General features: G+C 63.5%; 4 protein-coding genes across 8 annotated transcripts in view; 1 reads left to right on the top strand and 3 right to left on the bottom strand.

The window, feature by feature from the left end:
• Positions 1–20,059, bottom strand: part of GIPC1 (GIPC PDZ domain containing family member 1) — a 34,978-nt gene extending 14,919 nt beyond the window's left edge. The window contains 7 exon segments of the mRNA XM_065048303.1: positions 2,336–2,360; positions 2,362–2,425; positions 2,428–2,445; positions 6,809–6,989; positions 13,022–13,207; positions 17,699–18,014; positions 19,901–20,059. Of these exon segments, the coding sequence (XP_064904375.1) occupies positions 2,336–2,360; positions 2,362–2,425; positions 2,428–2,445; positions 6,809–6,989; positions 13,022–13,207; positions 17,699–18,004 (780 nt within the window). The 5' untranslated portion in view covers positions 18,005–18,014; positions 19,901–20,059.
• A 1,671-nt stretch (positions 20,060–21,730) lies between these two features.
• On the bottom strand, positions 21,731–24,928 carry LOC135578097 (formin-2-like). 5 transcript variants are annotated; one of them, XM_065048299.1, is made up of 6 exons: positions 24,279–24,928; positions 23,986–24,157; positions 23,575–23,759; positions 23,173–23,230; positions 23,070–23,108; positions 21,740–22,663 (listed from the first exon to the last, which is right to left on the bottom strand). In XM_065048299.1, the coding sequence occupies exons 1-6, from the start codon at positions 24,314–24,316 to the stop codon at positions 21,959–21,961; spliced, it is 1,197 nt and encodes a 398-aa protein (XP_064904371.1). In that variant the 5' UTR covers positions 24,317–24,928; the 3' UTR covers positions 21,740–21,958. The 5 variants fall into 5 exon arrangements, with proteins under 5 accessions (XP_064904374.1, XP_064904373.1, XP_064904371.1 ...); XM_065048302.1 differs by lacking the exons at positions 23,070–23,108; positions 23,173–23,230; positions 23,986–24,157 and adding exons at positions 23,760–23,800; positions 24,206–24,241 and having other exon boundaries at positions 21,731–22,649; positions 23,452–23,604; positions 24,730–24,928; XM_065048300.1 differs by lacking the exons at positions 23,070–23,108; positions 23,173–23,230 and having other exon boundaries at positions 21,742–22,649; positions 23,452–23,759; positions 24,049–24,157.
• A 149-nt stretch (positions 24,929–25,077) lies between these two features.
• On the bottom strand, positions 25,078–35,814 carry DNAJB1 (DnaJ heat shock protein family (Hsp40) member B1). The gene is made up of 3 exons (XM_065048297.1): positions 35,499–35,814; positions 32,038–32,606; positions 25,078–25,440 (listed from the first exon to the last, which is right to left on the bottom strand). The coding sequence occupies exons 1-3, from the start codon at positions 35,707–35,709 to the stop codon at positions 25,210–25,212; spliced, it is 1,011 nt and encodes a 336-aa protein (XP_064904369.1). The 5' UTR covers positions 35,710–35,814; the 3' UTR covers positions 25,078–25,209.
• Positions 35,815–41,724: 5,910 nt separating this feature from the next.
• Positions 41,725–69,247, top strand: LOC135578096 (very-long-chain enoyl-CoA reductase-like). The gene is made up of 8 exons (XM_065048296.1): positions 41,725–41,844; positions 51,687–51,737; positions 51,824–51,875; positions 57,751–57,795; positions 60,623–60,726; positions 63,355–63,470; positions 68,581–68,686; positions 68,779–69,247. The coding sequence occupies exons 1-8, from the start codon at positions 41,830–41,832 to the stop codon at positions 69,085–69,087; spliced, it is 798 nt and encodes a 265-aa protein (XP_064904368.1). The 5' UTR covers positions 41,725–41,829; the 3' UTR covers positions 69,088–69,247.
• Positions 69,248–70,642: the final 1,395 nt, after the last annotated feature.

The following is a 70,642-nucleotide window of genomic DNA, read 5'->3' as shown; positions in this document are numbered from 1 at the left end:
ATGTCCCTGTGTCTCCCCCATCCCCCTGTCCCCATGTCCCCCTATGTCCCCATGTCCCCCCACCCCTCTGTGTCCCCCCATGTTCCCCTATGTCCCTGTGTCCCCCCCATCCCCCTGTGTCCCCTATGTCCCCCCCAACCTGCATGTCCCATGTCCCCCCAATCCTCCTGTGTCCCCCATGTCCCCCCAATGCCCTCATGTCCCCATGTGACCCCATGTCCCCCCATCCCCGTGTCCCCCATGTCCCCCATGTCCCCCCAATCCCCCATGTCCCCATGTCCCCCCAACCCCCCTGTGTCCCCCATGTCCCCATGTCCCCCCATCCCGTGTCCCCCATGTCCCCCCGATCCCCCATGTTCCTCCAATCCCCCATGTCCCCAGTGTCCCCATGTCCCCCCAATCCCCTGTGCCCCCCATGTTCCCCCATGTCCCTGTGTCCCCCCCAATCCCCCCATGTCCCTGTGTCTCCCCCATCCCCCTGTCCCCATGTCCCCCCATGTCCCCATGTCCCCCCACCCCTCTGTGTCCCCCCATGTCCCCCTATGTCCCCATGTCCCCCCACCCCTCTGTGTCCCCCTATGTCCCCATGTCCCCCCCACCCCTCTGTGTCCCCCCATGTTCCCCTATGTCCCTGTGTCCCCCCATCCCCCCTGTGTCCCCTATGTCCCCCCCCAACCTGCATGTCCCATGTCCCCTCAATCCCCTGTGTCCCCCATGTCCCCCATGTCCCCCCAATCCCCTCATGTCCCCATGTGACCCCATGTCCCCCCATCCCCGTGTCCCCCATGTCCCCATGTCCCCCCAAGCCACCCTGTGTCCCCATGTCCCCCCAATCCCCATGTCCCCATGTCCCCCCAACCCGTGTCCCCCATATCCCCCCGATCCCCCATGTTCCCCCCAATCCCCCGTGTCCCCCATGTCCCCCCATGTCCCCCAATCCCCTGTGCCCCCCATGTTCCCCCATGTCCCTGTGTCCCCCCCAATCCCCCCATGTCCCTGTGTCTCCCCCATCCCCCTGTCCCCATGTCCCCCCATGTCCCCATGTCCCCCCACCCCTCTGTGTCCCCCCATGTCCCCCCCATCCCCCATGTTCCCCTATGTCCTTGTGTCCCCCCCACCCCCCTGTGTCCCCTATGTCCCCCCCATCCCCCATGTCCCCCAATCCCCATGTTCCCCATGTCCCCCAATCCCCTGTGTCCCCATGTTCCCCAATCCCCCTGTGTCCCCCATGTCCCCATGTCCCCCATCCTGTGTCCCCCATGTCCCCCCCAAGCCCCCTGTGTCCCATGTCCCCCAACCCCCCCATGTCCCCATGTCCCCCATGTCCCCCCCAATCCCCCGTGTCCCCAGTGTCCCCATGTCCCCCCAAGCCCCCTGTGTCCCCATGTCCCCCCAATCCCCCTGTGTCCCCCATGTCCCCATGTCCCCCCAACCCGTGTCCCCCCATGTCCCCCGATCCCCCATGTTCCCCCAATCCCCCCATGTCCCCCCATGTCCCTGTGTCCCCCCCAATCCCCCCATGTCCCCCCATGTCCCTGTGTCTCCCCCATCCCCCTGTGTCCCCATGTCCCCCCATGTCCCCATGTCCCCCCACCCCTCTGTGTCCCCCCATGTCCCCCCCATCCCCCATGTTGCCCTATGTCCTTGTGTCCCCCCCATCCCCCATGTCCCCCCAATCCCCTCATGTCCCCATGTGACCCCATGTCCCCCCCATCCCCGTTTCCCCTGTGTCCCCCATGTCCCCCAATCCCCCGTGTCCCTCATGTCCCCCCAACCCCCCTGTGTCCCTCATGTCCCCATGTCCCCCCATCCCGTGTCCCCCATGTCCCCCCAATCCCCCATGTCCCCCCAATCCCCCTGTGTCCCCCATGTCCCCCTATGTCCCCCAATCCCCTGTGTCCCCCATGTCCCCCAATCCCCCATGTCCCCATGTCCCCATGTCCCCCCATCCCGTGTCCCCCATGTCCCCCCAACCCCCCTGTGCCCCCATGTCCCCATGTCCCCCTGTGCCCCCCATGTCCCCCCCAATCCCCCTGTGTCCCCATGTCCCCCAATCCCCCTGTGTCCCCCATTTCCCATGTCCCCTCAATCCGCCCATGTCCCCCATGTCCCCCCAATCCCCCTGTGTCCCCATGTCCCCAATCGTCCTGTGTCCCCAATGTCCCCATGTCCCCCCAACCCCCCTGTGTCCCCCATGTCCCCATATCCCCCCATCCCGTGTCCCACATGTCCCCATGTCCCCCATCCCCATGTCCCCCATGTCCCCCAATCCCCCTGTGTTCCCCATGTCCCCCATGTCCCCCCATGTCCCATGTCCCATGTCCCATGTCCCCACCTGCTCCTCCAGGGTGGGGGTCCCCGGAGTGCAGCCGCAGGGTCCCCCGGCCGCTCCCCACCTGGGGGGGGCCCCCCCCGCGCCCCCCCCATCCCGCGGCGCGATCATGTCTGCGGGAACAAAGGGGGGGGGGGATTATTGGGGCGTCCCCCCCCCCAGCACCCAAAACGGGGGAGGGAAGAGGTTCGGGGGGGTCCACATTGGTATTGGGGTCCCCCTGTGTTCCCCCCCCCCCCGCCCAGGTTTTGGGGTCCCCCCAAGCATGAATGGTCCCACTCAGCCCCCACAAAGGGGTTTGGGGTCCCCTCTGCCTCCCCCCGCCCCAGAACTATGGGTCCCCATCACCCCCACTCCCGCCCCGCCCCAGGTTTTGGGGTCCCCGCCCCATTTTGGGGGGTCACAGCAGCACCGGACGCCTGGGTCCTCCCAGCAGCTGGGTCCCAGTGCTCCCAGGGGCCTCCCAGTGGTACCAGTTCCCCCCGTTGGGCTCCCAGTCCCCCCAGTGCTCCCAGTTTCCCCTGTTGGTCTCCCAGTGCTCCCAGTCCCCAGTCCCCCAGTCCCCCCAGTGCTCCCAGTTCCCCCCACTGGTCTCCCAGTCCCCCCAGTCCCCCAGTGCTCCCAGTTGCCCCCGTTGGTCTCCCAGGGCTCCCAGTCCCCAAGTCCCCCCAGTCCCCCCAGTGCTCCCAGTCCCCCCAGTTCCCCCGTTGGTCTCCCAGTGCTCCAGTCCCCCAGTTCCCCCAGTTCTCCCAGTGCTCCAGTCCCCCCAGTGCTCCCAGTTCCCCCTGTTGGTCTCCCAGTGCTCCAGTTCCCCAATGCTCCCAGTTCTCCCAGTCCCCCCCGTCGGTCCCCCAGTGCTCCCAGTCCCCCCAGTGCTCCCAGTCCCCCCAGTTCCCCCCGTTGGTCTCCCAGTGCTCCCAGTCCCAAGTCCCCCCAGTCCCCCCAGTCCCCCCAGTGCTCCAGTTCTCCCAGTCCCCCAGTGCTCCCAGTTCCCCCAATGCTCCCAGTTCTCCCAGTCCCCCCAGTGCTCCCAGTCCCCCCAGTCCCCCAGTCCCCCAGTTCCCCCAGTGCTCCCAGTCCCCCAGTTCCCCCGTTGGTCTCCCAGGGCTCGCAGTCCCCAAGTCCCCCCAGTCCCCCAGTGCTCCCAGTCCCCGTGTTGGTCTCCCAGTCCTCCAGTTCCCCCAATGCTCCCAGTCCCCCAGTTCCCCCCGTTGGTCTCCCAGGGCTCCCAGTCCCCAAGTCCCCCCCAGTCCCCCCAGTGCTCCCAGTTCCCCCCGTTGGTCTCCCAGTGCTCCCAGTTCCCCCAGTGCTCCCAGTCCCCCCAGTGCTCCAGTCCCCCCGTTGGTCTCCAGTCCCCCCAGTGCTCCCAGTCCCCCCAGTTCCCCCTGTTGGTCTCCCAGTGCTCCCAGTCCCCAAGTCCCCCCAGTTCCCCCAGTCCCCCCAGTGCTCCCAGTGCTCCCAGTCCCCCCATTGGTCTCCCAGTGCTCCCAGTTTCCCCAATGGCTCCAGTTCTCCCAGTCCCCCCCGTCGGTCCCCCAGTCCCCAGTCCCCTCATTGCTCCCCGTCCCCCAGTTCCCCCCGTTGGTCTCCCAGTGCTCCCAGTTCCCAGTGCTCCCAGTCCCCCAGTGCTCCAGTCCCCCCAGTTCCCCCAGTGCTCCAGTCCCCCTGTTGGTCTCCCAGTCCCCCAGTGCTCCAGTCCCCCCAGTTCCCCCTGTTGGTCTCCCAGTGCTCCCAGTCCCCAAGTCCCCCCAGTTCCCCAGTCCCCCCAGTGCTCCCAGTGCTCCCAGTCCCCCCATTGGTCTCCCAGTGCTCCCAGTCCCCCCAGTGCTCCAGTCCCCCCAGTCCCCCAGTCCCCTCATTGCTCCCAGTCCCCCCAGTGCTCCCACTGCTCCAGTCCCCCAGTCACCCCAGTCCCTCCAGTCCCCGCATTGGTCTCCCAGTGCTCCCAGTCCCCCCGTGGTCCCAGTCCCATGGTCTCCCGGCAGTCCCCCCAGTGTCCAGTCCCCAGTCCCTCCAGTCCCAGTGCTCCCAGTCCCCCCAGTCCCCTCATTGCTCCCAGTCCCCCCAGTCCCGCCCAGTCCCCTCATTCCAGTCCCCAGTCCCCCCAGTGCCTCCCAGTCCCCCAGTCCCCTCATTGCTCCAGTCCCCCAGTGCTCCCCCAGTCCCCAAGTCCCCAGTCCCCCAGTCCCCGTGCTCCAGTGCTCCCAGTCCCCCCCGTGGTCCCAGTCCCCCCAGTCCCCCATGGTCCCAGTCCCCCGTTGTCCAGTCCCCAGTCCCCCAGTCCCTCATTGCTCCCAGTCCCCCAGTGCTCCCAGTCCCAGTCCCCCAGTCCCCCAGTCCCAGTCCCGAGTCCCCCAGTGGCTCCCAGTCCCCCCCTGTCCCAGTCCCCCCAGTCCCCCCATTGCCCCACCCCAGTCCCCCAGTCCCCAGTCCCCCAGTCCCCCCCGTCCCCCTCAGTCCCCAGTCCCCCCTCATGTCCCCAGTCCCCCAGTCCAGTCCCCCAGTCCCCCCAGTCCCCCAGTCCCCTCATTGCTCCCAGTCCCCCCAGTGCTCCCAGTCCCCCCAGTCCCCCAGTCCCCTCATTGCTCCCAGTCCCCCAGTCCCCCCAGTCCCCAGTCCCCCAGTCCCCTCATTGCTCCCAGTCCCAGCCCCAGTGCTCCCAGTCCCCAAGTCCCCCATTCCCCCAGTCCCCCATGTCCCCAGTCCCCCAGTCCCCAGTCCCCCAGTGCTCCCAGTCCCCCAGTCCCCCCAGTCCCCTCATTGTCTCCCAGTCCCCCATGGTCCCAGCCCCGTCCAGTCCCCCCAGTCCCCCAGTCCCCTCATTGCTCCCAGTCCCCCCAGTGCTCCCTTCCCCAGTCCCCACAGTCCCCTCCCAGTCCCCCCATTGCTCCAGTCTCCCAGTCCCAGTCCCCAGTCCCAGTCCCCCCAGTCCCCCCCAGTCCCCCCCCCCAGTCCCCCCCCCAGTCCCCCATCCCCCAGTGCTCCCAGTCCCCCAGCTCCCAGTCCCCAGTCCCCCAGTCCCCAGTCCCCAGTCCCCCATGGTCTCCCCAGTCCCCCCTGTGGTCCCCAGTCCCCCAGTCACCCCAGTCCCCCCATTGGTCTCCCAGTGCTCCCAGTCCCCCCAGTGCTCCCAGTCCCCCCATTGGTCTCCCAGTGCTCCCAGTCCCCCCAGTCCCCCAGTCCCCTCATTGCTCCCAGTCCCCCCAGTGCTCCCAGTGCTCCCAGTCCCCCAGTCACCCCAGTCCCTCCAGTCCCCCCATTGGTCTCCCAGTGCTCCCAGTCCCCCCCGTGGTCCCAGTCCCCCCAGTCCCCCAGTCCCCTCATTGCTCCCTGTCCCCCCAGTGCTCCCAGTCCCCAAGTCCCCCCAGTCCCCCCCGTGGTCCCAGTCCCCCCAGTCCCCCAGTCCCCTCATTGCTCCCTGTCCCCCCAGTGCTCCCAGTCCCCCCATTGGTCTCCCAGTGCTCCCAGTGCTCCCAGTCCCCCAGTCCCCTCATTGCTCCCAGTCCCCCCAGTGCTCCCAGTGCTCCCAGTCCCCAAGTCCCCCCAGTCCCCCAGTCCCCTCATTGCTCCCAGTCCCCCAGTTCCCCCAGTGCTCCCAGTTCCCCCCGTTGGTCTCCCAGGGCTCCCAGTCCCCAAGACCCCCCAGTCCCCCCAGTGCTCCCAGTCCCCCAGTTGCCCCTGTTGGTCTCCCAGTGCTCCCAGTTCCCCCAGTGCTCCCAGTCCCCCCATTGATCTCCCAGTGCTCCCAGTCCCCCCAGTGCTCCCAGTCCCCCCATTGGTCTCCCAGTGCTCCCAGTCCCCCCAGTCCCCCAGTCCCCTCATTGCTCCCAGTCCCCCCAGTGCTCCCAGTGCTCCCAGTCCCCCAGTCACCCCAGTCCCTCCAGTCCCCGCATTGGTCTCCCAGTGCTCCCAGTCCCCCCCGTGGTCCCAGTCCCCCCAGTCCCCTCATTGCTCCCATTCCCCCCAGTGCTCCCAGTCCCCAAGTCCCCCCAGTCCCCTCATTGCTCCCAGTCCCCCCAGTGCTCCCAGTCCCCAAGTCCCCCCAGTCCCCTCATTGCTCCCAGTCCCCCCAGTGCTCCCAGTCCCCAAGTCCCCCCAGTCCCCCAGTTCCCCCCGTTGGTCTCCCAGTCCCCCCCGTGGTCTCAGTCCCCCCAGTGCTCCCAGTCCCCCCATTGGTCTCCCAGTCCCCCAGTGCTCCCAGTCCCCCCATTGGTCTCCCAGTGCTCCCAGTCCCCCCAGTGCTCCCAGTCCCCCCATTGGTCTCCTAGTGCTCCCAGTCCCCCCCGTGGTCCCAGTCCCCTCAGTCCCCCAGTCCCCTCATTGCTCCCAGTCCCCCCAGTCCCCCCATTGGTCTCCCAGTCCCCCCAGTGCTCCCAGTCCCCAAGTCCCCCCAGTCCCCCCATTGGTCTCCCAGTCCCCCCAGTGCTCCCAGTCCCCCCGCTGGTCTCCGGGCGCCCCATCCGCTGCCCTGCGCACCGAAGGCGCGGCGCGGCTCGGTGAGGCGCAGGGCGAAGCTCCGGCCCCGCGGCAGCTCCTTGAGCATGCGGGCCACCTCGAAGTGGCGCGCGCCCACCAGGCTGCGCCCGTCGATGGCCTCGATCATGTCCCCCACGGCGATGCGCGGGATGCGCGCCACCACGCTGCCCTCGCGGATGCGCTGGGGACAACCACGGGGTCACCACGGGGTCCCCATGACAACCGGGGTGTCCCCTGGTGTCCCCAGGGGACATTCCATGGTGACAGGGGAACCTTCCGAGATGTCCCCCATGTCCCTACACAACAGACCAGGACGTGCCCTGATGTCCCCATGGCCCCCCATGACAACCCAGGGTGGCCCCTGGTGTCCCCATGTCCCCCCAGCACCACTGGGGTGTCCCCTGGTGTCCCCATGTCCATGGTGACAGGGGAACCTTCCGAGATGCCCCCATGTCCCTACACAACAGACCAGGACGTGCCCTGATGTCCCCATGGCCCCCATGACAACCCAGGGTGGCCCCTGGTGTCCCCATGTCCATGGTGACAAGGGAACCTTCCGAGATGCCCCCATGTCCCTACACAACAGACCAGGACGTGCCCTGATGTCCCCATGTCTCCCCATGACAACCGGGGTGTCCCCATGTCCCCCCATGACAAGCAGGGTGGCCCCATGTCCCCATGATAACCGGGGTGTCCCCATGTCCCCCCATGACAACCGGGGTGTCCCCATGTCCCCCCATGACAAGCGGGGTCACCCATCAGCGGGATGCGGCCACCACGCTGCCCTCGCGGATGCGCTGGGGACAACCACGGGGTCACCACGGGGTCCCCATGACAACTGGGGTGTCCCCTGGTGTCCCCAGGGGACATTCCATGGTGACAGGGGAACCTTCCGAGATGCCCCCATGTCCCTACACAACAGACCAGGACGTGCCCTGATGTCCCCATGGCCCCCCATGACAACCCAGGGTGGCCCCTGGTGTCCCCATGGCCCCTCAGCACAACTGGGGTGGCCCCATGTCCCCCCATGACAACCGGGGTGTCCCCTGGTGTCCCCATGTCCATGGTGACAGGGGAACCTTCCGAGATGCCCCCATGTCCCTACACAACAGACCAGGATGTGCCCTGATGTCCCCATGGCCCCCCATGACGATCCAGGGTGGTCCCTGGTGTCCCCATGTCCCCATGACAACCGGGGTGTCCCCATGTCCCCCCATGACAAGCAGGGTGGCCCCATGTCCCCATGATAACCGGGGTGTCTCCATGTCCCCATGACAGCTGGGGTGTCCCCATGTCCCCCCATGATAACCGGGGTGTCCCCATGTCCCCCCATGACAAGCGGGGTCACCCATCAGCGGGATGCGGTCACCACGCTGCCCTCGCGGATGCGCTGGGGACAACCACGGGGTCACCACGGGGTCCCCATGACAACCGGGGTGTCCCCTGGTGTCCCCAGGGGACATTCCATGGTGACAGGGGAACCTTCCAAGATGCCCCCATGTCCCTACACAACAGACCAGGATGTGCCCTGATGTCCCCATGGCCCCCCATGACAACCCAGGGTGGCCCCTGGTGTCCCCATGGCCCCTCAGCACAACCAGGGTGTCCCCATGTCCCCCCATGACAACTGGGGTGTCCCCATGTCCCCCCATGACAAGCAGGGTGTCCCCATGTCCCCCCATGACAACCGGGGTGGCCCCACGTCCCCCCATGATAATCCGGGGTGTCCCCATGTCCTCATGACAACCGGGGTGTCCCCATATCCCCCCATGACAACCAGGGTCTCCCCATGTGTCCCCATGACAACTGGGGTGGCCCCATGTCCCCCCATGACAACCGGGGTGGCCCAACGTCCCCCCATGATAATCCGGGGTGTCCCCATGTCCCCATGACAACCGGGGTGGCCCCATGTCCCCCCATGACAACCAGGGTCTCCCCATGTCCCCCCAGCACCACTGGGGTGTCCCCTGGTGTCCCCATGTCCATGGTGACAAGGGAACCTTCCGAGATGCCCCCATGTCCCTACACAACAGACCAGGACGTGCCCTGATGTCCCCATGGCCCCCATGACAACCCAGGGTGTCCCCTGGTGTCCCCATGTCCATGGTGACAAGGGAACCTTCCGAGATGCCCCCATGTCCCTACACAACAGACCAGGACGTGCCCTGAGGTCCCCATGGCCCCCCATGACAACCGGGGTGTCCCCATGTCCCCATGACAGCTGGGGTGTCCCCATGTCCCCCCCATGACAAGCGGGGTGGCCCAACGTCCCCCCATGATAATCCGGGGTGTCCCCATGTCCCCCCATGACAAGCGGGGTCACCCATCAGCGGGATGCGGCCACCACGCTGCCCTCGCGGATGCGCTGGGGACAACCACGGGGTCACCACGGGGTCCCCATGACAACCGGGGTGTCCCCTGGTGTCCCCAGGGGACATTCCATGGTGACAGGGGAACCTTCCAAGATGCCCCCATGTCCCTACACAACAGACCAGGATGTGCCCTGATGTCCCCATGGCCCCCCATGACAACCCAGGGTGGCCCCTGGTGTCCCCATGTCCCCTCAGCACAACCGGGGTGGCCCCATGTCCCCCCATGACAACCAGGGTCTCCCCATGTCCCCCCAGCACCACTGGGGTGTCCCCTGGTGTCCCCATGTCCATGGTGACAGGGGAACCTTCCGAGATGCCCCCATGTCCCTACACAACAGACCAGGATGTGCCCTGATGTCCCCATGGCCCCCCATGACAACCCAGGGTGGTCCCTGGTGTCCCCATGTCCCCATGACAACCGGGGTGTCCCCATGTCCCCCCATGACAAGCGGGGTCACCCATCAGCAGGATGCGGTCACCACGCTGCCCTCGCGGATGCGCTGGGGACAACAGGGTCACCATGGGAACCCCTGGGGTCCCCATGGCTCCCCAACATCTGCAATGTCCCCATCCCCACATTGACTTCACCATCTACGATGCCCCCACATCCCCCTATTGACCAGTGACACCCCTTGGTCTCCTCCATCCCCATCCCCACATTGACTTGACCAACATCTACAACGTCCCCATGTCCCCCAAGTCACCAGGGACACCCCTTGGTGTCCCCCATCCCCATGTTGACTTGTCCACCATCTACAATGTCCCCATGTCCCCCTGTTGACCAGTGACACCCCTTGGTCTCCTCCATCCCCATCCCCACGTTGACTTGACCAACATCTGCAATGTCCCCATCCCCACATTGACTTCTCCACCATCTACGATGTCCCCATGTCCCCCTATTGACCAGTGACACCCCTTGGTGTCCTCCATCCCCACCCCCACATTGACTTGACCAACATCTGTGATGTCCCCATGTCCCCCTATTGACCAAGGACATCCCTTGGTGTCCTCCATCCCCATCCCCACATTGACTTGACCAACATCTGTGATGTCCCCATGTCCCCCCAACAACCAGTGACATCCCTCAGTGTCCTCCATCCCCACATTGACTTGTCCACCATCTACGATGTCCCCATGTCCCCCTATTGACCAGTGACATGCCTTGGTCTCCTCCATCCCCATCCCCACGTTGACTTGACCAACATCTGCAATGTCCCCATCCCCACAATGACTTATCCACCATCTATGATGTCCCCATGTCCCCCTATTGACCAGTGACACCCCTCGGTGTCCTCCATCCCCATCCCACATTGACTTGACCAACATCAACAACGTCCCCATGTCCCCCTATTGACCAGGGACACCCCTTGGTCTCCTCCATCCCCATGTTGACTTGTCCACCATCTACGATGTCCCCATGTCCCCCTGTTGACCAGTGACACCCCTCCGTCTCCTCCACCCCCATCCCCACATTGACTTGGCCAACATCTGTGATGTCCCCATGTCCCCCTGTTGACCAGTGACACCCCTTGTTGTCCTCCATCCCCATCCCACTTTGACTTCTCCACCATATACAATGTCCCCATGTCCCCGTATTGACCAGGGACACCCCTTGGTCTCCTCCATCCCCACTTTGATTTGGTCAAAGTCTACAATGTCCCCATGTCCCCCTGTTGACCAGTGACACCCCTTGTTGTCCTCCATCCCCATCCCACATTGACTTCTCCACCATCTACGATGTCCCCATGTCCCCCTATTGACCAGTGACACCCCTTGGTGTCCTCCATCCCCATCCCCACATTGACTTGACCAACATCTGCAATGTCCCCATCCCCACATTGACTTCTCCACCATCTCTGATGTCCCCATGTCCCCCTATTGACCAGTGACACCCCTTGGTCTCCTCCATCCCCATCCCACATTGACTTGGCCAACATCTACGATGTCCTCATGTCCCCCTGTTGACCAGTGACACCCCTCGGTCTCCTCCACCCCCATCCCCACATTGACTTGGCCAACATCTGTGATGTCCCCATGTTCCCCAACAACCAGTGACACCCCTTGGTCTCCTCCATCCCCACTTTGATTTGGTCAAAGTCTACGACGTCCCCATGTCCCCCTGTTGACCAGTGACACCCCTTGGTCTCCTCCATCCCCACATTGACTTCTCCACCATCTCTGATGTCCCCATGTCCCCGTATTGACCAGTGACACCCGTTGGTCTCCTCCATCCCCATCCCCACATTGACTTCTCCACCATATACAATGTCCCCATGTCCCCCTGTTGACCAGGGACACCCCTTGTTGTCCTCCATCCCCACATTGACTTGGCCAACATCTGTGATGTCCCCATGTCTCCCTATTGACCAAGGACATCCCTTGGTCTCCTCCATCCCCATCCCACATTGACTTGTCCACCATCTACGATGTCCCCATGTCCCCCTATTGACCAGGGACACCCCTTGGTCTCCTCCATCCCCATCCCCACGTTGACTTGTCCACCATCTACAATGTCCCCATGTCCCCCTATTGACCAGGGACACCCCTTGGTCTCCTCCATCCCCACTTTGATTTGGTCAAAGTCTACGATGTCCCCGTGTCCCCCTATTGACCAGTGACACTCCTCGGTGTCCTCCACCCCCATCCCACATTGACTTCTCCACCATATACAATGTCCCCATGTCCCCCTATTGACCAGTGACACCCCTTGGTCTCCTCCACCCCCATCCCCACATTGACTTGACCAACATCAACAACGTCCCCATGTCCCCCTATTGACCAGTGACACCCCTTGGTCTCCTCCATCCCCACTTTGATTTGGTCAAAGTCTACGATGTCCCCGTGTCCCCCTATTGACCAGTGACACCCCTTGGTCTCCTCCATCCCCACTTTGATTTGGTCAAAGTCTACGATGTCCCCGTGTCCCCCTATTGACCAGTGACACCCCTTGGTCTCCTCCATCCCCACATTGACTTGGCCAACATCTGTGATGTCCCCATGTTCCCCAACAACCAGTGACACCCCTTGGTCTCCTCCATCCCCACTTTGATTTGGTCAAATCTACGACGTCCCCATGTCCCCCCGTTGACCAGTGACATCCCTTGGTCTCCTCCATCCCCATCCCCACATTGACTTCTCCACCATCTACGATGTCCCCATGTCCCCCTATTGACCAGTGACACCCCTTGGTCTCCTCCATCCCCACGTTGACTTCTCCACCATCTCTGATGTCCCCATGTCCCCCTGTTGACCAGTGACACCCCTTGGTGTCCTCCATCCCCATCCCCACATTGACTTGACCAACATCTGCAATGTCCCCATCCCCACATTGACTTCTCCACCATCTCTGATGTCCCCATGTCCCCCTATTGACCAGTGACACCCCTCGGTCTCCTCCACCCCCATCCCCACATTGACTTGGCCAACATCTGTGATGTCCCTATGTCCCCCAAGTCACCAGTGACACCCCTTGGTCTCCTCCATCCCCACTTTGATTTGGTCAAAGTCTACAATGTCCCCATGTCCCCCCGTTGACCAGTGACACTCCTCGGTGTCCTCCATCCCCATCCCCACATTGACTTGACCAACATCAACAACGTCCCCATGTCCCCATATTGACCAGTGACACCCCTTGTTGTCCTCCATCCCCACTTTGATTTGATCAAAGTCTACGACGTCCCCGTGTCCCCCCGTTGACCAGTGACACCCCTTGGTCTCCTCCATCCCCACTTTGATTTGGTCAAATCTACGACGTCCCCGTGTCCCCCCGTTGACCAGTGACACCCGTAGGTGTCCCCCGCCCCCGCCCTACGCTGAGCGGCCGGTGTCCCCGCGGTGTCACCTTGATGAAGGCGTAGCCGGCGCCGTTGTCGGTGATGGTGAGTCCCAGCGCCTCCTCGGACTTGAGCACCTGCACCTCCTTGCGCTGCCCCCTGGTGTGGGCGAAGATGAAGTCCTCCAGCCCGATCTGCCCGCCCAGCAGCTTCTCCATGTCCACCTTGTGCGTGTTCAGCGTGCAGAACATCACCTGCGGACACGGGGACGTCAGCGGGGACATCGGGGACACCGCTGGGGATGTGGGGATATTGGGGACATGGGGACACTGGGATATTGGGGACACCGCTGGGGATGTGGGGATATTGGGGACATGGGGACATTGGGGATATTGGGGACACCGCTGGGGATGTGGGGATATTGGGGACATGGGGACATTGGGGATATTGGGGATATTGGGGACATGGGGACATTGGGGATATTGGGATATTGGGGACATGGGGATATTGGGGACATTGGGGACACCGCTGGGGATGTGGGGATATTGGGGACATGGGGACATTGGGGACATTGGGGATATTGGGGACATTGGGGACATTGGGGACATGAGGATATTGGGGACATGGCGATATTGGGGACATTGGGATATTGGGGACACTGGGGACATGGGGATATTGGGATATTGGGGACATGGGGATATTGGGGACACTGGGGACATGGGGACATTGGGATATTGGGGACATGGGGATATTGGGATATTGGGGACATGGGGACATTCGGGATATGGGGATATTGGGGACACCGCTGGGGATGTGGGGATATTGGGGACATGGGGACATTGGGATATTGGGGACATGGGGACATTGAGGACACCGGTGGGGATGTGGGGATATTGGGGACATGGGGACATCGGGACATTGGGGACATTGGGGACATTGGGATATTGGGGACATAGGGACATCGGGGACACCACTGGGGATGTGGGGATATTGGGGACATGGGGACATCGGGGACATGGGGATATTGGGATATTGGGGACACAGGGACATCGGGACATCAGGGACATTGGGGATATTGGGGACACCGCTGGGGTTGTGGGGATATTGGGGACATGGGGACATGGGGGATATTGGGGACATGGGGACATTGAGGACACCACTGGGGATGTGGGGATATTGGGGACATGGGGACATGGGGACATTGGGGACATGGGGATATTGGGGACATGTGGACATGGGGACATTGGGGACATGAGGATATTGGGGACATGGGGATATTGGGGACATTGGGATATTGGGGACACTGGGGACATGGGGATATTGGGATATTGGGGACATTGGGATATTGGGGACATGGGGATATTGGGGACACTGGGGACATGGGGACATTGGGATATTGGGGACATGGGGATATTGGGATATTGGGGACATGGGGACATGGGGATATGGGGATATTGGGGACACCGCTGGGGATGTGGGGATATTGGGGACATGGGGACATTGGGATATTGGGGACATGGGGACATTGAGGACACCGGTGGGGATGTGGGGATATATTGGACATGGGGACATCGGGACATTGGGGACATTGGGATATTGGGGACATGGGGACATTGAGGACACCGCTGGGGATGTGGGGATATTGGGGACATGGGGACATGGGGGATATTGGGGACATGGGGACATTGAGGACACCGCTGGGGTTGTGGGGATATTGGCGACATGGGGACATGGGGGATATTGGGGACATGGGGACACAGGGACATGGGGACATCGGGGACATTGGGGATATTGGGGACACCGCTGGGGATGTGGGGATATTGGGGACATGGGGACATTGGGGACATAGGGACATCGGGGACACCGCTGGGGATGTGGGGATATTGGGGACATGGGGACATTGGGGACATGGGGATATTGGGGACATGGGGACATTGGGATATTGGGGACATGGGGACATCGGGGACATTGGGATATTGGGGATATTGGGGACATGGGGATATTGGGGACATGGGGATATTGGGGACACTGGGATATTGGGGACATTGGAGACATGGGGATATTGGGGACATGGGGACATCGGGGACATTGGGATATTGGGGACACTGGGACATTGGGGACATTGGGATATTGGGGACATTGGGGACATGAGGATATTGGGGACATGGGGATATTGGGGACATTGGGATATTGGGGACACTGGGGACATGGGGACATTGGGATATTGGGGACATGGGGATATTGGGGACATTGGGGACATGGGGATATTGGGGACATGGGGACATGGGGACATTGGGACATGGGGACATGGGGGCATTGGGATATTGGGGACATTGGGGACATGGGGATATTGGGGACATTGGGCCATGGGGATATTGGGGACATGGGGATATTGGGGACATTGGGGACATGGGGATATTGGGGACACTGGGGACACCGCTGGGGATGTGGGGATATTGGGGACATGGGGACATTGGGATATTGGGGACATGGGGACATTGGGGACATCAGGGATATTGGGGACATTGGGATATTGGGGACATGGGGGACATCAGGGATATTGGGGACATGGGGACATTGGGGACATGGGGATATTGGGGACACTGGGGACACCGCTGGGGTTGTGGGGATATTGGGGACATGGGGACATCGGGGACATGGGGATATTGGGATATTGGGGACACGGGGACATCAGGGACATTGGGGATATTGGGGACATTGGGGATATTGAGGACATGGGGACATCGGGGACACCGCTGGGGATGTGGGGATATTGGGGACATGGGGACATTGGGATATTGGGGACATGGGGACACTGGGGACATTGGGATATTGGGGACATTGGGGATATGGGGATATTGGGGACATGGGGGACATCAGGGATATTGGGGACATGGGGACATTGGGATATTGGGGACATGGGGACATTGGGGACATCAGGGATATTGGGGACATGGGGGACATCAGGGATATTGGGGACACTGGGGACACCGCTGGGGATGTGGGGACATTGGGGACATGAGGATATTGGGAACATGAGGATATTGGGGACATTGGGGACACCGTTGGGGACATGCGGACATTAGGGACACAGGGACACTGCTGGGGACATGAGGACATTGGGGACATGGGGACATTGGGGACACTGGGGACATTGGGGACACTGAGGACACCCTGGTTTCCCAGCACCCATGGGTGCCCTGATGTCCCCCAGGTGCCGATCAGACCCGCAGCCCCCGGGGTACCCCAGACCCTTCTGGGTGCCCCAAACACCCTGTGTTCCCCATCCCCCACCCCCACCCCCCATCCCCAGCACCCATGGGTGCCCCAAAGCCCTCTGTACTCGCCACCTACCCCCATAGCACCCATGGGTGCTATAGGGCCCACCTCTGCCGATCTTGCCGTAGAGCTCGCGCACGTTGCTGAACCCCATCCCCCATCCCCATAGCACCCATGGGTGCCCCAATCCCCTCCATGTCCCCATCCCCATAGCACCCATGGGTGCCCAAATCCCCTCCATGTCCCCATCCCCATAGCACCCATGGGTGCCCCAATCCCCTCCATGTCCCCATCCCCATAGCACCCATGGGTGCCCCAATCCCCTCCGTGTCCCCATCCCCATAGCACCCATGGGTGCCCCAATCCCCTCCGTGTCCCCATCCCCATAGCACCCATGGGTGCCCCAATCCCCTCCATGTCCCCATCCCCATAGCACCCATGGGTGCCCCAATCCCCTCCATGTCCCCATCCCCATAGCACCCATGGGTGCCCCAATCCCCCCCATGTCCCCATCCCCATAGCACCCATGGGTGCCCCAATCCCCTCCGTGTCCCCATCCCCATAGCACCCATGGGTGCCCCAATCCCCTCCATGTCCCCATCCCCATAGCACCCATGGGTGCCCCAGCACCCACCTCAGCGGGGGGGATGCCGAACGCCTCCCCGATCTTGCCGTAGAGCTCCCGCACGTTGCTGAACCCCATCCCCCATCCCCATAGCACCCATGGGTGCCCCAATCCCCTCCGTGTCCCCATCCCCATAGCACCCATGGGTGCCCCAATCCCCTCCGTGTCCCCATCCCCATAGCACCCATGGGTGCCCCAATCCCCTCCGTGTCCCCATCCCCATAGCACCCATGGGTGCCCCAATCCCCTCTGTGTCCCCACCCCCATAGCACCCATGGGTGCCCCAATCCCCTCCATGTCCCCATCCCCATAGCACCCATGGGTGCCCCAGCACCCACCTCAGCGGGGGGGATGCCGAACGCCTCCCCGATCTTGCCGTAGAGCTCCCGCACGTTGCTGAACCCCATCCCCCATCCCCATAGCACCCATGGGTGCCCCAATCCCCTCTGTGTCCCCATCCCCATAGCACCCATGGGTGCCCCAATCCCCTCCGTGTCCCCATCCCCATAGCACCCATGGGTGCCCCAGCACCCACCTCGGCGGGGGGGATGCCGAACGCCTCCCCGATCTTGCCGTAGAGCTCCCGCACGTTGCTGAACCCCATCCCCCATCCCCATAGCACCCATGGGTGCCCCAATCCCCTCCATGTCCCCATCCCCATAGCACCCATGGGTGCCCCAGCACCCACCTCAGCGGGGGGGATGCCGAACGCCTCCCCGATCTTGCCGTAGAGCTCCCGCACGTTGCTGAACCCCATCCCCCATCCCCATAGCACCCATGGGTGCCCCAATCCCCTCCGTGTCCCCATCCCCATAGCACCCATGGGTGCCCCAGCACCCACCTCGGCGGGGGGGATGCCGAACGCCTCCCCGATCTTGCCGTAGAGCTCCCGCACGTTGCTGAACCCCTCCACGCGTCCCGTGGCGCTGCCGTGCGCCAGCTGCGTGTGGAACACCAGGCGGGGGCGCAGCGCGGGGGGGGGCAGCCCGGGGGGGGTGGGGGTGCCCGGGATGGGGGGGGCACCCCCTCCTCTCCCATCCCCCGGCACTGCGGGGGGGTCACCGGGGGTCCCCGTGCGCCCCCCGGTCGATTCTTCGTTGTCCACCAGAGGCGGCGGCTTCTTGCGGCGCCCGAGGCCCAGCGGCATGGGGGCGGGGCTGGGGGGGCAGGGAGAATTGGGGGTGATGGGGGATAATGTGGGGGGTGGGGGATAACGGGGGGATGAGGGATAATGGGGGATGGGGATAATGGGGGGATGGGGGATAATGGGGGGATGGGGGATAATGGGGGTGGGGATAATGGGGGGATGGGGATAATGGGGGGATGGGGGATAATGGGGGGATGGGGATAATGGGGGGATGGGGATAATGGGGGGTGGGGATAATGGGGGGTGGGGATAATGGGGGGATGGGGATAATGGGGGGGTTGGGGATAATGGGGGGTGTGGGGTGCTGGGGAGGGGGGCAGTGAGAATTGGGGGTATGATGGGGGGTGGGGGTGATGGGGGTGGAGGATAATGGGGGATGGGTGATAATGGGGGTGGGGGATAATGGGGGATGGGTGATAATGGGGGTGGGGGATAATGGGGGGGTGGGTGATAATGGGGGGTGGGGATAATGGGGGATGGGGGATGCTGGGTAGGGGGGGCAGTGAGAATTGGGGGGGATGATGGGGGGGTGGGGGATGATGGGGGATGGGGGATAATGGGGGGTGGGGGATAATGGGGGGGTGGGGGATAATGGGGGTGCGGGGGGTAGTGGGTGCTGGGGGAGAGTGAGAATTGGAGGGGGGGATAATGGGGGTGGGGGGTGCTGGGGAAGGGGGGCAGTGAGAATTGGGGGGGATGATGGGGGGGTGGGGGGTGATGGGGGGGTGGGGGATGATGGGGGGGTGGGGGATAATGGGGGTGCGGGGGGCAGTGAGAATTGGGGGGGGGGTGGGTATGATGGGGAAACTGAGGCACGGGGGGGTGGGGGATGATGGGGGATGGGGATAATGGGGGGTGGGGGATAATGGGGAGGGGGGGGCAGTGAGAATTGGGGGGGCTAAGGGGGATAATGGGGGGTGGGGGATAATGGGGGGTGGGGATAATGGGGGGTGGGGATAATGGGGGGGTGGGGGATGCTGGGTAGGGGGGGCAGTGAGAATTGGGGGGGGTGGGGGGTATGATGGGGAAACTGAGGCACAAGGGGACTGGGGGATAATGGGGGACAATGGGGGATAATGGGGGGTGGGGGATAATGGGGGATGAGGGATATTGGGGAGGGGGGGCAGTGAGAATTGGGGGGGATAGGGGGGGATAATGGGGGTGGGGGATTATGGGGGGTGGGGATAATGGGGGGTTTGGGGATAATGGGGAGTGGGGGGTGCTGGGGAGGGGGGGCAGTGAGAATTGGGGGGGGTAGGGGGGGATAATGGGGGTGGGGGATTATGGGGGGTGGGGATAATGGGGGGATGGGGATAATGGGGGGGGTGGGGATAATGGGGGTGGGGGATAACGGGGGTGGGGATAATGGGGGGGTGGGGGATGCTGGGTAGGGGGGGCAGTGAGAATTGGGGGGGGTAGGGGGTATGATGGGGAAACTGAGGCACGGGGGGGATGGGGGATGATGGGGGGGATGGGGGATAATGGGGGATGGGGGATAATGGGGAGGGGGGGCAGTGATAACTGGGGGGGGTGGGGGGGTATGATGGGGAAACTGAGGCACGGGGGGGTGGGGGATAATGGGGGGATGGGGGATAATGGGGGCGACTGAAGGACAATGGGGGATAATGGGGGATGGGGGGCAATGGGGGGTGGGGTACAACGGGGGGGCTGGGGCCCGGCCGCCACCCCGCCGGCCCCACAGGGGGCGCTGCGCCCGGACACCCGCTCCCGCCCCCCAGGAAACACCGACGGGGGGCTCCGGTTCCCCCGCCCCCCCCCCCCCCAAACCGGGACCCCCCGGGACCCCCCGCCCCTTCCCCCCCCCCGCTCCGGGCCCCCCCGGCCCCGCTTCCCCCCCCCGGTTCCCCCTGGATCCCCCCGGTTCCCCCCGCTCACCGGCCGGGCGCTGCTGCCGGAGCGGCACTTCCAGGAAGGCGGGGCCAAACCACGCCCGGACCAATCAGCGCGCCCACCCACGCAACGCCGGCCAATGGGAGACGCGAGCGGGGTGAAGGGCTGAGGGGGGAAGGAAAGGGCTGGGGCGCTCCCACACCCCTGCTCGGGGACATGGGAGCGGCCGGCTGGTCGCAGCCAATCAGGAGCGAGGATTCCGAGTCGCGGCGGCGTGGGGGTGTGGTCAGAAAGGGGGGCGTGGTCATGCAGGGGGCGTGGGCATACAGGGGTTACTGTCAGGCGGGGGGGCGTGGCTAGGGTTGGGCAAGACTAAGTGGAGCGCGGGGGGGTGCGGGCAGTTAATATTCCCCCCCTCCCACCCCGTAGTGTACCAGCCCATCATTTTGGGGGTCACAGCCCCTAACACACCCCCTGGAAGAGGAGGGGTCACCCACCAGCCCATCCCCACGGCGCCAAATGTGGGGGGAGCACCCCACATTTCCCTGTCCCCCCCCCCCCCCCAAAAAGACAATGGGAGCCAGCGGAGGTTTCAGCGCTTTATACAAAGCCGAACGTGCGCTCCTGTTGCAGGAACTGACCCTTTTCCGGGCGGTTTTATCCCAAAGGATAAGAGGGTCCTGCCCCCCCCCCCCCCCGCCCCGAGCCGCCCGCGGCCCCCCCCACCCCCCAACCCCCCCCCCATCCCCCCCCCCCCGAGGGGGGTCCCCCCGGTCTGGGACACCCCAGACCCCCCCAGACCCCGGGGGGGACACCCCAAGATGACGGGGATGGGGGGAGCGGGGGGGGGGGGCAGGATGGGGACACCCCAGGACCCCCAGAACCCGGGGGGGACCCCAAATTGGGGGGGGGGTGGACAGGGGAACCCCCCAAGATGATGGGGATGGGGGGACCCGGGGGGGGGGGGCAGGATGGGGACACCCCAGGACCCCCAAACCCCGGGGTGGGACCCTAAATTGGGGGGGGGGGGGGACAGGGGGACCCCCCAAGATGATGGGGATGATGGGACCCCGGGGAGGGGGGGGGCAGGATGGGGACACCCCAGGACCCCCAGACCCCGGGGGCGGGGGAACCCAAATTGGGGGGGGGGGGGACAGGGGGGACCCCCAAGATGATGGGGACAGGGGGAGCTGGGGAGGGGGGGGACACCCCCAGGACCCCCAGACCCCGCGGGGGGACCCTAAATTGGGGGGGGGGGGGGGTGGACAGGGGGACTCCCCAAGATGATGGGGATGGGGGGGACCCGGGGGGTGGGGGGGCAGGATGGGGACACCCCAGGACCCCCAGACCCCGGGGGCGGGGAACCCAAATTGGGGGGGGTGGGGACAGGGGGGACCCCCAAGATGATGGGGATGGGGGGAGCTGGGGAGGGGGGGGACACCCCAGGACCCCCAGACCCCGGGGTGGGACCCTAAATTGGGGGGGGGGGGGACAGGGGGACCCCCCAAGATGATGGGGATGATGGGACCCCGGGGAGGGGGGGGGGCAGGATGGGGACACCCCAGGACCCCCAGACCCCGGGGGCGGGGAACCCAAATTGGGGGGGGGGGGACAGGGGGGACCCCCCAAGATGATGGGGACAGGGGGAGCTGGGTGGGGGGCACCCCAGGATCCCCAGACCCTGGGCAGGATCCCCAGACCCTGGGGAGGACCCCAAATTGGCCGGGGGGGGGGGGGGGGGGGACAGGGGGACCCCCCAAGATGATGAGGATGGGGGGACCCGGGCGGGGAGGGGGGGGGGGGGGGCGGGATGGGGACACCCCAGGACCCCCAAACGCCGGGGGGGGACCCCAAATTGGGGGGGGGGGGGGGTGGACAGGGGGACCCCCCAAGATGATGGGGACAGGGGGAGCTGGGGAGGGGGGGGACACCCCAGGATCCCCAGACCCTGGGGAGGACCCCAAATTGGGGGGGGGGGGTGGACAGGGGGACCCCCCAAGATGATGGGGATGGGGGGACCCGCGGGGGGGGGGAAGGGTGGGGACACCCCAGACCCTGGGGGAGACCCCAAAATGGGGGGGAGGGTGAGGACAGGGGGACCCCTCAGACCCCGAAGAGGACCCCAAATTGGGGGGGGAGGGACACAGGGGGACCTCCCAAGATGATGGGGACAGGGGGAGCTGGGGAGGGGGGGGACACCCCAGGATCCCCAGACCCCAGGGGGGGATCCCAAATTGGGGGGGGGGTGGACAGGGGGACCCCCCAAGATGATGGAGATGGGGGGACCCAAGCGGGGGGGCAGGATGGGGACACCCCAGGACCCCCAGGTCTCCAAGATGGGGGGGACAAGGTGAGCTCAGGACCCCAAGATGGGGTGGGGGGGGGACACACCCAGGACACCCCAAGGTCCCCAAAGATGGGGGGGGACACCCAGGACACGCCAGATATTCGGGGACAAGGACACCTCAGGGTCCCCAAGGTGGGGGGGGACACCCAGATATTGGGGGACAAGGACACCTCAAAACCCCTAAGGTGGGGGGGACACCCAGGACACCCCAAGGTCCCCAAAGACTGGGGGGGGACACCCAGGGTCCCCAAGGTGGGGGACAAGGACACCTCAAGACCCTCGAGGTGGGGGGGACACCCAGATATTGGGGGACAAGGACACCGTAGGACCCCCAAGGTGGGGGGGGACACCCAGGACACCCCAGATATTGGGGGACAAGGACACCTCAAGACCCCCAAGGTAGGGGGGGACACCCAGGACACCCCAAGGTCCCCAAAGATGGGGGGGGACACCCAGGACACCTCAGATATTGGGGTACAAGGACACCTCAGGGTCCCCAAGATAGGGGGGGACACCCAGATATTGGGGGACAGAGACACCTCAGGACCCCCAAGTTGGGGGGGGGACACCCAGGACACCCCAAGGTCCCCAAGGTGGGGGACAAGGACACCTCAAGACCCCCAAAGACAGGGGGTGACACCCAGAACACCTCAGGACCCCCAAAGTGGGGGGGGGACGGGGACACCCAGGACACCTCAGGATCCCCAAAGATTGGGGGGGACACCCAGGATACCCCAGGACCCCCAAGGTAGGGGGACAAGGACACCTCAGGGTCCCCAAGATAGGGGGGGGACACCCAGGACACCCAGATATTGGGGGACAAGGACACCTCAAGACCCCCAAGGTGGGGGGGGACACCCAGGACACCTCAGGACCCCCAAAGATTGGGGGGGACACCCAGGACACCTCAGATATTGGGGGACAGAGACACCTTAAGACCCCCAAGTTGGGGGGGAGACACCCAGGACACCCCAGATATTGGGGGACAAGGACACCTCAGGGTCCCCAAGATAGGGGGGGACACCCAGATATTGGGGGACAGAGACACCTCAGGACCCCCAAGTTGGGGGGGGGACACCCAGAACACCCCAGATATTGGGGGACAAGGACACCTCAGGACCCCCAAGTTGGGGGGGGGGACACCCAGGACACCCCAAGGTCCCCAAGGTGGGGGACAAGGACACCTCAAGACCCCCAAAGACAGGGGGTGACACCCAGGACACCTCAGGACCCCCAAGGATTGGGGGGGACACCCAGGGTCCCCAAGGTGGGGGACAAGGACACCTCAAGACCCTCAAGGTGGGGGGGACACCCAGATATTGGGGGACAAGGACACCGTAAGACCCCCAAGGTGGGGGGGGGGGACACCCAGGACACCCCAGATATTGGGGGACAAGGACACCTCAGGACCCCCAAGTTGGGGGGGGACACCCAGGACACCCCAAGGTCCCCAAAGATGGGGGGGGACACCCAGGACACCTCAGATATTGGGGGACAAGGACACCTCAGGGTCCCCAAGATAGGGGGGGACACCCAGATATTGGGGGACAGAGACACCTCAGGACCCCCAAGTTGGGGGGGGGACACCCAGGACACCCCAAGGTCCCCAAGGTGGGGGACAAGGACACCTCAAGACCCCCAAAGACAGGGGGTGACACCCAGAACACCTCAGGACCCCCAAAGTGGGGGGGGGCGGGGACACCCAGGACACCTCAGGATCCCCAAAGATTGGGGGGGACACCCAGGACACTCCAGGACCCCCAAGGTAGGGGGACAAGGACACCTCAGGGTCCCCAAGATGGGGGGGGACACCCAGGACACCCCAGATATTGGGGGACATGGACACCTCAAGGCCCCCAAGTTGGGGGGGGACACCCAGGACACCCCAAGGTCCCCAAGGTGGGGGACAAGGACACCTCAAGACCCCCAAAGACAGGGGGTGACACCCAGAACACCTCAGGACCCCCAAGTTGGGGGGGGGGGGGGGACACCCAGGACACCCCAGATATTGGGGGACAAGGACACTCAGGATCCCCAAGGTGGGGGGGACACTCAGATATTGGGGGACAAGGACACCTCAAGACCCCCAAGTTGGGGGGGGACACCCAGGACATTCCAAGGTCCCCAAAGATGGGGGGGGACACCCAGGACACCTCAGATATTGGGAGACAAGGACACTCAGGATCCCCAGGATAGGGGGGGACACCCAGATATTGGGGGACAGAGACACCTCAGGACCCCCAAGTTGGGGGGGGGACACCCAGGACACCCCAAGGTCCCCAAGGTGGGGGACAAGGACACCTCAAGACCCCCAAAGACAGGGGGTGACACCCAGAAAACCTCAGGACCCCCAAGGTGGGGGGGGACACCCAGGACACCCCAAGGTCCCCAAAGATGGGGGGGGACACCCAGGATACCCCAGGACCCCCAAGGTAGGGGGACAAGGACACCTCAGGGTCCCCAAGATAGGGGGGGACACCCAGGACACCCCAGATATTGGGGGACAAGGACTCTCAGGATCTCCAAGATAGGGGGGGGACACCCAGATATTGGGGGACAAGGACATCTCAGGACCCCCAAGGTAGGGGGGGACACCCAGATATTGGGAGACAAGGACACCTCAAGAACCCCAAGTTGGGGGGGGGACACCCAGGACATTCCAAGGTCCCCAAAGATGGGGGGGGGACACCCAGGACACCTCAGATATTGGGAGACAAGGACACTCAGGATCCCCAAGATAGTGGGGGACACCCAGATATTGGGGGACAAGGACATCTCAAGACCCCCAAGGTAGGGGGGGACACCCAGGACACCTCAGGATCCCCAAAGATTGGGGGGGACACCCAGGACACCCCACACTCCAAGCCAGGGGGACAGCCCAGGTCCCCATGACTTAGGGGTGGGTTGAGGACACCCAGACCCCCCTCTATGGTCCCCAAATGGTCCCCAAATGGTCCCCATATGGTCCCCACATGGTCCCGCCCCCCCCCCGGTGTGTTTTGGGGGGTCAGACGGGCAGGATCTGCTCCAGGAGGGTCCGCGAGGCCGGGGGGATCCTGTCGGGGAATTTGACCTCGAACTCGATGACCAGGTCCCCGCGCTGGTCGGGGCTGCGGGGGAGGGGGAGCCCCTCGCCCGGGATGCGCCGCTTCACCCCCGGCTTCAGCACGTCCTGGAACACCATGGGGATGGTGCGGCCGTCCAGCGTCGGGGTGTTCACGGTGCAGCCGCACAGCGCCTGCGGGACGGGAATCAGCCGTCAGGGCCGCCCGTCAGACATCATGGCCGCCCGTCATCATCCATCATGGCCGCCCGTCATCATCCATCATGGCCGCCCGTCGCCCATCATCATCCATCATGGCCGCCCATCATCATCCATCATGGCCGCCCATTATGGCCACCCATCATCCATCATGGCCACCCATCATGGCCGCCCATCATCCATCATGGCCGCCCATCATCCATCATGGCCACCTATCATGGCTGCCCGTCACCCATCATCATCCATTATGGCCGCCATCATCATCCATCATGGCCGCCCATCATGGCCACCCATCATCCTTCATGGCCGCCCATCATGGCCACCCATCATCCATCATGGCCGCCCGTCATACCACCCATCATGGCCGCCCGTCATACCACCCATCATGGCCGCCATCATCACCCATCATGGCCGCCCATCATCCATCATGGCCGCCCATTATGGCCACCCATCATCCATCATGGCCGCCCATCATCATCCATCATGGCCGCCCATTATGGCCACCCATCATCCATCATGGCCGCCCATCATCATCCATCATGGCCGCCCATCATCATCCATCATGGCCGCCCATCATCCATCATGGCCGCCCATCATCATCCATCATGGCCGCCCATCATCACCCATCATGGCCGCCATCATCACCCATCAACATCCATCATGGCCGCCACCATCACCCATCATGGCCGCCCATCATCACCCATCATGGCCGCCACCATCACCCATCATGGCCGCCACCATCACCCATCATGGCCGCCCATCATCATCCATCATGGCCGCCCATCATCACCCATCATGGCCGCCATCATCACCCATCATGGCCGCCCATCATCATCCATCATGGCCGCCCATCATCATCCATCATGGCCGCCCATCATCACCCACCATGGCCGCCATCATCATCCATCATGGCCGCCCATCATCATCCATCATGGCCGCCCATCATCACCCATCATGGCCGCCCACCATCACCCATCATGGCCGCCCGTCATCACCCATCATGGCCGCCCATCATCACCCATCATGGCCGCCATCATCATCCATCATGGCCGCCCAGCATCACCCATCATGGCCGCCCATCACCCATCATGGCCGCCCATCATCATCCATCATGGCCGCCCATCATCATCCATCATGGCCGCCCATCACCCATCATGGCCGCCCATCATCATCCATCATGGCCGCCCATCATCATCCATCATGGCCGCCCATCATCATCCATCATGGCCGCCCAGCATCATCCATCATGGCCGCCCAGCATCACCCATCATGGCCGCCCGTCATCACCCATCATGGCCGCCCATCATCACCCATCATGGGCGCCATCATCATCCATCATGGCCGCCCAGCATCACCCATCATGGCCGCCCATCACCCATCATGGCCGCCCATCATCATCCATCATGGCCGCCATCATCATCCATCATGGCCGCCCATCATCATCCATCATGGCCGCCATCATCACCCATCATGGCCGCCCGTCACCCATCATTATCCATCATGGCCGCCCATCATCCATCATGGCCGCCCGTCATCATCCATCATGGCCGCCCATCATCCATCATGGCCGCCATCATCATCCATCATGGCCGCCATCATCAGCCATCATGGCCGCCATCATCAGCCATCATGGCCGCCATCATCAGCCATCATGGCCGCCCATCATCAGCCATCATGGCCGCCCATCATGGCCGCCCATCATCCATCATGGCCGCCATCATCATCCATCATGGCCGCCAGCACCCACCATTGGCCACCACTGCCCACCATGGGCCAGACCAAGCCCAACCCATCTTGACATCCCCATCACTACCATGACAACCCCAACCCATCCCAACGTCCCCACCAAGACCAAGCCCAACCCATTCCTGACATCCCCATCACCACCACCACCAACCCCAACCCATCCCGACGTCCCCACCAAGACCAATCCATCCCCAACGTCCCCACCACTACCATGACCACGTCCAACCCATCCTTGACATCCCCATCACTACCACAACCAAGCCCAAGCCATCCCAGTGTCCTCACCAAGACCAAGACCAACCCATCTTGACATCCCCATCACTACCATGACCTAGACCAGCCCAACCCCACCATCCCCACCAAGACCAAGACCAACCCATCTTGACATCCCCATCATCACAGCCAACCCCAACCCATCCAACCATCCCCACCAAGACCAACCCCAACCCATCCCCACCAAGACCAAGACCAACCCATCTTGACATCCTCATCACTACCATGACCTAGACCAACCCATCCCAACGTCCCCACCAAGACCAAGCCCAACTCATCCTTGACGTCCCCATCATCACAGCCAACCCCAACCCATCCTTGACGTCCCCATCATCACAGCCAACCCCAACCCATCCCCAACGTCCCACCAAGACCAAGCCCAACCCATCTTGACATCCCCATCACTACCATCACCAACCCCAACCCATCCCACTGTCCCCACCAAGACCAAGACCAAGACCAACCAATCTTGACATCCCCATCATCACAGCCAACCCCAACCCATCCTCAACGTCCCCACCAAGACCAAGCCCAACCTATCCTTGACATCCCCATCACTACCATGTCCTAGACCAACCCATTTCACCGTCCCCACCAAGACCAACCCCAACCCATCCTTGATATCCCCATCACCACATCCAACCCCAACCCATCCCCAACGTCCCCACCAAGACCAAGCCCAACCCATCCCCACCAAGATGAAGCTCAACCTATCCTTGACATCCCCATCATTACCATGACCTAGACCAACCCAACCCCACCATCCCCACCAAGACCAAGACCAACCCACCTTGACATCCCCATCACTACCATGAGCAAGACCAACCCATCCCAACGTCCCCACCAAGACCAAGACCAACCCATCCCCTACGTCCCCATCACCACAGCCAACCCCAACCCATCCCACCATCCCCACCAAGACCAACCCACCCCAAAGTCCCCACCAAGACCAAGACCAACCCATCCCACCATCCCCATCACTACCATGACCAAGACCAACCCATCCCCACCATCCCCACCAAGACCAAGACCAACCAATCCTGACATCCCCATCATCACAGCCAACCCCAACCCATCCCACCATCCCCATCAAGACCAAGACCAACCCATCTTGACATCCCCATCACTACCATGACCTAGACCAACCCATCCCAACGTCCCCACCAAGACCAACCCCAACTCATCCCTGACATCCCCATCACCACATCCAAGACCAACCCATCCCAGTGTCCTCACCAAGACCAAGACCAAAACCAACCCATTTCCACCGTCCCCACCAAGACCAACTCCAACTCATCCCCAACGTCCTCACCAAGACCAAGACCAACTCATTCCCAACATCCCCATCATCACAGCCAACCCCAACCCATCCCCACCATCCCCACCAAGACCAAGACCAACCCATCTTGACATCCCCATCACCACATCCAAGACCAACCCATCCCACCATCTCCACCAAGACCAAGACCAACCCATCTTGACATCCCCATCACCACATCCAAGACCAACCCATCCCACCATCCCCACCAAGACCAAGACCAACCCATCTTGACATCCCCATCACCACATCCAAGACCAACACATCCCACCATCTCCACCAAGACCAAGACCAACCCATCTTGACATCCCCATCACTACCATGACCAAGACCAACCCATCCCAACGTCCCCACCAAGACCAACCCCAACTCATCCCTGACATCCCCATCACCACATCCAAGACCAACCCATCCCAGTGTCCTCACCAAGACCAAGACCAAAACCAACCCATTTCCACCGTCCCCACCAAGACCAACTCCAACTCATCCCCAACGTCCTCACCAAGACCAAGACCAACTCATTCCCAACATCCCCATCATCACAGCCAACCCCAACCCATCCCCACCGTCCCCACCAAGACCAAGACCAACCCACCTTGACATCCCCATCACTACCATGACCAAGACCAACCCATCCCCACCATCCCCACCAAGACCAAGACCAACCCATCTTGACATCCCCATCACCATATCCAACCCCAACCCATCCCCAACGTCCTCACCAAGACCAAGACCAACCCATCTTGACATCCCCATCACTACCATGACCAAGACCAACCCATCCCAACGTCCCCACCAAGACCAAGACCAACCCATTCCCACCAAGATGAAGCCCAACCTATCCTTGACATCCCCATCATTACCATGACCAAGACCAACCCATCCCACCATCCCCACCAAGACCAACCCATCTTGACATCCCCATCACCACATCCAACCCCAACCCATCCCACCATCCCCACCAAGACCAAGACCAACCAATCTTGACATCCCCATCATCACAGCCAACCCCAACCCATCCCCAACGTCCCCACCAAGACCAACTCCAACTCATCCCCAACGTCCTCACCAAGACGAAGACCAACCCATCCCCAACACCCCCATCACTACCATGACGAAGACCAACCCATCCCCACCATCCCCATCACCACATCCAACCCCAACCCATCCCACCATCCCCACCAAGACCAAGACCAACCCATCCCCACCGTCCCCACCAAGACCAACTCCAACTCATCCCCAACGTCCTCACCAAGACCAAGACCAACCCATCTTGACATCCCCATCACTACTATGACCAAGACCAACCCATCCCAACGTCCTCACCAAGACCAAGACCAACCCATCTTGACATCCCCATCACTACCATGACCAAGACCAAGCCATCCCAACGTCCCCACCAAGACCAAGACCAACCTATCCTTGACATCCCCATCAATACTAAGACCAACCCATCCTCAATGTCCCCACCAAGACCAAGACCAACCCATCCTTGACATCCCCATCACCACATCCAAGACCAACCCATCCCACCATCTCCACCAAGACCAAGACCAACCCATCTTGACATCCCCATCACTACCATGACCAAGACCAACCCATCCCAATGTCCCCTCCAAGACCTACCCCAACTCATCCTTGACATCCCCATCACCACATCCAACCCCAACCCATCCCACCATCCCCACCAAGACCAAGCCCAAGACCAACCAATCTTGACATCCCCATCATCACAGCCAACCCCAACCCATCTCACCGTCCCCTCCAAGACCAAGACCAACTCATCCCCAACGTCCCCACCAAGACCAAGACCAACCCATCCCCAACACCCCCATCACTACCATGACCAAGACCAACCCATCCCCACCAAGACCAAGACCAACTCATTCCCAACATCCCCATCACCACATCCAACCCCAACTCATCCCCAACGTCCTCACCAAGACCAAGTCCAACCCATCTTGACATCCCCATCACTACCATGACCAAGACCAACCCATCCCCTACGTCCCCACCAAGACCAAGACCAACCCATCCTTGACATCCCCATCATCACAGCCAACCCCAACCCATCCCACCGTCCCCTCCAAGACCAAGACCAACCCATCTTGACATCCCCATCACTACCATGACCAAGACCAACCCATCTCACCATCCCCACCAAGACCAAGACCAACCCATCCCCAACGTCCCCATCAACACATCCAACCCCAACCCATTCCCAGCGTCCCCACCAAGACCAAGACCAACTTATTCCCAACATCCCCATCACCACATCCAACCCCAAACCATCCCGCTGTCCCCACCAAAACCAAGACCAACCCATCCTTGACATCCCCATCACTACCATGACCAAGACCAACCCATCCCCAACATCCCCACCAAGAGCAAGCCCAACCCATCCTTGACGTCCCCATCATCACATCCAACCCCAACCCATCCCACCGTCCCCTCCAAGACCAAGACCAAGACCAACCCACCCCCAAAGTCCCCACCAAGACCAAGACCAACCCATCCCACCATCCCCATCACTACCATGACCAAGACCAACCCATCCCCACCAAGACCAAGACCAAGACCAACCAATCTTGACATCCCCATCATCACAGCCAACCCCAACCCATCCCACCATCCCCATCAAGACCAAGACTAACCTACCCTTGACATCCCCATCATTACCATGACCTAGACCAACCCATCCCCACCGTCCCCACCAAGACCAATTCCAACCCATCTTGACATCCCCATCATCATGGCCAACCCCAACCCATCCCACCATCCCCACCAAGACCAAGTCCAACCCATCTTGACCTCCCCATCACTACCATGACCAACCCCAACCCATCCCACCGTCCCCACCAAGACCAAGACCAACCCATCTCACCATCCCCACCAAGACCAAGACCAACCCATCCCCACCGTCCCCACCAAGACCAACTCCAACTCATCCCCAACGTCCTCACCAAGACCAAGACCAACCCATCTTGACATCCCCATCACTACTATGACCAAGCCCAACCCATCCCAACGTCCCCACCAAGACCAAGACCAACCCATCCCCACCAAGATGAAGCCCAACCTATCCTTGACATCCCCATCACTACCATGACCAAGACCAACCCATCCCCAACGTCCCCACCAAGACCAAGTCCAACCCATCCTGACATCCCCATCGCTACCATGACCAACCCCAACCCATCCCCCCCTCCCCACCAACCCCAATCCGCCCCGCCCACCTCTCTCAGGCTGATCTTCGCCGGGTAGACAATGTCCGACCCCTCCCGGCGGAACACGTTGTGCGGTTTGTCCTTGAGCACGAAGACCACGTCGGCCGGGATGTTGTTGGGCGTCTGGTCGCCCTCCTTGGGGAAGGTGATCTTGGTGCCCTCCTTCCAGCCCCGCTTCACCTCGATGGTCAGGATCTTGTCCTCGTTGCGCACCGTTTTCCCGTCGGGGTTGAGGCGCTTGTGGGAGATCTTCATCTTCTTGGTACAACCGGTGTAGATCTCCTCCAACGACACCTTCAGGTCGTACAAAACCGGGGGGTCTTGCTTGCGGCACGCGCCCTCGGCGCCCCCCCGGCCGCGGGGGAAGCTGACGTTGCCGAACCCCCCCATGTGGAAAGTGGTGAAGGTGTCGTCGCCGTCATCGTCGTCTCCGTTGCGTTGGACGAAGAAGGTGTCGAAGGGGTTGCGACCGTCGAAGAATTCGGCGAACATCTGGTGGGGGTCCCCCCGGAATGTATAGGTGAAGGTGGGGCCATTGGAACCCCCCTGGCTGGAAGTTGGGGCGCCCCCTTTCAGCCCTATAAGGAGGGGAAGGCGGCGGTGAGGCGGTGGGTGGGGTGGGGGGTGCGTTCCGGCGCAGGGCGTGGGGACGCGGGCGTGGGGCTGGCGCGGCCCCAGCGCCGCGGGGGGGAACCGGTTCTGCTCGGCGCCCCAGGACGCGGCGCGGCCAGACGCACCGGACGGGCCCCAACAGGCCCAGCCGGATCCGCGCCCAAGCGCCGGCACGCCCCGGCGCGGCTGCGGCACCGCGGGACGGCACCCGGGGGACTGCACCCGGGGGACTGCACCCGTGGGACGGCACCCGTGGGCACCCCAGGATGGCACCCGTGGGACTGCACCCGTGAGACGGCACCCGTGGGACGGCACCCGTGGGCACCCCAGGATGGCACCCGGGGGACTGCACCCATGGGACTGCACCCATGGGCACCCCAGGATGGCACCCATGGGACTGCACCCATGGGACGGCACCCATGGGCACCCCAGGATGGCACCCGTGGGACGGCACCCGGGGGACTGCACCCGGGGGCACCCCAGGATGGCACCCGGGGGACAGCGCCCCGTGGGACAGCACCCATGGGACTGCACCCAGGGTCACCCCCAGACTGCACCCACGGGCACCCCCCGGGACGGCACCCATGGGCACCCCAGGATGGCACCCATGGGACGGCACCCATGGGACGGCACCCATGGGACGGCACCCCCCAGACTGCACCCACGGGCACCCCCCGGGACGGCACCCATGGGCACCCCAGGATGGCACCCATGGGACGGCACCCATGGGCACCCCAGGATGGCACCCGGGGGACGGCACCCATGGGACGGGACCCATGGGACGGCACCCCCAGACTGCACCCACGGGCACCCCCCGGGACGGCACCCATGGGCACCCCAGGATGGCACCCATGGGACGGCACTCATGGGACGGCACCCATGGGCACCCCCGGGACGGCACCCGTGGGACTGCACCCATGGGTACCCCAGGATGGCACCCGGGGGACAGCACCCCGTGGGACGGCACCCATGGGACTGCACCCAGGGGCACCCCCAGACTGCACCCACGGGCACCCCAGGACAGCACCCATGGGACTGCAGCCATGGGATGGCACCCACAAGCACCCCAGGACAGCACCTATGGGCACCCCCAGGACGGCACCCATGGGACTGCAGCTATGGGACGGCACCCATGGGCACCCCGGGACGGCACCCATGGGACAGCACCCATGGGACTGCACCCATGGGACTGCAGCCACAGCACCCCATGACATCACCCGTGGGACGGCACCCATGGGACTGCACCCAGGGGCACCCCGGGACAGCACCCATGGGACGGCACCCAGGGGACTGCACCCATGGGACGGCACCCACGGGCACCCAATGACAGCACCCGTGGAACCGCACCCGTGGAACTGCACCCACAAGCACCCCATGACAGCACCCGTGGGACGGCACCCGTGGGACTGCAGCCACGGGACTGCACCCACAGGCACCCCAGGATGGCACCCGTGGGACGGCACCCATGGGCACCCCCAGCCAGACCATCGTCACCCCCCACCATGCTTGTCAACCCACGCTAGACCATTGTCACCCCCCGCCAGACCTTTGGCACCCCCCATATCATCCTGACCCCCCAAACCCCCCATCACCCTGACCCCCAAACCCCCCAGATCACCCTGACCCCCATCAGACCCCTATACCCCCCCACCTCACCCTGACCCCCACAAACCCCCCATCACCCTGATCCCCCAAACTCCCAGATCACCCTGACCCCCATCAGACCCCTATACCCCCCACATCACCCTGATCCCCCCAAACCCCCCATCACCCTGACCCCCCAAACCCCCCATCACCCTGACCCCCCAAACCCCCATCACCCTGACCCCCCAAACCCCCCATCACCCTGACCCCCATCAGACCCCCATACCCCCCCACATCACCCTGACCCCCAAATCCCCCACATCACCCTGACCCCCCAAACCCCACATCACCCTGACCCCCATCAGATCCCTATACCCCCCCCACATCACCCTGACCCCAAACCCCCCATCACCCTGACCACCCCCAGCCCCCCAACCCCCCACCAGCCCCCCAACCCCCCCCATCACCCTGACCCCCCCCAAACCCCCCATATCACCCTGACCCCCAAACCCCCACATCAACCTGACCCCCCCAAACCCCCCACATCACCCTGACCACCCCCAGCCCCCCAAACCCCTCACCCCCCCAAGCCCCCCCATCACCCTGACCCCCCATCCCAGCCCCCCCCATCACCCTGACCCCCCCCAAACCCCCCACATCACCCTGACCACCCCCAGCCCCCAAAACCCCCCACCCCCCAAACCCCCCACATCACCCTGACCCCCAAACCCCCCATCACCCTGCCCCCCCAACCCCAGCCCCCCCATACCCCCCCATCCCCCTGACCCCCCCCAAACCCCCACATCACCCTGACCCCCCCAAACCCCCCACATCACCCTGACCACCCCCAGCCCCCAAAACCCCCCACCCCCCCAAACCCCCCACATCACCCTGACCCCCAAACCCCCCATCACCCTGCCCCCCCCAACCCAGCCCCCCATACCCCCCCATCCCCCTGACCCCCCCAAACCCCCACATCACCCTGACCCCCCCAAACCCCCACATCACCCTGACCCCCCCCAAACCCCCCATCACCCTGCCCCCCCACCCCCCCAAACCCCCACCCCCCATCACCCTGACCCCCCCCAAACCCCCACATCACCCTGACCCCCCACCCCCCCATCACCCTGCCCCCCCCACCCCAGCCCCCCCAAGCCTCCCCAATCACCCTGACCCCCCCCAGCCCCCCCACATCACCCTGACCCCCAAACCCCCCCCACCCCCCCATCACCCTCCCCCCCCCCCCCCCCCCCGCGTCCCCGGTGTCCGCTCACCCTCCTCCCCGTACTTGTCGAAGATCTCCCTCTTCTTGGGGTCGCTGAGCACGTCGTAGGCCTCGGCCACCTCCTTGAAGCGCTCCTCGGCGCCCGGCTCCTTGTTCTTGTCGGGGTGGAAGCGCAGGGCCTGCCGGCGGTAGGCCCGCCGCACGTCCTCGGCCGAGGCGCCGCGGGGCAGCCCCAGCGTGCGGTAATAGTCCTTCCCCATCCCCCGCGCCGCCGCTCTGAGGCGCCGCCGGAACCTTCCAGAGCCCGCCGACCCGCCGCGACACGCCCACAGGGAGGCTCGGCCAATGGGAGAGCGCGGAGGAGTAAAGGGGGTGGGGAGAAGGAGGGTGGCGACACGCCCACAGGGAGGCTCGGCTAATGGGAGAGCGCGGAGGAGGGGAGGGGGTGGGGAGAAGGAGGGTGGCGACACGCCCACCGAGAGGCTCGGCCAATGGGAGAGCGCGGAGGAGGGGACGGGGTGGGGAGAAGGAGGGTGTAGACACGCCCACCGGGAGGCTCGGCTGATGGGAGAGCGCGGAGGAGCAAAGGGGGTGGGGAGAAGGAGGTGGCGACACGCCCACAGGGAGGCTCGGCCAATCGGAGAGGGCGGAGGAGGGGAGTGGGAGGGGGAGAGAGGGACGCGCCATGCCCACAGGAGGCTCGGCCAATGGGAGAGCGCGGAGGAGCAAAGGGGGTGGGGAGAAGGAGTGTGGCGACACGCCCACCGGGAGGCTCGGCTAATGGGAGAGCGCGGAGGAGCAGAGGGGGTGGGGAGAAGGAGGGTGGCGACACGCCCACAGGGAGGCTCGGCTAATGGGAGAGCGCGGAGGAGCAAAGGGGTGGGGAGAAGGAGGTGGAGACACGCCCACCGGGAGGCTCGGCTAATGGGAGAGCGCGGAGGAGGGGAGGGGGTGGGGAGAAGGAGGGTGGCGCCACGCCCAGCGAGAGGCTCGGCCAATGGGAGAGCGCGGAGGAGGGGAGGGGGTGGGGAGAAGGAGGGTGGCGACACGCCCACCGAGACGCTAGGCCAATCGAAGGGCGGGGGGGGTGGGGAGAAGCAGGGTGGCGCCACGCCCAGCGAGAGGCTCGGCTAATGGGAGAGCGCGGAGGAGGGGAGGGGGTGGGGAGAAGGAGGGTGGCGCCACGCCCACCGAGAGGCTCGGCCAATGGGAGAGCGCGGAGGAGCAGACGGGGTGGGGAGAAGGAGGGTGGCGACACGCCCATCGAGAGGCTAGGCCAATGGGAGAGCGCGGAGGAGGGGAGGGGGTGGGGAGAAGGAAGGTGGCGCCACGCCCACCGAGAGGCTAGGCCAATCGGTTTGCGCGGAGAGGGCGGGGAGGGGGGGGGGGGGAGAGGGACTCGCCACGCCCACCGAGATGCTAGGCCAATCGGAGGGCGGTGGGGGGGGGGAGAGGGACGCGCCACGCCCACAGAGACGCTCGGCCAGTCCGAGAGCGCGGAGGAGAGGCGGGGGTGGGGAGAAGGAGGGTGGCGCCACGCCCATCGAGACGCTAGGCCAATCGAAGGGCGGGGGGGGGGTGGGGAGAAGCAGGGTGGCGACACGCCCACCGGGAGGCTCGGCTAATGGGAGAGCGCGGAGGAGGGGAGGGGGTGGGGAGAAGGAGGGTGGCGACACGCCCACCGGTAGGCTCGGCCAGTCCGAGAGCGCGAAGGAGAGGCGGGGGTGGGGAGAAGGAGGGTGGCGCCACGCCCACCGATATGCTAGGCCAATCGGAGGGCGGCGGGGGGGGGGGAGAGGGACGCGCCACGCCCACCGAGACGCTACTCTAGTCCGAGAGAGAGGCGGCGAGGAGGGGGTGGGGAGAAGGAGAATGGCGCCACGCCCACCGAGACTCTCGGCCAATCCGCGGAAGAGACGGCGCGGAGGGGGCGGGGAGAAGTACAAGGCCGCTCCCACCGCGCCGCTACTCCAGCCCGAGAGAGAGGCGGAGAGGAGGGGGTGGGGAGAAGGAGGGTGGTGACACGCCCACCGAGACGCTCGGCCAATCGGTGGGCGCGGAGAGGGCGGGGTGGGGGCGGGGAGAAATGGGTACAGCGCCACTCCCACCGCTCCGCTCCGCCAATCCGCGCCCGCGGCGTCACGAAGGGGGCGGGGAGAATAAGGGCTCCGCCCTCTGCCTCTGTGGGTTTGCGTCTACCCAGTGGCGCGGGGGTTGAGGTGGGCGGGACCGGGTATAGCCCCGCCCCTTCCCCCACCCCCGTTGGGACCCGCCGGCTGTTGCCATGGCAACCGGCAGCACGGGAGACAGAACCTGTCACCCTGGGAGACACCGGGTCAATGTCACCAGAGCGCCACCAACAGTCACACCCTGTCCCCCTGTCACCCTGTGTCACCCACAGCAACACCCTGTCCCTGTCACCAGAGTGTCACCCACAGTAACACCGTGTCACCCTGTGTCACCCACAGTGACACCCTGTCCGTGTCACCCTGTGTCACCCACAGTAACACCGTGTCACCCTGTGTCACCCACAGTGACACCCTGTCCCTGTCACCCTGTGTCACTCACAGCAACACCCTGTCCGTGTCACCCTGTGTCACCCACAATGACACCCTGTCACCAGTGTCACCCACAGTGACACCCTGTCCCTGTCACCAGAGCGCCACCAACAGTCACACCCTGTCCCTGTCACCCTGTGTCACCCACAGCAACACCCTGTCCGTGTCACCAGAGTGTCACCCACAGTAACACCGTGTCACCCTGTGTCACCCACAGTGACACCCTGTCCGTGTCACCCTGTGTCACTCACAGCAACACCCTGTCCGTGTCACCCTGTGTCACCCACAATGACACCCTGTCACCAGTGTCACCCACAGTGACACCCTGTCCCTGTCACCCTGTGTCACCCACAGTGACACCCAGACCCTGTCACCCTGTGTCACCCACAGCGATAACCTGTCCCTGTCACCCTGTGCCATCCACAGCGACACCCAGACTCTGTTTCCCTGTGTCACCCACAGCAACACCCTGTCACCCTGTGTCACCCACAGCCATACCCTGTCTGTCTCCAGAGTGTCACCCACAGCGACACCCTGTCCCTGTCACCCACAGCAACCATCACCTGCAGTGACAACCTGTCCCTGTCACCCCGTGTCACTCACAGTGACACCCTGTCTCTGTCACCCTGTGTCACCCACAGCAACACCCTGTCCCTGTCACCAGAGTGTCACCCACAGTAACACCGTGTCACCCTGTGTCACCCACAGTGACACCCTGTCCGTGTCACCCTGTGTCACCCACAGTAACACCGTGTCACCCTGTGTCACCCACAGTGACACCCTGTCCGTGTCACCCTGTGTCACCCACAGTAACACCGTGTCACCCTGTGTCACTCACAGCAACACCCTGTCCATGTCACCCTGTGTCACCCACAATGACACCCTGTCACCAGTGTCACCCACAGTGACACCCTGTCCCTGTCACCCTGTGTCACCCACAGTGACACCCAGACCCTGTCACCCTGTGTCACCCACAGCGATAACCTGTCCCTGTCACCCTGTGCCATCCACAGCCATACCCTGTCTGTCTCCAGAGTGTCACCCACAGCCATACCCTGTCCCTGTCAACCACAGCAACCATCACCTGCAGTGACACCCTGTCCCTGTCACCCCGTGTCACTCACAGTGACACCCTGTCCCTGTCGCTCACAGTGCCACCCTGTCTCTGTCACCCTGTGTCACCCACAGCAACACCCAGACACTGTCACCCTGTGTCACCCACAGCAACACCCTTTCCCTGTCACCCTGTGCCATCCACAGCGACTCCCTGTCACCAGAGTGTCACCCACAGCGACACCCTGTCCCTGTCACCCTGTGTCACCCACAGCGACACCCTGTCCCTGTCACCAGAGTGTCACCCACAGTAACACCATGTCACCCTGTGTCACCCACAGCAACACCCTTTCCCTGTCACCCTGTGCCATCCACAGCCACTCCCTGTCACCAGAGTGTCACCCACAGCGACACCCTGTCACTGTCACCCTGTGTCACCCACAGTGACACCCAGACCCTGTCACCCTGTGTCACCCACAGCAACACCCTTTCCCTGTCACCCTGTGCCATCCACAGCCACTCCCTGTCACCAGAGTGTCACCCACAGCGACACCCTGTTGCTGTCACCACAGTGTCACCCACAGCGATAACCTGTCCCTGTCACCCTGTGTCACCCACAGTGACACTCTGTTCCTGTCACCCTGTGTTACCCACAGCGACACCCAGACCCTGTCACCCACAGCCACCCACAGCGACACCCTGTCACCAGAGTGTCACCCACAGCGACACCCTGTCACTGTCACCCTGTGTCACCCACAGTGATACCCTGTCCCTGTCACCCTGTGTCACCCACAGTGACACCCTGTCCCTATCACCCTGTGCCATCCACAGCGACTCCCTGTCACCAGAGTGTCACCCACAGCAACACCCCTGTCACTGTCACCAGAGTGTCACCCACAGCGACACCCTGTCCCTGTCACCCTGTGTCACCCACAGCGACACCCTGTCCCTGTCACCCTGTGTCACCCACAGTGACACTCTGTTCCTGTCACCCTGTGTTACCCACAGCGACACCCAGACCCTGTCACCCACAGCCACCCACAGCGACACCCTGTCACCAGAGTGTCACCCACAGCGACACCCTGTCCCTGTCACCCTGTGTCACCCACAGCCATACCCTGTCTGTCTCCAGAGTGTCACCCACAGCAACACCCTGTCCCTGTCACCCACAGCAACCATCACCTGCAGTGACACCCTGTCCCTGTCACCCCGTGTCACTCACAGTGCCACCCTGTCCCTGTCACCCTGTGTCACCCACAGCGACACCCTGTCCCTGTCACCCTGTGTCACCCACAGTGACACTCTGTTCCTGTCACCCTGTGTTACCCACAGCGACACCCAGACCCTGTCACCCACAGCCACCCACAGCGACACCCTGTCACCAGAGTGTCACCCACAGCAACACCCTGTCCCTGTCACCCCGTGTCACCCACAGCGACACCCTGTCGCTGTCTCCCATGGCACCCATCACACCAGAAGGCGGTTGTCCCTAATGATGTCCCCATGGGGGTCCCCTGTTTGGGTGACACCTGGTGAGGTGACATGGGGACACTGGCTCGTGGGGACACAGGGCTAAAGGGACATGGGGACATGGGGACAGGGGGACATGGGGACATGGGGGGTATGGGGGACATGGGGGATATGGGACATGGGGACATGGGGACATGGGGAGATGGGGGGTATGGGGGGACATGGGGACATGGGGACGAGGGGACATGGGGGACATGGGGGACATGGGGATATGGGGATATGGGGACATGGGGGACATGGGGACGAGGGGACATGGGGGACATGGGGGACATGGGGACATGGGGGGACGTGGGGACATGGGGGATATGGGGGACATGGGGAGATGGGGGACATGGGGACATGGGGGACATGGGGACATGGGGACGTGGGGACATGGGGACAGGGGGACATGGAGGACATGGGGACATGGGGGTATGGGGGATATGGGACATGGGGACATGGGGACATGGGGGACATGGGGACGAGGGGACATGGGGGACATGGGGATATGGGGGGACATGGGGACATGGGGGATATGGGGGACATGGGGGACATGGGGGACATGGGGGGTATGGGGGATATGGGGGGTATGTGGGATATGGGGGACATGGGGGACGAGGGGACATGGGGGACATGGGGGACATGGACGAGGGGACATGGGGACATGGGGACCTGGGGGTTATGGGGGATATGGGGGACAGGGGGGACATGGGGGACGAGGGGACATGGGGACATGTGGACAGGTGGCCAAGGGGATATGTGGACCCGGGGACATGGGGGTCACAGGGAGAAGGGGACACGTTGCCATGGGGACACCCGGTCATGGGGACACGGGGACACGGGGGGGACAACGGGTCGTTGGGGCAGAGGTGGGCGAGCCTGTGTGGGGACACAACTGTCCCCTTGTCCCCACGGTGTCCCCTCGTCCTCCCGCACGCCCCGCCCCCTCGAGGCCCCGCCCCTCTCATCCCCCCGCCCACCGCTCTGCCCATGGGCTGCGCCGCAAGCCCATTGGCTGCCTCCGCCGTCACTCCGCGCCGCGCCTCCGCATCCCATTGGCTGCGCCGCCGTCAGGCTTTCCCGTTGCCGCAGAAACTGGGCGGGGCGACGGAAGGGGGAACCCCGGGTCCTGATTGGCTACTTGCCACACCCGCGCGGCGCCGATTGGCTGCGGCGCGGGGCCCGCCCGCCAGGTGAAACGCGTGGGTCACGTGGGGGGAGCGGGCGGCCGGCGGGAGCGGCGGCGGAGGAGCGGCGGCCATGAAGCACTACGAGGTGAGGCGGCCCGCCCGCCCCGGCCCCGGCCCCGGCCCCGGTTCCGGCCTCCCGCCAGGCCCGGCCCGGCCCCGCCACCGGCTCCTCCTCCCGGCCCGGCTCGCTTGGCCCCGCTCTGCTCGCCGCGGGCCGCCGCCATCCTGCCGCGCATGCGTGCGGGGCCGCCGCTGGGAGGCGGGGGGGGGTGGGGGGGGAGGTGTTTTCTCGGTGTGCGCATGCGCAGCAGCGGGGCCACGCCTTCGGGGGCGGGGCCTGGGCTTTCCGGAACGGCCCGATCCCGTTCGGCGGGGCTCGGGCTGGTTCGGAACTTTCCGATCCCGTTCGGCGGGGTTCGGGCTGGTTCGGAACGTCCCGATCCCGTTCGGCGGGGTTCGGGCTCGTTCGGAACTTTCCGATCCCGTTCGGCGGGGTTCGGGCTGGTTCGGAACGACCCGATCCCGTTCGGTGGGGCTCGGGCTCGTTCGGAATGTCCCGATCCGGTTCGGCGGGGTTCGGGCACAGCCCGATCCGGTTCGGCGGGGCTCGGGCTCGTTCGGAACGTCCCGATCCGGTTCGGTGGGGCTCGGGCTGGTTCGGAACTTCCCGATCCCGTTCGGCGGGGCTCGGGCTGGTTCGGAACGTCCCGATCTGGTTCGGCGGGGCTCGGGCTGGTTCGGAACTTCCCGATCCCGTTCGGCGGGGTTCGGGCTGGTTCGGAACGTCCCGATCCGGTTCGGCCGGGCTCGGGCTGGTTCGGAACTTCCCGATCCCGTTCGGCGGGGTTCGGGCTCGTTCGGAACTTCCCGATCCCGTTCGGCGGGGTTCGGGCTGGTTCGGAACGTCCCGATCCCGTTCGGCGGGGTTCGGGCTCGTTCGGAACTTCCCGATCCGGTTCGGCGGGGCTCGGGCTGGTTCGGAACGGCCCGATCCCGTTCGGCGGGGCTCGGGCTGGTTCGGAACTTTCCGATCCCGTTCGGCGGGGTTCGGGCACAGCCCGATCCGGTTCGGTGGGGCTCGGGCTCGTTCGGAACGACCCGATCCGGTTCGGCGGGGTTCGGGCTGGTTCGGAACGGCCCGATCCCGTTCGGCGGGGTTCGGGCTGGTTCGGAACTTCCCGATCCGGTTCGGCGGGGTTCGGGCTGGTTCGGAACTTCCCGATCCGGTTCGGCGGGGCTCGGGCTGGTTCGGAACGACCCGATGCCGTTCGGGCTGGTTCGGAACGGCCCGAACCGGTTCGGCGGGGCCCGGCCGCCCCCTCGGGCTCACCCCGCCGTGCCGGAGCCCCTCCCGGCCGCCCCGCCCACACCGGCGCGGGGTGACGTCACGGAAAGATGACGTCACCGGGCGTGGCACCGCCCACGGCGGGGTGGGGGAGGGGGTGACACCCCCGGGGTCGCTTCAGGGGGGTCCCCGCCTCCCCCAGGGGAAAGAGCGTGGGGGCAGGACCCCCGTGTCTCCCCTTGTCCCGCTTTATATGTCCCCCCCATAGTGTCCCCCCCCTCTCATAGTGTGGTGTGTCCCCCCATATTGTCTCCCCCGCCCATGGTGTGGTGTGTCCCCCCATATTGTCCCCCCCCCCATGGTGTGGTGTGTCCCCCCATAGTGTCCCCCCCTCTCATAGTGTGGTGTGTCCCCCCATATTGTCTCCCCCGCCCATGGTGTGGTGTGTCCCCCCATATTGTCCCCCCCCCATGGTGTGGTGTGTCCCCCCATAGTGTCCCCCCCCTCTCATAGTGTGGTGTGTCCCCCCATATTGTCGCCCCGCCCATGCTGTGGTGTGTCCCCCCATATTGTCTCCCCCGCCCATGCTGTGGTGTGTCCCCCCATATTGTCGCCCCGCCCATGCTGTGGTGTGTCCCCCCATATTGTCTCCCCCGCCCATGCTGTGGTGTGTCCCCCCATATTGTCTCCCCCGCCCATGGTGTGGTGTGTCCCCCCCATAGTGTCCCCCCCGCCCATGGTGTGGTGTGTCCCCCCATAGTGTTCCCCCCTCTCATAGTGTGGTGTGTCCCCCCATATTGTCCCCCCGCTCATGGTGTGGTGTGTCCCCCCCATACTGTCCCCCCCCGCCCATGGTGTGGTGTGTCCCCCCCATAGTGTCCCCCCCGCCCATGGTGTGGTGTGTCCCCCCATAGTGTTCCCCCCTCTCATAGTGTGGTGTGTCCCCCCATATTGTCCCCCCGCCCATGGTGTGGTGTGTCCCCCCATAATGTCCCCCCCGCCCATGGTGTGGTGTGTCCCCCTATATTGTCCCCCCCCCCCGCCCATGGTGTGGTGTGTCCCCCCCCATATTGTCCCCCCGCCCATGGTGTGGTGTGTCCCCCCATATTGTGTCCCCCCCCACCCATAGTGTGGTGTGTCACCCCCATATTGTCCCCCCCGCCCATGGTGTGGTGTGTCCCCCCATATTGTCCCCCCCCTCTCATAGTGTGGTGTGTCCCCCCATATTGTCCCCCCCCCCCATGGTGTGGTGTGTCCCCCCCATATTGTCCCCCCCGCCCATAGTGTGGTGTGTCCCCCCCATATTGTCTCCCCCCCCATAGTGTGGTGTGTCCCCCCCATATTGTCCCCCCCGCCCACGGTGTGCTGTGTCCCCCCATATTGTCCCCCCGCCCATGCTGTGGTGTGTCCCCCCATATTGTGTCCCCCCCTCATAGTATGGTGTGTCCCCCCATATTGTCCCCCCCGCCCATGGTGTGGTGTGTCCCCCCATATTGTCCCCCCCCCCCGCCCATGGTGTGGTGTGTCGCCCCTATATTGTCCCCCCCACCCATAGTTTGGTGTGTCCCCCCCATATTGTCCCCCCGCCCATGATGTGGTGTGTCCCCCCATATTGTCCCCCCCCCCCATGCTGTGGTGTGTCCCCCCCATAGTGTCCCCCCCCAACCCATGGTGTGGTGTGTCCTTCCCATATTGTCCCCCCCCCCATAGTGTGGTGTGTCCCCCCCATTGTGTCCCCCCCATAGTGTCCCCCCCCCAATACTGTGGTGTGTCCCCCCCATATTGTCCCCCCCCCCATAGTGTGGTGTGTCCCCCCCCATAGTGTCCCCCCATAGTGTCCCCACACCCACGGGTGACAGGTGGGTCCTGTCCCCCCCCCAATTGGCAGTGGGAGGGGCCACGGGCGGGTGTTTGTCATGCTTGTCATAGCTCAGCGGTGACAGCGACGGTGACACCGATGGTGACACCGCGCGCCGGACACGGCCCGGGGGGGGACGAGCCAAAATAAACCTCCCCCCCCGGGTGGTGTCACTGTCACCGTCCCGGCGGTGTCACTGTCACTGTCACTGTCACTGTCACTGTCACGGCACTCGGGTCTCCCTCAGACCCCCCGGTGGTGTCACTGTCACTGTCCCCTCCAGGGTGCACAGGGTGACAGTCCCATATCACAGGGTGACAATCCCTGTTCCCTTCAGGGTGTCACAAGGTGACAGTCCCATGTCACAGGGTGACAGTCCCTGTCCCATATCACTGGGTGACAGTCCCTGTCCCCTTCAGGTTGTCACAGGGTGACAGTCCCTGTCCCATATCACAGGGTGACAGTTCCCTGTCCCATTCAGGGTGTCACAGGGTGACAGTTCCCTGTCCCATATCACAGGGTGACAGTCCCTGTCCCCTTCAGGGTGTACAGGGTGACAGTCCTGTGTCATGGGGTGACAGTCCCTGTCCCCTTCAGGGTGTCACAGGGTGACAGTTCCCTGTCCCATATCACAAGGTGACAGTTCCCTGTCCCATATCACAGGGTGACTGTCCCTGTCCCCTTCAGGGTGTCACACGGTGACAATCCCATGTCACAGGGTGACAGTCCCCTGTCCTGTATCAGACAATGACAGTGCCATATCACAGGGTGACAGTCCCCTGTGCCATATCACTGGGTGACAGTTCCTTGTCCCCATCAGGGTGTCACAGGGTAACAGTCCCCTGTTCTATATCACAGGGTGACAGTGCCATATCATAAGGTGACAGTCCCCTGTCCCATATCCCTGGGCGACAGTTCCCTGTCCCCTTCAGGGTGTCACAGGGTGACAGTCCCATGTCACAGGGTGACAGTCCCCTGTCCCATATCACAGGGTGACAATCCCTGTCCCCTTCAGGTTGTCACAGGGTGACAGTCCCATGTCACAGGGTGACAATCCCTGTCCCCTTCAGGGTGTCACAGGGTGACAGTCCCATGTCACAGGGTGACAGTCCCCTGTCCTATATCACAGGGTGACAGTTCCCTGTCCCCTTCAGGGTGTCACAGGGTGACAATCCCCTGTCCCCTATCACAGGCTGACTGTCCCTGTCCCCTTCAGGGTGTCACAGGGTGACAATCCCCTGTCCCCTATCACAGGCTGACTGTCCCTGTCCCCTTCAGGGTGTCACACGGTGACAGTCCCATGTCACAGGGTGACAGTCCCCTGTCCCATATCACAGGGTGACAATCCCTGTCCCCTTCAGGGTGTCACAAGGTGACAGTCCCATGTCATGGGGTGACAGTCCCCTGTCCTATATCACAGGGTGACAGTCCCTGTCCCCTTCAGGTTGTCACAGGGTGACAGTCCCATGTCACAGGGTGACAATCCCTGTCCCCTTCAGGGTGTCACAGGCTGACAGTCCCCTGTCCCATATCACAGGGTGACAGTTCCCTGTCCCCTTCAGGTTGTCACAGGGTGACAGTCCCCTGTCCTATATCACAGGGTGACAGTTCCCTGTCCCCTTCAGGGTGTCACAGGGTGACAATCCCCTGTCCCCTATCACAGGGTGACAGTCCCTGTCCCCTTCAGGTTGTCACAGGGTGACAGTCCCGTGTCACAGGGTGACAATCCCCTGTCCCCTATCACAGGCTGACTGTCCCTGTCCCCTTCAGGCTGTCACAAGGTGACAGTCCCATGTCACAGTGTGACAGTCCCCTGTCCCATATCACAGGGTGTCAGTCCCTGTCCCCTTCAGGTTGTCACAAGGTGACAGTCCCGTGTCACGGGGTGACAGTCCCCTGTCCCATATCACAGGGTGACAATCCCTGTTCCCTTCAGGGTGTCACAAGGTGACAGTCCAATATCACAGGGTGACAATCCCTGTCCCCTTCAGGGTGTCACAGGGTGACAGTCCCATATCACAGGGTGACAGTCCCTGTCCCCTTCAGGGTGTCACAGGGTGACAGTCCCCTGTCCCATATCACAGGGTGACAGTCCCTGTCCCCTTCAGGGTGTCACAGGGTGACAGTCCCCTGTCCCATATCACAGGGTGACAATCCCTGTCCCCTTCAGGTTGTCACAGGGTGACAGTCCCATGTCACAGGGTGACAATCCCTGTCCCCTTCAGGGTGTCACAGGGTGACAGTCCCCTGTCCCATATCACAGGGTGACAATCCCTGTCCCCTTCAGGTTGTCACAGGGTGACAGTCCCATGTCACAGGGTGACAATCCCTGTCCCCTTCAGGGTGTCACAAGGTGACAGTCCCATGTCATGGGGTGACAGTCCCCTGTCCTATATCACAGGGTGACAGTCCCTGTCCCCTTCAGGTTGTCACAGGGTGACAGTCCCATGTCACAGGGTGACAATCCCTGTCCCCTTCAGGGTGTCACAGGCTGACAGTCCCCTGTCCCATATCACAGGGTGACAGTTCCCTGTCCCCTTCAGGTTGTCACAGGGTGACAGTCCCCTGTCCTATATCACAGGGTGACAGTTCCCTGTCCCCTTCAGGGTGTCACAGGGTGACAATCCCCTGTCCCCTATCACAGGGTGACAGTCCCTGTCCCCTTCAGGTTGTCACAGGGTGACAGTCCCGTGTCACAGGGTGACAATCCCCTGTCCCCTATCACAGGCTGACTGTCCCTGTCCCCTTCAGGGTGTCACAAGGTGACAGTCCCATGTCACAGGGTGACAATCCCTGTCCCCTTCAGGCTGTCACAAGGTGACAGTCCCATGTCACAGTGTGACAGTCCCCTGTCCCATATCACAGGGTGTCAGTCCCTGTCCCCTTCAGGTTGTCACAAGGTGACAGTCCCGTGTCACGGGGTGACAGTCCCCTGTCCCATATCACAGGGTGACAATCTCCTGTCCCTTTCAGGGTGTCACAGGGTGACAGTCCCATATCACAGGGTGACAGTCCCTGTCCCATATCACAGGCTGACAGTCCCTGTCCCCTTCAGGGTGTCACAGGGTGACAGTCTCCTGTCCCATATCACAGGGTGACAGTCCCTGTCCCCTTCAGGCTGTCACAAGGTGACAGTCCCATGTCACAGTGTGACAGTCCCCTGTCCCATATCACAGGGTGTCAGTCCCTGTCCCCTTCAGGTTGTCACAAGGTGACAGTCCCGTGTCACGGGGTGACAGTCCCCTGTCCCATATCACAGGGTGACAATCCCTGTTCCCTTCAGGGTGTCACAAGGTGACAGTCCAATATCACAGGGTGACAATCCCTGTCCCCTTCAGGGTGTCACAGGGTGACAGTCCCATGTCACAGGGTGACAGTCCCTGTCCCCTTCAGGGTGTCACAGGGTGACAGTCCCCTGTCCCATATCACAGGGTGACAGTCCCTGTCCCCTTCAGGGTGTCACAGGGTGACAGTCCCCTGTCCCATATCACAGGGTGACAATCCCTGTCCCCTTCAGGTTGTCACAGGGTGACAGTCCCATGTCACAGGGTGACAATCCCTGTCCCCTTCAGGGTGTCACAGGGTGACAGTCCCCTGTCCCATATCACAGGGTGACAATCCCTGTCCCCTTCAGGTTGTCACAGGGTGACAGTCCCATGTCACAGGGTGACAATCCCTGTCCCCTTCAGGGTGTCACAAGGTGACAGTCCCATGTCATGGGGTGACAGTCCCCTGTCCTATATCACAGGGTGACAGTCCCTGTCCCCTTCAGGTTGTCACAGGGTGACAGTCCCATGTCACAGGGTGACAATCCCTGTCCCCTTCAGGGTGTCACAGGCTGACAGTCCCCTGTCCTATATCACAGGGTGACAGTTCCCTGTCCCCTTCAGGTTGTCACAGGGTGACAGTCCCCTGTCCTATATCACAGGGTGACAGTTCCCTGTCCCCTTCAGGGTGTCACAGGGTGACAATCCCCTGTCCCCTATCACAGGGTGACAGTCCCTGTCCCCTTCAGGTTGTCACAGGGTGACAGTCCCGTGTCACAGGGTGACAATCCCCTGTCCCCTATCACAGGCTGACTGTCCCTGTCCCCTTCAGGGTGTCACAAGGTGACAGTCCCATGTCACAGGGTGACAATCCCTGTCCCCTTCAGGCTGTCACAAGGTGACAGTCCCATGTCACAGTGTGACAGTCCCCTGTCCCATATCACAGGGTGTCAGTCCCTGTCCCCTTCAGGTTGTCACAAGGTGACAGTCCCGTGTCACGGGGTGACAGTCCCCTGTCCCATATCACAGGGTGACAATCCCTGTTCCCTTCAGGGTGTCACAAGGTGACAGTCCAATGTCACAGGGTGACAATCCCTGTCCCCTTCAGGGTGTCACAGGGTGACAGTCCCATGTCACAGGGTGACAGTCCCTGTCCCCTTCAGGGTGTCACAGGGTGACAGTCCCCTGTCCCATATCACAGGGTGACAGTCCCTGTCCCCTTCAGGGTGTCACAGGGTGACAGTCCCATGTCACAGGGTGACAGTCCCCTGTCCCATATCACAGGGTGACAATCCCTGTCCCCTTCAGGTTGTCACAGGGTGACAGTCCCATGTCACAGGGTGACAATCCCTGTCCCCTTCAGGGTGTCACAGGGTGACAGTCCCCTGTCCCATATCACAGGGTGACAATCCCTGTCCCCTTCAGGTTGTCACAGGGTGACAGTCCCATGTCACAGGGTGACAATCCCTGTCCCCTTCAGGGTGTCACAGGGTGACAGTCCCCTGTCCCATATCACAGGGTGACAATCTCCTGTCCCTTTCAGGGTGTCACAGGGTGACAGTCCCATATCACAGGGTGACAGTCCCTGTCCCATATCACAGGCTGACAGTCCCTGTCCCCTTCAGGGTGTCACAGGGTGACAGTCTCCTGTCCCATATCACAGGGTGACAGTCCCTGTCCCCTTCAGGGTGTCACAGGGTGACAGTCCCATGTCACAGGGTGACAGTCCCCTGTCCCATATCACAGGGTGACAATCCCTGTCCCCTTCAGGTTGTCACAGGGTGACAGTCCCATGTCACAGGGTGACAATCCCTGTCCCCTTCAGGGTGTCACAGGGTGACAGTCCCCTGTCCCATATCACAGGGTGACAATCCCTGTCCCCTTCAGGTTGTCACAGGGTGACAGTCCCATGTCACAGGGTGACAATCCCTGTCCCCTTCAGGGTGTCACAGGCTGACAGTCCCCTGTCCTATATCACAGGGTGACAGTTCCCTGTCCCCTTCAGGTTGTCACAGGGTGACAGTCCCCTGTCCTATATCACAGGGTGACAGTTCCCTGTCCCCTTCAGGGTGTCACAGGGTGACAATCCCCTGTCCCCTATCACAGGGTGACAGTCCCTGTCCCCTTCAGGTTGTCACAGGGTGACAGTCCCGTGTCACAGGGTGACAATCCCCTGTCCCCTATCACAGGCTGACTGTCCCTGTCCCGTTCAGGGTGTCACAAGGTGACAGTCCCATGTCACAGGGTGACAATCCCTGTCCCCTTCAGGCTGTCACAAGGTGACAGTCCCATGTCACAGTGTGACAGTCCCCTGTCCCATATCACAGGGTGTCAGTCCCTGTCCCCTTCAGGTTGTCACAAGGTGACAGTCCCGTGTCACGGGGTGACAGTCCCCTGTCCCATATCACAGGGTGACAATCCCTGTTCCCTTCAGGGTGTCACAAGGTGACAGTCCAATGTCACAGGGTGACAATCCCTGTCCCCTTCAGGGTGTCACAGGGTGACAGTCCCATGTCACAGGGTGACAGTCCCTGTCCCCTTCAGGGTGTCACAGGGTGACAGTTCCCTGTCCCATGTCACAGGGTGACTGTCCCTGTCCCCTTCAGGGTGTACAGGGTGACAGTCCCGTGTCACAGGGTGACAGTCCCCTGTCCCCTTCAGGGTCTCACAGGGTGACAGTCCCATATCACAGGGTGACAGTTCCTTGTCCCCTTCAGGGTGCACAGGGTGACAGTCCCATATCACAGGGTGACAGTCCCCTGTCCCCTTCAGGGTGTCATAGGGTGACACTCCCCTGTCCCATATCACAAGGTGACAGTCCCCTGTCCCATATCACAGGGTGACAGTCCCTGTCCCCTTCAGGGTGTCACAGGGTGACAGTCCCATGTCACAGGCTGACAGTCCCCTGTCCTGTATCACACAATGACAGTGCCATATCACAGGGTGACAGTCCCCTGTCCCATGTCACAGGGCAACAGTCTCCTGTCACAGCGTGACATTCCCATATCCCAGGCTGACAGTCCCCCTCTCTCCGGGTGACGCACACCCGTCCCCCCCCGGTGACATTGAGCCGCGTGGCCTCTTCCCGGCTCATCCCCTCCCTCGTGCCACCGACGCCCTCGCGGACACCCTTGGGGACACCCTTGGGGACACCCTCGGGGACACCCATGGGGTCCATCCTCACCTGCACCGCGTCCCCTCCGTCCCCGTGTCCCCCGGTCCCCAGCAACCCCGTCCCTCCCGTGGCCACCGCCGGGGCCACCTCCGGGGCCACCTCCTTGGCCACCAGGGCCAAGAGCCACCCAAACCGCGGCGGGCGGCGGGGGGGGGGGGGGGTGTTATATTTAGCAGCTCCCCAGCACCCTATCAAGTTTCGGCGTCCCCGCGCCATCCCCGGTGCCATGGAGGGCGCGGGGGTGTCGCGGGAGGGGACCCCCATGTCCCCCGCCCCCGTGTTGGCGTTGTGGCGTCGGGGCCCCCCCGCCAAGAAGCGTTACAAGGTGGTTTTGTTCTTCGAGGTGGAGATCCTGGACGCACGGACGCGGGAGAAGCTCTGCTTCCTCGATAAGGTACCGGGGACGTGGGGACAGGGGCGCGGGGTTGGGGACGGGGACGTCGAGGTGACACGCTGTGTGTCCCACCCCCCGCCCTGCAGGTGGAGCCCAATGCAACAGTCGCCGAGATCAAGAGTCTGTTCAACAAGGCCTGTACGTGGGGGGGGGGTGGGGACACACGTGGTGGGTGGGGACAGGACGCTGGGACATGGGGACACTGTCGTGGGGTGGTTGGGACACTCATCGTCACCAGGGACGCATCACAAGGCCCTTGTTGTCACCTGTGGGAGCTGGTACAGGCGCCTGGGGACCCACCGTGTGGTGGTGGTGACACTCATTGTGACCAGGGACACGTCACAGGTCCATGGGGACCCACCGTGGGGTGGTGGTGACCCTCATGGTGGGTGGGGATGCATTGGTGGGACATGGGGACCCTGTCATGGGTTGGTGGTGACCCTCATTGTGACCAGGGACACGTCACAGGTCCATGGGGACCCGCCGTGGGGTGATGGTGACCCTCATGGTGGGTGGGGACGTGTCACTGGGACATGGGGACACTGTCACAGGGTGGTGGGGACCCTGGTGGTGGGTGGAGACGTGTCACAGGGTCATGGGGACCCGCTGTGGGGTGGTGTGGACCCTCTTCATGACCATCACAAGGCCATTGTGGTCACCTGTGGGAGCTGGTACAGGCGCCTGGGGACCCGCCATGGGGTGGTGGTGACCCTCATGGTGGGTGAGGATGTGTCACAGTGCCATGGGGACACTGTCACAGGGTGGTGGGGACCTTCATCACAACCAATATCGTGTCATGAGGACATTATGGTCACCTGTGGGACCTGGCACAGGCCCTTGGGGACCCACCGTGGGGTGGTGGTGACCCTCATGGTGGGTGAGGATGTGTCGGTGGGACATGGGGACCCTGTCATGGGTTGGTGGTGACCCTCATTGTGACCAGGGACATGTCACAGGTCCATGGGGACCCACCGTGGGGTGGTGGTGACCCTCATGGTGGGTGGGGACGTGTCACTGGGACATGGGGACCCTGTCACAGGGTGGTGTGGACCCTCATCATGACCATCACAGGGTCATTGTGGTCACCTGTGGGACCTGGCACAGGCCCTTGGGGACCCACCGTGGGGTGGTGGTGACCCTCATGGTGGGTGGGGATGTGTCGGTGGGACATGGGGACACTGTCACAGGGTGGAGGGGGGACCCTGGTGGTGGGTGGGGACGTGTCACAGGGTCATGGGGACCCTGTCACAGGGTGGTGGGGACCCTCATTGTGACCAGGGACACATCACAGGTCCATGGGGACCCACCATGGGGTGGTGGGGACCCTCTTCATGACCATCACAAGGCCATTGTGGTCACCTGCGTGACGTGGCACAGGCCCCTGGGGACCCACCGTGGGGTGGTGGTGACCCTCATGGTGGGTGGGGATGCATTGGTGGGACATGGGGACCCTGTCACAGGGTGGTGGGGACCCTCATTGTGACCAGGGACATGTCACAGGTCCATGGGGACCCACTGTGGGGTGATGGTGACCCTCATGGTGGGTGGGGACGTGTCACTGGGACATGGGGACCCTGTCACAGGGTGGTGGGGACTCTGGTGGTGGGTGGGGACATGTCACAGGGTTATGGGGACCCGCTGTGGGGTGGTGGGGACCCTCTTCATGACCATCACAAGGCCATTGTGGTCACCTGTGGGAGCTGGTACAGGCGCCTGGGGACCCACCATGGGGTGGTGGTGACCCTCATGGTGGGTGGGGATGTGTCACAGTGCCATGGGGACACTGTCACAGGGTGGTGGGGACCTTCATCACAACCAATGTCTTGTCATGAGGACATTATGGTCACCTGTGGGACCTGGCACAGGCCCTTGGGGACCCACCGTGGGGTGGTGGTGACCCTCATGGTGGGTGAGGATGTGTCGGTGGGACATGGGGACCCTGTCACAGGGTGGTGGGGACCCTCATTGCGACCAGGGACACGTCACAGGTCCATGGGGACCCACCGTGGGGTGGTGGTGACCCTCATGGTGGGTGGGGATGCATTGGTGGGACATGGGGACCCTGTCATGGGTTGGTGGTGACCCTCATTGTGACCAGGGACACGTCACAGGTCCATGGGGACCCGCCGTGGGGTGATGGTGACCCTCATGGTGGGTGAGGATGTGTCGGTGGGACATGGGGACCCTGTCACAGGGTGGTGTGGACCCTCATCATGACCATCACAAGGCCATTGTGGTCACCTGTGGGACCTGGCACAGGCCCTTGGGGACCCACCGTGGGGTGGTGGTGACCCTCATGGTGGGTGGGGACGTGTCACAGCGCCATGGGGACCCTGTCACAGGGTGGTGGTGACCCTCATTGTGACCAGGGACACGTCACAGGTCCATAGGGACCCACCGTGGGGTGATGGTGACCCTCATGGTGGGTGGGGACGTGTCACTGGGACATGGGGACCCTGTCACAGGGTGGTGGGGACCCTGGTGGTGGGTGGGGACATGTCACAGGGTTATGGGGACCCGCTGTGGGGTGGTGGGGACCCTCTTCATGACCATCACAAGGCCATTGTGGTCACCTGTGGGAGCTGGTACAGGCGCCTGGGGACCCACCATGGGGTGGTGGTGACCCTCATGGTGGGTGGGGATGTGTCACAGTGCCGTGGGGACACTGTCACAGGGTGGTGGGGACCTTCATCACAACCAATGTCGTGTCATGAGGACATTATGGTCACCTGTGGGACCTGGCACAGGCCCTTGGGGACCCACCGTGGGGTGGTGGTGACCCTCATGGTGGGTGGGGATGCATTGGTGGGACATGGGGACCCTGTCATGGGGTGGTGGGGACCCTGGTCATTACTGGGGACATGTCACAGGGTGATGGGGACCCTGTCACGGGTTGGTTGGGACCCTCATTGTGACCAGGGACACGTCACAGGTCCATGGGGACCCGCCGTGGGGTGATGGTGACCCTCATGGTGGGTGGGGATGTGTCACAGGGCCATGGGGACCCTGTCACAGGGTGGTGTGGACCCTCATCATGACCATCACAAGGCCATTGTGGTCACCTGTGGGAGCTGGTACAGGCGCCTGGGGACCCACCATGGGGTGGTGGTGACCGTCATGGTGGGTGAGGATGTGTCACAGTGCCATGGGGACACTGTCACAGGGTGGTGGGGACCTTCATCACAACCAATATCGTGTCATGAGGACATTATGGTCACCTGTGGGACCTGGCACAGGCCCTTGGGGACCCACCGTGGGGTGGTGGTGACCCTCATGGTGGGTGGGGATGCATTGGTGGGACATGGGGACACTGTCACAGGGTGGTGGGGACCCTGGTCATTACTGGGGACATGTCACAGGGTGATGGGGACCCTGTCATGGGTTGGTTGGGACCCTCATTGTGACCAGGGACACGTCACAGGTCCATGGGAACCCACCGTGGGGTGATGGTGACCCTCATGGTGGGTGGGGACGTGTCACTGGGACATGGGGACCCTTTCACAGGGTGGTGGGGACCCTCATCATGACCATCACAGGGCCATTGTGGTCACCTGTGGGACCTGGCACAGGCCTTTGGGGACCCTCATTGTAGCTGGGGACCCTGTCGTGGGGTGGTTGGGACCCTGTTGTGACCAGGGACCCAGCACAAGGGGACTCCCTTGTCACCTGTGGGACCTGTCACAGGCCCTTGGGGACCCTCATTGTAGCTGGGGACCCTGTTGTGACAAGGGACGTGTCACAGCGTGCTGGGGACTCTGTTGTCACCAGGGTCCTGTCACGGGGCTCTTGCTGTCCCCACTGTGACCCTTGTGGGGCTACAGGGACCCTCTTTGTCACCAGGGCCCATTGTGACACCATGGGGACCCCCCTTTGTCACTGGGCCCCATTGTGACACCCTGGGGACCCCCCTTCTCCCCATGGCCTATTGTGACACCATGGGGACCCCCCTTTGTCCACAGGGCCCATTGTGACATCCTGGGGACCCCCTTGTCACTGGGCCCCATTGTGACCCCATGGGGACCCCCCTTGTCACAGGGTCCCTGTTGTGGCACCCTGGGGACCCCCCTTCTCCCCAGGGCCCATTGTGACATCCTGGGTGACCCCCCTTGTCACTGGGGCCCATTGTGACACCATGGGGACCCCCTTTATCCCCAGGGCCCATTGTGACATCCTGGGGACCCCCTTTGTCCCCAGGGCCCATTGTGACACTATGGGGACCCCCCTTGTCACAGGGTCCCTGTTGTGACACCATGGGGACCCCCCTTTTTCCCCAGAGCCCATTGTGACACCATGGGGACCCCCTTGTCACAGGGTCCCCATTGTGACACCCTGGGGATCCCCTTTGTCCCCAGGTCCCATTGCAACACCCTGGGGACCCCCCTTTGTCCCCATGGCCCATTGTGGCACCCTGGTGACCCCCCTTGTCACTGGGGCCCCATTGTGACATCCTGGGGACCCCCCTTCTCCCCATGGCCTATTGTGACACCATGGCGACCCCCCTTTGTCCCCAGGGCCCATTGTGACATCCTGGGGACCCCCTTGTCACTGGGCCCCATTGTGACCCCATGGGGACCCCCCTTGTCACAGGGTCCCTGTTGTGGCACCCTGGGGACCCCCCTTCTCCCCAGGGCCCATTGTGACACCGTGGGGACCCCCTTGTCACTGGGGCCCATTGTGACACCATGGGGACCCCCTTTATCCCCAGGGCCCATTGTGACATCCTGGGGACCCCCTTTGTCACCAGGGCCCATTGTGGCACCATGGGGACCCCACTTGTCACTGGGGCCCCATTGCGACATCCTGGGGACCCCCCCTTTGTCCCCAGGACCCATTGTGACACTATGGGGACCCCCCTTTATCCCCAGGTCCCATTGTGACACCCTGGGGATCCCCCTTGTCACTGGGGCCCATTGTGACACCATGGGGACCCCTTTGTCACAGGGTCCCTGTTGTGACACCCTGGGGACCCCCTTTGTCCCCTGGGCTCATTGGGACATCCTGGGGACCCCCCTTGTCACAGGGTCCCCATTGTGACATCGTGGGTGACCCCCTTTGTCCCCAGGACCCATTGTGACACCATGGGGACCCCCCTTGTCACTGGGGCCCATTGTGACACCATGGGGACCCCCTTTATCCCCAGGGCCCATTGTGACACCATGGGGACCCCCCTTTGTCCCCAGGGCCCATTGTGACATCCTGGGGACCCCCTTTGTCCCCAGGGCCCATTGTGACATCCTGGGGACCCCCTTTATCCCCAGGGCCCATTGTGACACCATGGGGACCCCCTTGTCACTGGGGCCCATTGTGACACCATGGGGACCCCCTTTATCCCCAGGGCCCATTGCGACATCCTGGGGACCCCCCTTTGTCCCCAGGGCCCATTGTGACACCATGGGGACCCCCCTTGTCACTGGGGCCCCACTGTGACATCCTGGGGGCCCCCTTCTCCCCATGGCCCATTGTGGCACCATGGGGACCCTCTTTGTCACAGGGTCCCTGTTGTGACATCCTGGGGACCCCCTTGTCCCCATGGCCCATTGTGACATCCTAGGGACCCCGTTTGTCCCCAGGGCCCATTGTGGCACCATGGGGACCCCACTTGTCACTGGGGCCCCATTGCGACATCCTGGGGGCCCCCTTCTCCCCATGGCCCATTGTGACCCCATGGGGACCCCACCTTGTCCCCAGGGCCCATTGTGACACCATGGGGACCCCCTTTGTCCCCAGGGCCCATTGTGACATCCTGGGGACCCCCTTTGTCCCCAGGGCCCATTGTGGCACCATGGGGACCCCCCTTTGTCCCCAGGGCCCATTGTGACACCCTGGGGACCCCCCTTTGTCCCCAGGATCCATTGTGACACCCTGGGGACCCCCCTTGTCACTGGGGCCCCATTGTGACACCCTGGGGACCCCCCTTGTCCCCAGGGCCCATTGTGGCACCCTGGGGACCCCCCTTGTCCCCCCGTGTCCATGTCCCCGCGGTGCCACCGACCCTGTCCCCTGTGTCCCGCAGATCCGCAGTGGTACCCGGCCCGGCAGTCCCTGCGCCTGGACCCCAGTGAGTGTCCCCACGTGTCCCCACGTGTCCCCAAGGTGTCCCCGCAGTGTCCCCGGGTGTCCCTGTGTGTCCCATGATGTCCCGAAGTGTCCCGTGGTGTCCCATAGTGTCCCTGTGGTGTCCCCGCAGTGTCCCCCGGTGTCTCTCTGGTGTCCCTGTGGTGTCCCCAGTGTCACTGCAGTGTCCCTGCTCTCCCTGGTGGCCCCACTGTCCCCACTGTCCCCACTGTCCCCACTGTCCCTGGGTGTCCCCACTGTCCCCGGTGTCCCCACTGTACCCACTGTCCCCAGTGTCCCCACTGTCCCCACTGTCCCCACTGTCCCTGGGTGTCCCCACTGTCCCCACTGTCCCTGGGTGTCCCCGGTGTCCCCACTGTCCCCACTGTCCCTGGGTGGCCCTGCTCTCCCTGTTGTCCCCGCTGTCCCCACTGTCCCCACTGTCCCTGGGTGTCCCTGCTGTCCCCACTGTCCCCAGTGTCCCTGGGTGTCCCCACTGTCCCCCCTGTCTCCACTGTCCCTGGGTGTCCCCGGTGTCCCCTATGTCCCTGGGTGTCCCTGCTGTCCCCACTGTCCCCACTGTCCCTGGGTGTCCCCACTGTCCCCGGTGTCCCCACTGTCCCCAGTGTCCCTGCTGTCCCCACTGTCCCCAGTGTCCCTGGGTGTCCCCACTGTCCCCCCTGTCTCCACTGTCCCTGGGTGTCCCCGGTGTCCCCTATGTCCCTGGGTGTCCCTGCTGTCCCCACTGTCCCCACTGTCCCTGGGTGTCCCCACTGTCCCCGGTGTCCCCACTGTCCCCAGTGTCCCTGCTGTCCCCACTGTCCCCAGTGTCCCTGGGTGTCCCCACTGTTCCCCCTGTCTACACTGTCCCTGGGTGTCCCCGGGTGTCCCCACTGTCCCTTCTCTCCCTGCTGTCCCCGCTGTCCCCACTCTCCCCGGTGTCCCTGGGTGTCCCCTGGTTGTCCCCAGTGTCCCCGGGTGTCCCCACTGTCCCTGGGTGTCCCCACTGTCCCCACTCTCCCCAGTGTCCCTTGGTGTCCCTGGGTGTCCCCACTGTCCCCACTCTCCCCGCTGTCCTTGGGTGTCCCCTGGTTGTTCCCACTGTCCCTGGTGTCCCTATTGTCCCCACTGTCCCTGGGTGTCCCCACTGTCCCCACTCTCCCCGCTGTCCCTGGATGTCCCTGCTCTCCCCAGTGTCCCTGGGTGTCCCTGCTGTCCCCACTGTCCCTGGTGTCCCTGGTTGTCCCCAGTGTCCCTGGGTGTCCCTGGTGTCCCTGGGTGTCCCCACTGTCCCTGCTGTCCCCATTGTCCCCACTCTCCCCAGTGTCCCTTGGTGTCCCTGGGTGTCCTCGCTGTCCCCAGTGTCCCAGGTGTCCCCACTGTCCCCACTCTCCCCGCTGTCCTTGGGTGTCCCCTGGTTGTTCCCAGTGTCCCTGGTGTCCCCGCTGTCCCTGGTGTCCCTGGTTGTCCCCAGTATCCCCAGGTGTCCCCACTGTCCCTGGGTGTCCCCACTGTCCCCACTCCCCCCGCTGTCCTTGGGTGTCCCCTGGTTGTTCCCACTGTCCCCACTGTCCCCGCTGTCCCTGGGTGTCCCTGCTCTCCCCAGTGTCCCGGGTGTCCTCGCTGTCCTTGGTGTCCCCAGTGTCCCCGCTGTCCCTGCTCTCCCCAGTGTCCCCACTGTCCCTGGTTGTCCCCGCTGTCCCTGGGTGTCCCCGCTGTCCACACTCTCCCTTGTGTCCCCACTGTCCCTGGTGTCCCTGGGTGTCCCCACTGTCCCTGGGTGTCCCCACTGTCCCTGCTGTCCCCACTCTCCCCACTGTCCCTGGGTGTCCCCTGGTTGTCCCCAGTGTCCCCAGGTGTCCCCACTGTCCCTGGGTGTCCCCACTGTCCCCACTCTCCCCAGTGTCCACGGGTGTCCCCGGTGTCCCTGGGTGTCCCTGCTCTCCCCAGTGTCCCCACTGTCCCCACTCTCCCCTCTGTCCCTGGTGTCCCCACTGTCCCTGGTTGTCCCCACTGTCCCCGCGTGTCCCTGGGTGTCCCCATTGTCCCCACTCTCCCCAGTGTCCACGGGTGTCCCCGGTGTCCCTGGGTGTCCCTGCTCTCCCCAGTGTCCCCACTGTCCCCACTCTCCCCTCTGTCCCTGGTGTCCCCACTGTCCCTGGTTGTCCCCACTGTCCCCGCGTGTCCCTGGGTGTCCCCATTGTCCCCACTCTCCCCAGTGTCCCTTGGTGTCCCTGGGTGTCCCCACTGTCCCCACTGTCCCCAGTGTCTCTGCTCTCCCTGCTGTCCCCACTGTCCCCGGGTGCCCCCACTGTCCCCGGTGTCCCCGCTGTCCCTGGGTGTCCCCGCGTGTCCCCACGTGTCCCCACTGTCCCTGGGTGTCCCCGCGTGTCCCCGCTGTCCCCAGTGTCCCCGGGTGTCCCCAGTGTCTCTGCTCTCCCCGCTGTCCCCGGGTGTCCCTGCGTGTCCCTGCTGTCCCCACTGTCCCCGGGTGTCCCCAGTGTCCCCGTTGTCCCCACTGTCCCCGCGTGTCCCTGGGTGTCCCCACTGTCCCCACTGTCCCCAGTGTCTCTGCTCTCCCCGCTGTCCCTGCTGTCCCCACTGTCCCCGGGTGTCCCCGCTGTCCCCGCTGTCCCCATGTCCCCACTGTCCCCGCTGTCCCCGGGTGTCCCCAGTGTCCCCGTTGTCCCCACTGTCCCCGGGTGTCCCCAGTGTCCCCGTTGTCCCCACTGTCCCCGCTGTCCCCGCTGTCCCCATGTCCCCACTGTCCCCGGTGTCCCCGGTGTCCCCGGTGTCCCCATGTCCCCACGTCCCCATGTCCCTGTCCCCAGAGGGCCGCTCCCTGCGTGACGAGGACGTGCTGCAGACGCTCCCCGTGGGCACCACGGCCACCTTCTACTTCCGGGACCTGGGCGCCCAGATCAGCTGGGTCACGGTCAGTCCGTCCGTCCCTCTGTCCCCGTGTCCCTTCATCTGTCTGTCCCTCCCTCCCTCTGTCCCCGTGTCCATCCCTCTGTCCCCGTGTCCGTCCCTCTGTCTCCATGTCCATCCCTCTGTCCCCATGTCAGTCCCTCTGTCCCTTCGTCTGTCTGTCCATGGTTCCCTCTGTCCCCGTGTCCGTCCCTCTGTCCCCGTGTCCATCCCTCTGTCTCCATGTCCGTCCCTCTGTCCCCATGTCAGTCCCTCTGTCCCTTCGTCTGTCTGTCCATGGTTCCCTCTGTCCCCGTGTCCGTCCCTCTGTCCCCGTGTCTGTCCCTCTGTCTCCATGTCCGTCCCTCTGTCCCCATGTCAGTCCCTCTGTCCCCATGTCCATCCATCCGTCCCTCTGTCCCCGTGTCCATCCCTCTGTCTCCATGTCCATCCCTCTGTCCCCATGTCAGTCCCTCTGTCCCTTCGTCTGTCTGTCCATGGTTCCCTCTGTCCCCGTGTCCGTCCCTCTGTCCCCGTGTCTGTCCCTCTGTCTCCATGTCCGTCCCTCTGTCCCCATGTCAGTCCCTCTGTCCCCATGTCCATCCATCCGTCCCTCTGTCCCCGTGTCCATCCCTCTGTCTCCATGTCCATCCCTCTGTCCCCATGTCCGTCCCTCTGTCCCCGTGTCCATCCCTCTGTCTCCATGTCCGTCCCTCTGTCCCCATGTCCGTCCCTCTGTCCCCGTGTCCGTCCCTCTGTCCCCGTGTCCATCCCTCTGTCTCCATGTCCGTCCCTCTGTCCCCATGTCCGTCCCTCTGTCCCCGTGTCCGTCCCTCTGTCCCCGTGTCCATCCCTCTGTCTCCATGTCCGTCCCTCTGTCTCCATGTCCGTCCCTCTGTCCCCGTGTCCGTCCCTCTGTCCCCGTGTCCCTCGCTCTGTCCCCATGTCAGTCCTTCTGTCCCTTCATCTGTCCCCATGTCCATCCCTCTGTCCCCATGTCCGTCCCTCTGTCCCTTCGTCTGTTGGTCCGTCTGTCCCTTCGTCTGTCTGTCCCTTCCTCCCTCTGTCCCCGTGTCCATCCCTCTGTCTCCATGTCCGTCCCTCTGTCTCCATGTCCGTCCCTCTGTCCCCGTGTCCGTCCCTCTGTCCCCGTGTCCCTCGCTCTGTCCCCATGTCAGTCCTTCTGTCCCTTCGTCTGTCTGTCCATGCATCCCTCTGTCCCCATGTCCGTCCCTCTGTCCCCATGTCCGTCCCTCTGTCCCTTCGTCTGTTGGTCCGTCTGTCCCTTCGTCTGTCTGTCCCTTCCTCCCTCTGTCCCCATGTCCGTCCCTCTGTCCCCATGTCGGTCCCTCTGTCCCTTCGCCTGTCCATCCATCCGTCCCTCTGTCCCCGTGTCCATCCCTCTGTCCCTTTGTCCGTCTGTCCGTCTATCCCTCTGTCCCCATGTCCATCCCTCTGTCCCCGTGTCCGTCCCTCTGTCCCTTCGTCTGTCCCTCCCTCTGTCCCTTCGTCTGTCCATCCATCTGTCCCTCTGTCCCTCTGTCTGTCTGTCCCTCTCCCCCCCGTCACCTCTGCGCTCTGTCCAGCCATCTGTCCCTCAGCTGGGCCCTCTGTCTGTCCTTGTGTCCCTCTGTCTGTCTGTCCCTGCATCCCTCTGTCTGTCCTTGTGTCCCCCATGTCCCTCGTGTCTCCCCAGTGTCCCCAATGTTCCCATGTCCCCCGTGTCCCCCCATGTCCCCATGTCCCCATGTCCCCCCAATGTCCCCAGTGTCCCCATGTCCCCTGTGTCCCCCAATGTCCCCAGTGTCCCCGTTGCCCCAGTGTCCCCCCATCCCCAGTGTCCCCTTGTCTCCAGTGTTCCCATGTCCCCCAATGTCCCCAGTGTCCCACATGTCCCTCGTGTCTCCCCGATCTCCCCAATGTCCCGCATGTCCCCAGTGTCCCCCATGTCCCTTGTGTCTCCCCAATGTCCCCATGTCCCCTGTGTCCCCCATGTCCCCAGTGTCCCCCTTTCCCCACATCCCCCATGTCCCTTGTGTCCCCATGTCCCCTGTGTCTCCTATGTCCCCCTGTCCCCCCAGTGTCCCCCCATCCTCAGTGTCCCCATGTCTTCCCAATGTCCCCAGTGTTCCCCTGTGTCCCCCCCATGTCCACAGAGTCCCCCTGTCCCCATGTCCCTTGTGTCTCCCCAATGTCTCCATGTCCCCTGTGTCCCCCATGTCCCCCGTGTCCCCTGTGTCCCCTATGTCCCCCTGGCCCCCCAGTGCCCCCCATCCCCAGTGTCCTCATGTCTCCCCAATGTCTCCAATGTCCCCATGTCCTGTGTCCCCATGTCTCCCCAATGTCCCCAATGTCCCCATGTCCCCAGTGTCCCCTTGTCCCCCCAGTGTCCCCCATCCCCAGTGTCCCCCATCCCCAGTGTCCCCATGTCTCCCCAATGTCCCCAATGTCCTCATGTCCCCAGTGTCCCCATGTCCCACAATGTCCCCAGTGTTCCCCATGTCCCCTGTGTCCCCCCCATGTCCCCATTGTCCCCCTGTCTCCAATATCCCCATGTGCCCCCAGTGTCCCTTGTGTCGCCCCAATGTCCCCAATGTCCCCATGTCCCTCTGTCGCTCACCCCCCGTCCGTCCGTCCGTCCGTCCGTCCGCAGGTGTTCCTGACGGAGTACGCGGGGCCGCTGCTCATCTACCTGCTCTTCTACTTCCGCGTCCCCTTCCTGTACGGGCCGCGCTACGACTTCACGGCCAGCCGGCACCACGTGGTGCAGTGAGTGACATGGGGACACTGGGGACATGGGGGACATTGGGGGACATTGGGGACAATGGGGGCAATGGGGGCAATAGGGACAATGGGGACATGGGGGACATTGGGGACAATGGGGGCAATGGGGGCAATAGGGACAATGGGGACATGGGGGACATTGGGGGCAATGGGGGCATTGGGGGCATTGGGGACATTGGGAGGACGCAGGGAACATGGGGACATTGGGGCATTGGGGACATGGGGGACACTGGGGGCATTGGGGACATTTGGGACATGGGGAACATTGGGGACATTGGGGACATTGGGGGCATTGGGGACACTGGGGGCATTGGGGACATTGGGGACATGGGGAACATTGGGGACATTGGGGACATGGGGGACATTGGGGACATGGGGACATTGGGGGACAGGGGAACCTGTACGGGCCACGCTACGACTTCACGGCCAGCCGGCACCACGTGGTGCAGTGAGTGACATGGGGACACTGGGGACAATGGGGACATGGGGGACATTGGGGACAATGGGGGCAATGGGGGCAATAGGGACAATGGGGACATGGGGGACATTGGGGGCAATGGGGGCATTGGGGGCAATGGGGACAATGGGGACATGGGGGACATTGGGGGCAATGGGGGCAATGGGGGCATTGGGGGCAATGGGGGCAATGGGGGCATTGGGGGCATTGGGAGGACGCAGGGAACATGGGGACATTGGGGCATTGGGGACATGGGGGACACTGGGGGCATTGGGGACATTTGGGACATGGGGAACATTGGGGACATTGGGGACATTGGGGGCATTGGGGACACTGGGGGCATTGGGGACATTGGGGACATGGGGAACATTGGGGACATTGGGGACATGGGGGACATTGGGGACATGGGGACATTGGGGGACAGGGGAACCTGTACGGGCCACGCTACGACTTCACGGCCAGCCGGCACCACGTGGTGCAGTGAGTGACATGGGGACACTGGGGACAATGGGGACATGGGGGACATTGGGGACAATGGGGGCAATGGGGGCAATAGGGACAATGGGGACATGGGGGACATTGGGGGCAATGGGGGCATTGGGGGCAATGGGGGCATTGGGGACATGGGGGACATTGGGGGCAATGGGGGCAATGGGGGCATTGGGGGCATTGGGGACATTGGGAGGACGCAGGGAACATGGGGACATTGGGGCATTGGGGACATGGGGGACACTGGGGGCATTGGGGACATTTGGGACATGGGGAACATTGGGGACATTGGGGACATTGGGGGCATTGGGGACACTGGGGGCATTGGGGACATTGGGGACATGGGGAACATTGGGGACATTGGGGACGTGGGGACATTGGGGGACAGGGGAACCTGTACAGGCCGCGCTACGACTTCACGGCCAGCCGGCACCACGTGGTGCAGTGAGTGACATGGGGACACTGGGGACAATGGGGACATGGGGGACATTGGGGACAATGGGGGCAATGGGGGCAATAGGGACAATGGGGACATGGGGGACATTGGGGGCAATGGGGGCATTGGGGACATTGGGGACATTGGAGACACTGGAGACATGGGGGACATGGGGGACATTGGGGACATTTGGGACGTTTGGGACATGGGGACATTGGGGGACAGGGGAACCTGTACGGGCCGCGCTACGACTTCACAGCCAGCCGGCACCACGTGGTGCAGTGAGTGACATGGGGACACTGGGGACATGGGGGACAATGGGGGCAATGGGGGCAATAGGGGCATTGGGGGCAATGGGGACATGGGGGACACTGGCGACATGGGGGACATGGGGGACATTGGGGATGTGGGGACATTGGGGACAATGGGGGCATTAGGGGCAATGGGGACATTGGGGGGAATGGGGACATGGGGGGCATTGGGAGCATTGGGGGCATTGGGGACGTTGGGAGGACGCAGGGAACATGGGGACATTGGGGCATTGGGGACATGGGGGACACTGGGGGCATTGGGGACATTGAGAACAATGGGGACATTGGGGACATGGGGGGCATTGGGGACATTGGGAGGATGCAGGGAACATGGGGACATTGGGGCATTGGGGACATGGGGGACATTGGAGGCATTGGGGACATTGGGGACAATGGGGGCATTGGGGGACATTGGGGACATGGGGGGCATTGGGGGCAATGGGGACATTGGGGACAATGGGGACATTGGTGGCATTGGGGACATGGGGGACATTGGGGACATTGGAGGCATTGGGGACATGGGGGACATCGGGGACATCGGGGACATTTGGGACATTGGGGACATTGGGGGACAGGGGAACCTGTACAGGCTGCGCTACGACTTCACGGCCAGCCGGCACCACGTGGTGCAGTGAGTGACATGGGGACACTGGGGACATGGGGGACATTGGGGGTAGTGGGGACATAGGGGACATTGGGGGCAATGGGGACATGGGGGGCATTGGGAGCATTGGGGGCATTGGGGACATTGGGAGGACGCAGGGAACATGGGGACATTGGGGCATTGGGGACATGGGGGACACTGGGGGCATTGGGGACATTGGGAGGATGCAGGGAACATTGGGGACATTGGGGACATGGGGGTCATGGGGAACAATGGGGGCATTGGGGGCAATGGGGACATTGGGGGCATTGGGGACACTGGGGACACTGGGGACAGGGGGACACTGGGGACATTGGGGGGACACTGGGGATATTGGGCGGACAGGGAGGACACAGGGGACACCGGGGACATGGGGACACTGGGTACGTGGGGACACTGGGGACATGGGGATGGGGGGACATGGGGGACACAGGGGTCACTGGGTGCCACAGGGGACATTGGGGGGACTCTGGGGACAGGAAGACACTGGGGACATTGGGGAGACACGAGGGACATGGGGACACTGGGGACAGGGGGACACAGGGGACATTGGGGGGGCACTGGGGATATTGGGGGGACAGGGAGGACACAGGGGCCACTGGGGGGACACAGGGGACAGGGGGACACTGGGGACATTGCGGGTACAGTGGGGACACGGGCCACTGGGGGGACACAGGGGACAGGGGGACACTGGGGACATTGGGGAGACACAAGGGACATGGGAACAGGGGGACATTGGGGACATTGGGGAGACACTGGGGACACGGGACATTGGGGGGACACGGGGACAGGGGGACACTGGGGACATTGGGGCGACACAAGGGACATGGGGACACTGGGGACAGGGGGACACTGGGGACATTGGGGAGACACTGTGGACACGGGACATTGGGGGGACACTGGGGACAGGGGGACACTGGGGACATTGGGGGGACACAGGGGACAGGGGGACACTGGGGACATTGGGGGGACATGGGGACACTGGGGACAGGGGGACACAGGGGACAGGGGGACATGGGGACACTGGGGGAGACACTGTGGACACGGGACATTGGGGGGACACTGGGGACAGGGGGACACTGGGGACATTGGGGGGACAGGGGGACACTGGGGACATTGGGGGGACATGGGGACACTGGGGACAGGGGGGACACCCCCCATCACACAGTCCCGCAGCCCCAGGGACAACAGCGGGGACAGCGGGCGGGGGGTGTCACCCCCCAGCATGTCCCTGTGTCCCCATGTCCCCCCGGACCAGGGGACACCAACCAGTGCGGCTGGGGACAGCGGGACATGAGGGTGCTGGGGGGGTGTCCCTGTGTCCACATGTCCCTCCATGTCCCCCCCGTGTCCCCATGTCCCCCTGTGTGTCCCCATGTCCCCGTGTCCTCCCATGTCCCCCTGTGTGTCCCGGTGTCCCCATATCCCCCCTGTGTCCCCATGTCCCCCTGTGTCCCCCCCATGTCCCCATGTCCACCTGCATCCCCATGTCCCCCCCGTGTCCCTGTGTCCCCATGTTCCTCCCTTGTTCCCATGTCCCCCCTGTGTCCCCATGTCCTCCTTTGTCCCCATGTCCCCCTGTGTCCACATGTCCCCTCATGTCCCTGTGTCCCCACATGTCCCTGTATCCCCATGTCCCCCCATGTCCCCCTGTGCCCCCCAATGTCCCCATGTCCCTGTGTGGCCATGTCCCCCCATCCCCATGTTTCCATGTCCCCCTGTGTCCCCTCATGTCCCTGTGTCCCCATGTCCCACCATGTCCCTGTGTCCCCCTGTGTCCCCATGTCCCCCTGTGTCCCCCCATGTCCCCATGTCCACCTGCATCCCCATGTCCCCCCCGTGTCCCTGTGTCCCCATGTGTCCCCATGTCCCCATGTCCCCCTGTGTCCCCATGTCCCCCTGTGTCCCCCCATGTCCCCATGTCCCCCCATGTCCCCCCTATCCCCATGTTTCCATGTCCCCCTGTGTCCCCCCATGTCCCTTTGTCCCCATGTCCCCCCATGTCCCCCCATGTCCCCCCATGTCCCCCCATGTCCCCCCATGTCCCCACTGTGTCCCCCGATGTCCCCAATGTCCCCATGTCCCCATGTCCCTCTGTGGCCATGTCCCCCCATGTCCCCCCTATCCCCATGTTTCCATGTCCCCCTGTGTCCCCTCATGTCCCTGTGTCCCCATGTCCCCCCATGTCCCTGTGTCCCCATGTCCCCCTGTGTCCCCATGTCCCCCTTTGTCCCCGTGTGTCCCCATGTCCCCATGTCCCCACTGTGTCCCCCGATGTCCCCATGTCCCTGTGTGCCCATGTCCCCCCATGTCCCCCCTATCCCCATGTTCCCATGTCCCCCTGTGTCCCCCCATGTCCCTGTGTGGCCATGTCCCCTCATGTCCCCATGTCCCCCCGTGTCCCCCTGTGTCCCCATGTCCCCATGTCCCCCCATGTCCCCCCATGTCCCCCTATCCCCATGTTCCCATGTCCCCCTGTGTCCCCCCATGTCCCTGTGTCCCCATGTCCCCCCATGTCCCCCTGTGTCCCCATGTCCCCATGTCCCCCCTATCCCCATGTTTCCATGTCCCCCTGTGTCCCCCCATGTCCCTTTGTCCCCATGTCCCTCTGTGTCCCCATGTCCCCTCATGCCCCCGTGTCCCCCCATGTCCCCGTGTCCCCTCATGCCCCTGTGTCCCCATGTCCCCCCATGTCCCGATGTCCCCCCTGTGTCCCCATGTGCCCATGTCCTTATGTCCCCATGTCCCCGTGTCCCCAGCCTGGCCTGCGCTTGTCACTCGTTCCACTACGTCAAGCGGCTCCTGGAGACGCTGTTCGTGCACCGGTTCTCGCACGGGACCATGCCGCTGCGCAACATCTTCAAGGTGACACCGCGACACCCGCGTCACCCGGGAACCGCCTGTGCCCTCCGGCTGTCCCCGGCTGTCCCCAATGTGTCCCCACCGTGTCCCCACAGAACTGCACCTACTACTGGGGCTTCGCTGCCTGGATGGCGTATTATATCAACCACCCGCTCTACACCCCGCCCGGTGAGTGTCACCGTCACTGTCACCATCACTGTCACCCTCTGTCCCCTGTCACATCAACCACCCACTTTACACCACCCATGAGTGTCACCGTCACTGTCACCGTCACTGTCACCATCACTGTCACCCCCCATCACATCAACCCCCCGCTCTACACCACCCCTGGTGAGTGTCACCGTCACTGTCACCGTCACTGTCACCCCCTGTCACATCAACCACCCGCTCTACACCCCCCATGAGTGTCACTGTCACCCCGTGACATCACCCACCCACTGTACACCACCCCCAGTGAGTGTCACCGTCACTGTCACTGTCACCCCCCTGTCCCCTGTCACATCAACTACCTGCTCTACACCCCGCCCGGTGAGTGTCACCGTCACTGTCACCGTCACTGTCACCCTCTGACCCCTGTCACATCAACCACCCGCTCTACACCCCCCATGAGTGTCACTGTCACCGTCACTGTCACCCCCCATCACATCAACCACCCGCTCTACACCACCCCTGGTGAGTGTCACCGTCACTGTCACCATCACTGTCACCCCCTGTCCCCTGTCACATCAACCACCCGCTCTACACCCCCCATGAGTGTCACTGTCACCCCGTGACATCACCCACCCACTGTACACCACCCCCAGTGAGTGTCACCATCACTGTCACCGTCACTGTCACCCCCTGTCACATCAACCACCCGCTTTACACCCCCCATGAGTGTCACTGTCACTGTCACTCCGTCACATCGACCACCCACTGTACACCACCCCCAGTGAGTGTCACCATCACTGTCACCATCACTGTCACTATCACCACCTGTCACATCAACCACCTGCTCTACACCCCCCCCGGTGAGTGTCACCGTCACTGTCACCGTCACGGTCAACCCCTGTCACATCAACCACCCGCTCTACACCCCCCATGAGTGTCACTGTCACCCCGTCACATCAACCACCCACTGTACACCACCCCCGGTGAGTGTCACCGTCACTGTCACCGTCACTGTCACTGTCACCCCCCATCACATCAACCACCCGCTCTACACCACCCCCTGGGAGTGTCACCGTCACTGTCACCATCACTGTCACCTCCTGTCCCCTGTCACATCAACCACCTGTTCTACACCCCCGACGAGTGTCACGGTCACCCCGTGACATCAACCACCCACTGTACACCCCCCCCGGTGAGTGTCACTGTCACCGTCACTGTCACCCCCTGTCCCCTGTCACATCAACCACCCGCTTTACACCCCCCATGAGTGTCACTGTCACCGTCACTGTCACCCCGTGACACCAACCACCCACTGTACACCACCCCCGGTGAGTGTCACCGTCACTGTCACTGTCACCCCCTGTCACATCAACCACCCGCTCTACACCCCCCCCGGTGAGTGTCACTGTCACTGTCACCATCACTGTCACCCCCTGTCACATCAACCACCCGCTCTACACGCCCCCCGGTGAGTGTCACCATCACTGTCACCGTCACTGTCACCCCCTGTCCCCTGTCACATCAACTACCTGCTCTACGCCCCCCCTGGTGAGTGTCACCGTCACTGTCACCGTCACTGTCACTGTCACCCCCCATCACATCAACCACCCGCTCTACACCACCCCCTGGGAGTGTCACCGTCACTGTCACCGTCACTGTCATCCCCATGTCCCCATGTGTCCCCATGTGTCCCTGGGGACACGGTGGGGGTGTCACCGTCCCTGACCCCCCCATGTCCCCATGTGTCCCCATGTGTCCCCATGTCCCTGGGGACACGGTGGGGGTGTCACCGTCCCTGACCCCCCCATA

Source organism: Columba livia, unplaced genomic scaffold (assembly GCF_036013475.1).
Source record: "Columba livia isolate bColLiv1 breed racing homer unplaced genomic scaffold, bColLiv1.pat.W.v2 Scaffold_469, whole genome shotgun sequence".
Classification (NCBI taxonomy): Eukaryota; Metazoa; Chordata; class Aves; order Columbiformes; family Columbidae; genus Columba; species Columba livia.
Note: the sequence above shows the minus strand (reverse complement) of the source record. Positions and strands in the feature narration are given on the sequence as shown.

Bases quoted from the DNA above. Each gene is read 5' to 3' on its own strand.
- LOC135578097 (XM_065048298.1), bottom strand. From the start codon at position 24,316: ATGTCCTGGGTGTCCCCCCCCAACTTGGGGGTCTTGAG. The intron at 24,158-24,278 runs GTGTCCTTGTCC...GGGGGTCCTGAG, and splicing joins CCCAACTTGGGGGTCTTGAG to GTGTTCTGGGTGTCACCCCC. The intron at 22,650-23,451 runs CCCCCCCAATCC...GTCCTGGGTGTC, and splicing joins ACCTTGGGGACCCTGGGTGT to CCCCCCCATCTTTGGGGACC.
- DNAJB1 (XM_065048297.1), bottom strand. From the start codon at position 35,709: ATGGGGAAGGACTATTACCGCACGCTGGGGCTGCCCCGCGGCGCCTCG. The intron at 32,607-35,498 runs GTGAGCGGACAC...CCCTCCTTATAG, and splicing joins CGACAAGTACGGGGAGGAGG to GGCTGAAAGGGGGCGCCCCA. The intron at 25,441-32,037 runs GTGGGCGGGGCG...CCCGTCCCGCAG, and splicing joins CGAAGATCAGCCTGAGAGAG to GCGCTGTGCGGCTGCACCGT.
- LOC135578096 (XM_065048296.1), top strand. The intron at 57,796-60,622 runs GTGAGTGTCCCC...CCCTGTCCCCAG, and splicing joins GTCCCTGCGCCTGGACCCCA to AGGGCCGCTCCCTGCGTGAC. The intron at 63,471-68,580 runs GTGAGTGACATG...CCGTGTCCCCAG, and splicing joins AGCCGGCACCACGTGGTGCA to CCTGGCCTGCGCTTGTCACT.